Below are 72089 nucleotides of genomic sequence, written 5' to 3'. Positions count from 1 at the left end.
ATATATATTTAAAATAAGAACTTCGTATCTGTATAGTTTTTTTGTAAACGACGGTACTGTGTAAACTAAAAGGAAGTAAGTACATTTCCATTTCCTCTGCGCAGTTCACTTTTCTATTCTTGCCAACGTACACGATACTATTTTACTTAGCCAACCCTTTGCTATTATCTAGTCTAGATACGTTGTTTCCTTCTTCTCACTTATGGCCCATCCTTTGGTCAATGAAATACACAGGATAACGTACAAGAAAAAGAACTACAGTGGCTTTAAAAAAACCTACCCCAATAACTGTTAGAAAAATGAGCTGTGGACTCGTCATGTCAAAGTTGACATTAAAAATTAATAAAATTTTCTCTAAAATAATACCAGGATTGCCCATTTGATAAGAGATTATTAATTTAAAATTTAAGATATCATCATCATCAGCCGGGGTCAATCCACTGCTGGATGAAGGCCTCCCCAAGCTTTCTCCAACTCTCTCGGTCCTGTGTCGTTCGCTGCCACGTATTTCCGCCGAACTTTACCATGTCGTCAATCCAGCGGCTTTTAAGGCGACCCTGTGGCCGTTTCGTACCCCTTGGGTACCATTGGATGACGGCATTTGTCCAGCGGCCGTCCTTTCGGCGAGCAATGTGCCCCGCCCATCTCCATTTCAGCTGTTTGGCAACGTCTATTACATCGCGTACTCTTGTCTGCTTCCTAACCCATTCGTTTCTCTTGCGGTCCTTTCGCGTGATGCCCAACATGCACCTCTCCATGCCTTGCTGTGTGACTCTTAGCCTTTGGACATCTCTCGTGTTTAAATTTAAGATATACATAATATTATCTATTTTTGTTCCTCAGTTGAGAATTTAAATTAATAAAGTTATAATATACAAATAAAATGTCTTAGATTGTGTAAATTCTGTAAATCGTTCCGGTTCATCAAATTTTCTAATTTCAGAACTTCTCATTTATATTATTAATATACATTTTGCTCTTGTATAAAAATAAAAATTACTAACTTATAAACCTTACTCAAAGTGACCCTTTGGCGGTGATCTCGATCCTCGTTTGGAACTATTCTGGTAGACTTTGTCGAGATAAACTATTTCACTTATCCACACAACACAACCACACTGTAACAGCCTACGCTTAAGGTAAAATTTGCGTTAGGAATTTTTAAAAGTAATCGTGAATTATTTACATATAATACAATATAATATTTATATACTTATAGATATTTTTTTAATGTACTCGTAATTCATCCTCAGCATAATGTGAATAGTTAAAATCGATTATTTTAATAAACTGAATTAAACTAAATATTTAAAAAATAATGTCACACATTTTGTATTATTATGATTATCGAGATTATAATGATATGACTATTAAGATTATTCTTTCAGTTTTTTGATAATTTAATAACAGGTACCAAAAGAAAATAAATGTATTTTTCAATGAAATTAGAGTCAAATATAAGTCTGCGATCGCGATACTGTTGCGAAAGTAGTAAATCGCTAGTGTATTATCACGGAGTAATAGTGTCACATGCCACTGTCGTAAGTCACGATCGTCGCCTTCGAAAAATACGGTGTAAAACGGTAATCAGATTGTTTTTTTTTTTTTTTTTTTAATTTACGTCTTCCTAAAATAATATTTTATAATATATAATGTCAAGAAGATTTGGAGGAATCATTTCTGCGGAGTTTTGTTCTGCGGAGGAGAAGTTTTCTCATTTAGATCCCTTCGACATATCTGCGGAAGCTTTACTTTTGGACATTCCCCGAGCGACCGACATTTCCGATTGCCCGCCCACTCACACCGTGATAAAATCGGCTGTGAAAAAGCTCAAAAACGGAAAGGCACTGGGGGGGGGGGGGGGCGGGAGTTATCCTGAATTCCTCAAGAACAGCCTGAGCGCAATCCTGCACCCTATGTTTCATCTGATAACAAAGGTGTGGGAAGAAGAGCGCTGTCCAAGGGACTGGGTGAACGGTGAAATCATTCAAGTGACCCTCTTAGCTGCGACAATTACCAAGGCATTACGCTACTCAGTGTTCCGGGAAAGGTTTTGGCAAACATCCTCTTAATGAGAATAAAGGACCCAATAATGAACATCCTCAGGAAAAACCAGACCGTGTTTATACCTGATCGCGCGTATGCAGACCAAATCCACAACCATTGATGTCTTCTCCAGAAGGCTTTCGAGAGTCCGCACCGCCTCTCCCTCTGGAGGATACTGGGAGCATACGGGATCCCTCCCAAGATCATTGCCATAATCAAATGCCTGCATGAGAATTGCGAATGCTGTGTCAGAATTTAAGTCACTGTCACGGAATGGTTCGGGGTCACAACCGGAGTCAGACAGGGTTGTGTTCTTGCACCGTTTCTCTTTATCATCCTCTTTGACTTCATAATACGGAAGTCAAAACCACCCGACCGAAGCATACCCGTTACCCTCACGGTGAAGCTATGTGACCTGGAACACGCTGATGACGCTGTCTTATTCGAAAACTCAATCGAGGGCATTCAAGAGACAATCGAAAGGCGGCATAACAACTCATCTTGCGTTGGTTTGAAAATCAACGCGAAGAAAACCAACGTTTTGTATAATAGCAGCTTTCCAGATTTCCCTTTGATTAGCGACGGACAAAACATCGAGAGCGTCGTAAACATCACGGGAGATGGCATTTTGCAGAGAGAGCTCGCTATCCGAATGGGAATGGCTGGAGAAACATTCAACTCGATACGGAATGTCTGGGACTCACGATTGTACTTGGTCAAAATCAAATGCCGCCTACTCGACGCTTGCATTGTGATGGTGTTGATTTACTGTAGCAAATCATAGCACGTTACGAAGGCTTAGAGCAACCGTATACTGAGGTTCGAAAACATATGTTTTTGACGGATACTGGGTGTGCCTGGTATGGTGTGGTATGACTTTAGGAGCAATGAGGAGATAAGATACCGCGTTAAGCAGCCTCTCATTATGCTGAGAGTGAAGAGGCGACGTTGGACCTGGCTCGGCGAACCTCAACCTGGCTTGTCTGTTCTTCAAGCCGACTGGATTTCGGCGTCCTGGGAGGCCGCTAAATACTATCTATAAAGCTACAGGATGCTGGTTTGACCTGAAACGAAGCAAGAAGACTGGCGAGCGACAGGGATTCTTGGAGGCGCCGCGTGGTGTCCATATGCTCTAATTAAGGGGCGGATATGGCCGAAGGAGAAGACCAAGAAGAAGAAAAAGATATATACCAAAAAAAATCTCATACATGTATTGTGTCTGAATTATTTTTTGTATTGGTATATTGCTATATGAAATACGGCAACACAAACATTGACACCTCCAAACCACACCCGCCCCTTACGACACCCGGTCTTAATCGGGCGTATCACGGAACTTTTCGTATGATGTGAAGTATCATTTTTTTATGACTGGGAATGTCTCAGGAGCAGTTATGCAAGACTTGGGCCGCCATGCACTCAAATGTGCATTGACTTAATTTAAAGACTAGCCATTGGAAAGAGGATCACGTAGAGACAAAATAAAAATTGTAATAAGTACAATAAGCTAATTTAAAACTACTTAAAAATGTGAGTAAAGAGATCTTCTCGTTGGCCGCATTTTTTTTAATGTAACAAACTTAGCCTTTCGGGGTCTTAACCACTAGATGATTAGCCTTTTGATTTGACTTCATCTACACCCATCATGTACAATATGCAGACGCGCAAAGAATTTAGACTTTAAGATACTGTTATGACATGACAAGAAGCAAGATGACTGACAATCGATAGGGATTCTTGGAGACGTGGTAATACAACAACACTACGCACTTATACAACAACGCTAAGTATTAGTCAAAGAAGAAAAAATATTTATTTAAAAAAAAAGATGTATCACTCAAACTATGTGGTTTTCCTTTTAGTAGTAGTATGACCGTACTTTGCCCGAGTATACATTATATTCAGAATATCGTCCTACCAAATAATACAATAAAACAACAAATCCAAATACGGGAAAAGGTTTTTTTTTAGGTCTAACTAAAAATAAAGACTTCTTCCTACCGACGTTTTAAGAAGTCTTCACAAATCACGATTTCTGATATTGACAGTCAAATTTTAAACACGGATACACAATATCGAGTTACATGTTAAAGTATAAAAAAAATAAAGAAAAATTACAATAAAGACACGCGAGAGGTTTCTCTATAGCCGGGTTTTATATAAATTATTTAAAATAAAATTAGTATTTCCAAAATTTTTACTTAATTCAGTTGTAGTTAATGTTTATTTCATATAACTATTAAAATATCGGGTACCTACTAAAGTATAAATTATATTAGATTGTTTTTTATTAATAGTAATGTAGTGAGTAATTACAATATTTATATATAATATAAGCAAGTTTGAATATAAAAATCGGTATGTGTGTACTTATGTACGCTTGTTAGAAGTTATACTTCTTTGGCGTAACAAAACAAAAATAACAAAACAAAAAAATGTATGTAGAAAATACGATAAAAGATATTTAATACAATCAATATAGTTTTGATTAAAAATCCAAATCAAATTAGAATGATGTGTATTTATACACAGTTATTGCTGTTGTATTGTTAAATAAAATTATTATAAAAATATATTATGTAATATTATTTCTAATCTATTTCCCATCTGGCATCTCTGAAAATTGTAAACATCATCTGACGTTTACGACGTTTAGTAAGACTCCAGTGTTACCATATCGGGAAAAATCACGGGCTCTAAAAATCACTTATTCGCTAATTGCAGACATTAAATTATATTAATTGTGTTTTTATAGTTATTGAATTTATTTTGTATGTTTTCATATTTTTGTTATCGTTTAACAATTATTACAAAATAATTTACTCAAACAATGGGAAAGAGAAATTTGAAATATGATATTATTTTCAATAGAAAACGGAACGAAGCTATTTATGACGAGGTGAACCATACACGGCGACGCCATTTCCACTTCCGTAACGGTTTCTCAATACGGTTTCTCAATTTCACTACGTCCCAAAGGAAGTATAACTTCAATAAATGATATTTTGGATGTGCATAGTGTTTTAAATGAATCAGCATTGCGAAATGACTTCCAGCAAATGTAATCATTGGCTTCTATTATTTTGTTTACATACGTAGGCGTTTCCTATCATTTACAAATTTACGTAATTTTTCATTTAAATAATAATGTTTTATTAGGTATCTACGTAGCATCATATACGCTGGTAATACTAATGCAAGACATGTTAATTAAAATGATTCTGCAATGCGAAATGATTGCAATTAATTTAACATAGCGAATTTAATCATTTGCATTAGAAACATTTTTTGACATTAATTTTCATTCGTTTCGGCTCTAAGGTTAACATAAATTGTATTTATACGTAGGTACATACGTATTTGCTTTATTTCATATTATAGTAAATTTCATAAAAAAATATAAACATAAATATCGGGTTTGATTGATCGTTTTGTAGTTGGCATTCTAAGATATACCTAAATAGTTGTACTTTTCTCCAAAATAATTAGAGTAGATTTTTAGGATATTATTGGGATTATAAACTACCTATATTAAATTTTAACCTTTCAATGTTGTTCTGTTAAAATCTCATTTTAATATTTGAGTTTTTGAATTTCATGAGAAGACCTTGAAATAGTTGTGGTGTTCAGCACTGGTTATGTTCCCGAGACTGTGTGGAAAATCGCTTCGTGTCCTTATTTCATTGTGTGAATCTGGAATCAGTTTTATTTTGAGAATCAACACAAAATCATCAACCGAATTATAATCAATGAGAGAGATCTTCATTGTAATTAAATCATAAATAAAATATAGGAACAAAAATTCATTGAATTAATTTAATGTTCACAATAGGTATTGATTGTACCATTTTTTTTCTAATTCCTCAATAACGCACTAATTTAAGGAACAGAATCATTTTTTTTAATTCTTAGTTAACATTCATTTTCATCCGCAGTACTGTATGTCGTTCAGTGGTTAATTTATGGTTAAAATAAATATATACTTCTTTAAATATGATTCAATTATTCTTGTAGAGGTTGCAAATATTTAGAATATATTATTTTCTATTATATTAATGATAGAAAACGTTATGACCTTCGATCTTAGTTGACCATGCCAGTTCCTATTATTTTGAGGTAGAAAAATGTTTTTTTTTTGTATTTGGAAAAATAGGTAGCCAAACATTCGGTAATGATGTTCAAAAAAAGTATTACATTAAAAACTCTTATATAATCTCTATATATATAAAAATCTCGTGTCACGATGTTTGTGGTTGAACTCCTCCGAAATGGCTCAACCGATTTTTATGATTTTTTTTTATGTATATTTGTTAGGTATGAGAATAGGTCAACAAGTATATTTCATACCGCTAGGTGATTAGGGTATCTCTATCCAGAAAATTTTTCTTTGATTTTTTTGACAATTTTTTTTTGTATTTTTTTTATTATTTGGCATAAAAAAATACCTATAACCCCAAATTTTCACCCTCCTATCCCCACCCTCCCATTTTTAAATCGCGATTTTATTATTTTTGTATGAACAAATTCAACCGTCGTTCGTATTTCAAACAGAACGAAATTATTTATGTTGTTGAATGACAGATGGCGCTACGTCCGAGAAGAATTCAAGAGAAGCGTCGCGTCATTTTGACATTTCATTCGGCATATCACAACGCAGTGCGTGCAAAATTTTGTACGATTTATTTTAATTTATCTATTTTTATGTGCGTGTATTACAGTGCACAATGCCAGTAAGACGCAAGGGAGGCCATTTGGGCCGTCGAACGAATAAAGTAACAAACATGCGAAATAGTAGAGCAGAAAGAACAGACGAAAAAATCCAACAAGATAACAAAAACGTGCGTGTAAGCATGTCGCAATTGCGTGCATCTCAATCACAAGAGGCACGAGCTGAACGAAATCAACAACGACAATTGGAACGGAGCCAAGCGCGCCGGTTCGTAGTTAACACACGCAGAGCAAATGACCGACAACGCCAACAAGTACATCGAACATTTACATCCGCTTCATTCCTTCGTCTCGCATTCGAGTACGAGCCAGATATTGAATATTCCGCTCATCCGAAAGTGCTGATTGGTGCTATGGACAAAGAATGTCCCCATTGTCATGCGCTCAAATTCAAACATGAGTCAGCCGGGATGTGTTGCGCATCAGGAAAAGTGCAACTACCAGAAATTGAGATACCACCAGAACCATTGAACGGCTTGCTCATCGGCACGGTTCCAGATTCAAACCTGTTCCTGAAGTCCATTCGAACATTCAATTCATGCTTCCAAATGACTTCGTCCGGAGCAACAGAAATAGTTCACAATACTGCGGCAAATGGTCAATAATTCCATTCTACGTTCAAAATCAAAGGCCAAGTATACCACAAAGTAGGCTCATTGCTGCCAATGCCAAACGAACCACATACATTTTTACAAATCTACTTCATGGGCGCGGCGGTGAGGACATCAATCATGTGGATGCACGTTGCGGCTACAATAGCCTCAATTCGCCTAATGCCAGGCGCATCGTCGGCAAACTGGACGCCCTATTGAATGAGCACAATGATTTATTGAAATTCTTCAAAACACACATGCACGAATTGCCAAGTGACGTATGCAAATCATGCTATTGTCATCAATCCTGATAAAACACCAGCTGGAGAGCACGTGCGTTGTTTCAATGCGCCTGTTATTGACGACATTGCTGGAATCATGGTTGGCGACCGCACATTGACGCGAGAAATCGTGATTCGAAGAAGAAACAATAATCTGGAGTTCATCCCTGACACACACCGTTCATACGACGCTCTCCAATATCCGCTAATTTTCTGGAAGGGACAAGACGGATATTGCATAAACATTAAACAACGAGATCCTGTCACAGGTAATTCATTCATTATGAACATCATTACTCATTTTGAATTGAGAAAATGAAAAGTTGGTGTTTTTTTTTGTTTTTATCGGCGGTCATCGTCTACAGCGCTCTATTCCTCTTTCTGTCATAGATCCCATCCTCACACACTTACGATACATTCGTTATTTTTTATTTAACAACCAAAATATTCACTAGAAATAATTTATATGGCAGAACAACGTTTGCCGGTTCAGCTAGTTATATTATAATAAAAATAACCAAACAAAAATTATGTCATAGTGCAAGTCTCAAATCAGATTAACACTGACCACTCTTCGTAAATTTTTGATTTATATAATTTTTACTCTGTATTCTCCGTTTCGGTCAAATATGGTTAAAAATCTGAAGTTATTAATAGTTTTATATTTATTATGATCGAATGATAATGTATTATTATTGAATGGGATTGAGATCACAATATCATATCAGTCAGACAAAAACAGGTGGCGTACATTTATAAGGAGGGGTGCGACATAGTGCACTCGCCTTGGCCCCTAATTCAATAACAGTCTGTGACGTGTCACTATTATAGTCGTTGCGTGAGATGACTCAGCATTTTTTTTTGATACTGGGGGAAGCGAGTCAGACGGGCATTAGCATGATTGAATATTACAATACCGAATGTCTTATTTCCGTAAGCTATATAATCTATTCACTGTTATTTAGCATTGAAATAACAACTGAATCACCTGGTATTAACTGATATGCATAATTATTGATAGTTTTAACTTTGATACTAGGCGATTTAACTGACATAGATTTTTATTAAAAATGCTACTTTCATGTGGAATATTTTTGCAGACCGTTGTAGTTTAAATTTTTGTTTTCATAATACAATATTGGCATACATGTATTATGACAACAGTATATATTATATTTATTAAAAGAAATACCTGGTGTCAAATGTGTTATTATAATTTTATAATAATAATTTCATTTATTCTTCAACAAAAATAATGTGAAAACAAGAGGTATTATTAAACTTCAATGACAAATTGCACCCTGGCAACTAAACTGCCACAATCCAAAAAAACGTCAAACAGAGAAAATCAACTTTGAAGTTTTTACCTTTTGCATTTTTGTACTGTGTTTTTGAAATATATTTAGATATTGAATGCATTTTTGACTTAAATTTGATGACTTAGAGATATGACATTTTTGGTACATATACTATGAATGATAGACAATGAAACAAAGTAATTAACTCAAAACACGTAAATTTGGACTTGCGGTGGTTTAGTTGCGAGGGTGCAAAATATTGTGTATCAATATAAAATGAAAACTTTTATTATGTATCGCTTTAAAATAAATTAGTAAAAATGCAGCTATTTGAGTTCGAAAGTGTCAAAAATACTAGAATATTGGCGATAATATGATAAGGGATTTAGAAAAATAAGGAACAGCATTTTTAAATATACCGTCTATTTGTTTATTCCAATCCGATCGGCTTTTCGCCGATAATATAAATTCCGTCAAAATGTTGTTTTCATTGCAGATAGTGCTGATTAGTTTTTAAAATTCAATTAAACCCTGTGTAAATCAAGTCATAAATAGATAATATAAAAAAAATATTCGTCTATCTATAAAATGTCTTAAATTATGATATTAAATCATATATGAATTTAGATATTTTTTAGATAGAAGAATATTTGTATCTATTACGGTTTGGTTAGGCAGGGAGGTAAAATGAATTATAAATAAAATTTAGTAAAGCCATCTGCAATTTTTACTATTACTGCAATTATGTATGACAGACAAAGTTTAGTGTGTACTATTTCTTTCGGATCTTACAGCCTCCCTCCACCCTTCGCCACTGCTATGTATTATGTGGTGAATATGTTATTTTAGTTGTATTATACACTTAAAATATTAACATATTCTTAGTAGACGGACAGTAAGGCAGACTACTTTCGCAACTCGTCCATCTCAATGATACTGATGGTGGCAACAATCTATTAAAACGATTTGTGGTAAAATAAATTACTATAATTATAATTAATACTTTATTAGGTAGATAGATTTAACGAAAAAGAAGTACATTGTGACGAAAATAGGAGTGCTTGAAGATACATTAATTCAAAAATAGACTTATAATGATGACGCTTACGAGATATTTTTAAAAACACCAAAAGTGTAATTAACAATCGCCGTGAGTAATGTGAAACAAAAAACACTAATTAATTTTCCTGCAAAGTTTATTATAAATGAAGACATTTAATTAATCATATTTTTACGAGAACTGGATTTTTGAAAAAAAATTCCCACTTAATTAGTCGAAAATATCTCACTTGGCAGACTCTATCAAACGTGTCTATTTTATTTTGGTTCCAAGAATTTTCATTTTGCAAAATCTTTTGTATTCCATTTACTTACACGTAATAAAGAAAGGTGTACTAATTGAAATATCAAAATTAACTCCGTTTTGTTCATTAATTAAATCTCATTGTTGATTAACAATAAAATAAAAGTCTGATCTTTAGGTGCCTTGCCCTTCGAAGACCTTTACGATTGTAACATGTATAGTATTACGTTAAAATGGAATTATAATGCATATTTTTTGTATAATTATATTAATGTAGCTTGGTAGGCAGCTCTCTTAGTGCAGTGCGTAAGGCGCTGATCCTATATCCCGGAGCACCGAGCTCGAACCCGGAGAGTACACAATATATTTATGTGATTTTATCAAAGCCTGGGTAACACACACTCTAGTGTACGCCAACCAAGGTTTTGGGAAGTTGCTCCTGGGACACTTTCGGCACAAACTTGAAAAGCGCCTAACGTTCGTTACGCTACGGTATACGCCTGCATAACGGGTGTGGAGACGTGGCGGGTGGTGGAGGGAAAAGCAAGTTCAAATTACTAACAACCATCTTGTACGAAAAAGCAAGGGCATGGTTAAAAAAATGTAGCTTGATTGTGAGCTTGGCAATATATAGCGAGGTTCCATAACTCCAATCCCCAGTCGTTCCATCATGGACAACTGCATGACGGAACAACAGAACAACGGACATCTGGGTGCTTTTACAGATTAATGGAATGCGTGAAATGAATAATATGCATACTACGATTGAAATAGCATATTGTATAAATCCGAAGTCTAATATAGTGTTTGGTGTTTTACTTCCTTGGTACATTTGTATATTATAATATGGACATACATACACTGAAACTTGTAGTTTTTATTCTTTACTTATTGTCCAACACCCACACTCAGATTACGTCATGCTTTATATGCCTGCCCGAGGACAACGTTAGACTTTAATATATTAGATAATAGTAATTTAATATTTGCTAGTTTTACGTCAATCCCGGACAGACACTGTGTGTAGTGAACTGATATACTGAAAATAGTTTATTTCTCTTTTCACTACTAGTGTCACTATAATATAGCTATCCTCCTGGAAGGCTACTAAATGTCATATAGAGACTATTTTGGCAAAATTATAGAATGCATGCGAAGACAAGAATATTGACGAATGACGGAGGTTCTTAGAGGCGTCGCATGGTTCTTATAATATGTACCATATCATGGAAAACAGATGGAGAGGAAGGGGAGGATAGCCATAGCCATAAAAATATCAGTATAAAGCGGACTCTTTTATACGATAGGTCAATATGTAATAATCACCTTTATTGCCAAATATTGCTGACAAATGCCGTCATAAATCGGTACCAAAGGGGCGGCACGAAACGTCCACAAAGAAATCCTAAAACCTGGAAAGACGAACTCATAAAATTCGGTGGACTTACGTGGCACCCAAGAACTAAGGATATAGACGAGTGGAAATGGCTAGGGGAAGTCTTCATACAGGAGTGAATAAGCCCCGACTGATGATGATGACTAAAATGTATGTCGGATTAATTTTTCAATCAAATTTATCCGTTTAAGAAATTATGACATTTTCATCAGTTGACACAGATATAGTTTACATGATTATGAGGGTTTTTGTATTATGAACATCTCCAGGTATTAGTAAATCAATGAAAACTGTTCACGATGATAACTCAAGTACAATGTATCGAAGAATGTATAAAAAACCGTGATTATATAGTCAAAATCATTATCAAATATGTCATTATTAAATGACAACACGAGCTCAGTTTTCCGTTTTAATTATTTGTTTTAATTATGTTACGCCTCTGTCGCCTTTTAATTGTATTGCATTAAAAGAGAGTGATCAAAGCATGTCATGCGAAATATTATTACCTCTTTCACCGCGCACCCTTCCTTCACTTACGTCACTGTTTTTACATGGTAACATTTAAAAAAAAGTATAACAATTTATTATAATATATGTACGTATTACCGTATCGTATCAGTGGCGTACGGGCTATAGATGCAAAGCATCCCTAGAAGTAGTCGATTATGCACTATACATAATAATTATAATAATATTATTTATATTTTGTACAAAAAATTGTATCGTAATTGTTACTTCGAAAAGTTATATAATTATTATTATTGATAGTAAGTTTAGTGTGCATTATGTATGTCGAATCTTAATAGCCTACCCCTATCTCTTGCCAGTGAGTTATATATAGTACTAGCTGACCAGGCAAACGTTGTTCTGCCATATAAATTATTTCTAGTGAATATTTTGGTTGTTAAATAAAAAATAACGAATGTATCGTACGTGTGTGGGGATGGGATCTATGACAGAAAGAGGAATAGAGCGCTGTAGACAATGACCGCCGACAAAACCAAAAAAACATCAACCATTCATTTTCTCAATTCATAATGAGTAATGATGTTCATAATGAATGAATTACCTGTGACAGGATCTCGTTGTTTAATGTTTATGCAATATCCGTCTTGTCCCTTCAGGAAAATTAGCTGATATTGGAGAGCGTCGTATGAACGGTGTGTGTCAGCGATGAACTCCAGATTATTGTTTCTTCTTCGAATCACGATTTCTCGCGTCGATGTGCGGTCGCCAACCATGATTCCAGCAATGTCGTCAACAACAGTCGCATTGAATCGACGTACGTGCTCTCCAGCTGGTGTTTTATCAGGATTGATGACAATAGCGTGATTGTCACTTTGCAATTCGTGCATGTGTGCTTTGAAGAATTTCAATAATTCATTGTGCTCATTCAACAGGGCGTCCAGTTCGCCGACGATGCGCCTGGCATTAGGCGAATTAAGGCTATTGTAGCCGCAACGTGCATCCACATGATTGATGTCCTCACCGCCGCGCCCATGAAGTAGATTTGTAAAAATGTATGTGGTTCGTTTGGCATTGGCAGCAATGAGCCTACTTTGTGGTATACTTGGCCTTTGATTTTGAACGTAGAATGGAATTGTTGACCATGTGTCGCAGTATTGTGAACTATTTCTGTTGCTCCGGACGAAGTCATTTGGAAGCATGAATTGAATGTTCGAATGATCTTCAGGAACAGGTTTGAATCTGGAACCGTGCCGATGAGCAAGCCGTTCAATGGTTCTGGTGGTATCTCAATTTCTGGTAGTTGCACTTTTCCTGATGCGCAACACATCCCGGCTGACTCATGTTTGTATTTGAGCGCATGACAATGGGGACATTCTTTGTCCATAGCACCAATCAGCACTTTTGGATGAGCGGAATATTCAATATCTGGCTCGTACTCGAATGCGAGACGAAGGAACGAAGCGGATGTAAATGTTCGATGTACTTGTTGGCGTTGTCGGTCATTTGCTCTGCGTGTGTTAACTACGAACCGGCGCGCTTGGCTCCGTTCTAATTGTCGTTGTTGATTTCGTTCAGCTCGTGCCTCTTGTGATTGAGATGCACGCAATTGCGACATGCTTACACGCATGTTTTTGTTATCTTGTTGGATTTGTTCGTCTGTTCTTTCTGCTCTACTATTTCGCATGTTTGTTGCTTTATTCCTTCGACGGCCCAAACGGCCCCCCTTGCGTCTTGCTGGCATTGTGCACTGTAATACACGCACATAAAAATAGATAAATTTAAATAAATCGTACAACATTTTGCACGCACTTCGTTGTGATATGCCGAATGAAATGTCAAAATGACGCGACGCTTCTCTTGAATTCTTCTCGGATGTAGCGCCATCTGTCATTCAACAACATAAATAATTTCGTTCTGTTTGAAATACGAACGACGGTTAAATTTGTTCATACAAAAATAATAAAATCGCGATTAAAAAATGGGAGGGTGGGGGTAGGAAAGTGAAAATTTGGGGTTATAAGTATTTTTTATGCCAAATAATAAAAAAAATACATAAAAAAAATTGTCAAAAAAATAAAAGAAAATTTTTCTGGATAGAGATACCCTAATCACCTAGCGGTGTGAAATATACTTGTTGACCTATTCTCATACCTAAAAAATATACATAAAAAAATTCATAAAAATCGGTCGAGCCATTTCGGAGGAGTTCGACCACAAACATCGTGACACGAGATTTTTATATATATAGAGATTAAGTAGAAAATAGTAGGTCGGTATAATATTTGTAGCAATCATACTTTTCAATTCACACTCGAGATGAATGAAATAATTACCTACATAATAATATTAATACATCATTTTCATAATATGAAACATATGAACCGTGCCCCCGTTACGGTGTTTGATCATTTTTTCATTTCGCCCGGTATTGTCGAGAATAAAAATTCCTATTTTTAATGAACCTTCTACAAAGAAAATTTCGGGGAGAAAAGGATTCCAAAAGTGTATGAAATAACTTAGAAATATCCAACAAGAAACTAACTGAACCGTAGATTTTGACCCTCGCGTTATTCTTTGCCTACTCAAATGGATAGCACGTATTGGTTAATGATGCGAAATCTAATATTTTACGTAACAGTTTGGAAAACTCTTGCACAATGGAGAGGTTGTCAGAGAAATAGCGTAATATGTACCGACTAGTTCGTGCAATATTTGGGAAAGGCATTTTTGATGCATTGGCTCTTACTATACTATACATAATAGTACTATAATGCTAGTACTACTTATAAAAGGGGTTTTCAAACATTTTTCATGTGTACAAATCTATAAATACTCTTTTAAATTACTTATATAAATATATTGTTTCTTAGCTCGGTACCTACCTAGATTGATATTATATGGAAAACTGAAACCATTTTTTATTTGTAATTCGTTGATTTGCTTAAGCACTTTATCATGTTATGTTCCTGCCTCGTAATATAAAAAAAATTAGTCTAAGCATGATGTCCAACGTCTCTTGGATTATAAGCACTGAAATGCGTATATAGTTATTATAGCAAGGCCGCGATGTGAATACTGTAGGTTCTATCACGCGTATGCATTGAATAAATTATGTTAACCATTAATTAATATTATAACTTATTTTGAAAATATATGAAAAACATAGACCTATTTTGAGCTAATATTGATGATGCACACAAGCATGTATGTATTTTCTTAGAATGACGCAACCGATAAACCGATAAACTCCGTCAATAATGGATAATACGTTTCTTATAAATTTAAATCAAGATAATCACTATACTAAATTTGGTTCATAAATTGCATAATAATTACTTAAAAGTGTAGGTACTCGCACATGTATAGGATGGCGAGACATGGAAGATGGCTATATCAAGTAATTGGTGGGTATAAGTCTACTGGTTTAATAATAATATACTAGACAAACAAGAATACGAGCTAATAAAAACGTGATAAAAATAATAATATATTACCTAGAACATCTAAAACAAATAAAATAAATATATATTATATATTACTACGCTAGTTTTTTTAATCAAAAGTGGGAATGTCTATATTTGAATCAAGAATAAATGTTCAATTTAAAAAAAACTAGAAATAGTCACGACAAACGATTTATATACTTATTTTTATATTTTATCAATAATCGTTTTTATAATTTAAAAATAAGAGAGGTCGGTAAGCAGATGTAATGACAGCGGGCTGGACGTGTCGCTCGGCGAGTGAACAATCGCAGCACAAATACCGTCATACAGCGGTACCCAAGGAGCACTAAAACACCGCTGGATAGAGAAGAACTCATAAAGTTTGCTGGATGTAAGTGGCAGCCAAGAACTAGGAACTGAGAGGAGTGGAAGGAGCTGGGGAACGCTTTTATCCAGCAGTAGATCGACCCGGCTGATGATGATGATTAAATTATGGATAGTTAAAATTTAAATTCTATACAGTTCATAATAATACAAATAGCCACATAATAATATAATTAATATAGTTAGAATAGTATTTTAAATATAATATCGATGTCATATTCCCCAAAACCGTGGGCTGATTCGCCGATTTCTCTCCAGTTTAAAAGCGGTTATTTACAATGTCGGCTTACATAATGTAAACAATTAAGCCAGACATCTGTTATTCGTATAGTTTGCGGTAAAGCGGCTCATGTATATAGCAGGCAGATGATTTATTGGTTTAATAATGAGTAACTCAATATATTATATCCACCATAAAATCAACAAAATAAATGCTCCTTCTTTACCGCTACGCCCCAAGAATTTGTCCTTAAAGTAGGATAGGACATTTAAATAACCAGAATGATAATATTCCAGATAGGGCTCCAGGAAGAAAAAATATTTCCGAATACTCAGGTATGAGTACTTCACAAGGTCCACACTTTTCTATAAATAGAGTAAAGCATAATCATATTGTTTAACATAGATACACAATGCCGTAATTCGAAAGTGTAAACTTTGATGGTATTAATTTTTGGTCTTACTTCGAATGCAATATGGTAAACTGTTTGTAGAAAATGATGATTATTCTATATTGAAATAAATGATAACAATTTGAATGACATAATATGCAATCGAAAATTTTCTTTTTTTTTGCAAACAGGTTACCGCATTGCAATTAAAGATAATTAATAGATAGGACTACCATCGTAATTTGTAATTCAGTGCGACGCCCTTGCTTATTTATGTTAAGCTATATGATTTTTTTCTTTACTTATAGATAAATATGGCCCTTGTACAATAGAAAAATTAAAATTTATATTAATTATATTAATAACCTGCTTACACGCGCATGGATTTACTGCTGGTAGTACGTATGATCGCGGTCATAATAAGAAAATGCAAATGTAAAAACGTATTGTCGTGCAAATTGGAAGACTACATGTATGGATCAATAAAGTTCAGTGGCTTCTGAATTTGTATAAATAATGTAATAATATAATATGTAATAACATAATAATAGCAATAACAATAACAAAAAAAATTACTACACCGCGCAGAGCATTTTGAAGATAACCTATTTTCAAAATCTGTCAGAACCTATCAAATAGCACCACAAAATGACAACAAACAAGTTTGCTTTTGCTTGAAGAATGGGATTGGCGAGATGGTCAGCACTTATGCGTGTACATAGCTATTGTCGTGATAGTTTAATTTACACGTTATCGTTACTAGTGAAGGAAACTAGACGATTTGCACCATTATTAGAGTATTGTGTTTTTTCATATTATAGAAACTTAAATTTGGGTTGAAATATATCAGTGTATATTTGATATAATACGCAGTAGCGAAAGGGTGTGCGCGGGATGTGGGGCAAGAGTTAAGCTTAGTTAAATGTTCGAAAAATTTTAATGTAAAATGTTTTTATGTCAAAAACCAGTGACAATTAATATTCAGAACCGTTGGCTTATGAAATAGTTCCACCGGCTTCGGCTGACTACAGCTTTAGGAAATTAAAATAAATTAGAACAACGTTAGATGATTAATGCAATTCGTACAGAAAAACGTATCAATGATACACATTTTGTACTACATAATAATATAAATCAGCGGTGTATTTATTTTTACCGGCCGGGAGCTAAAATACTTAGTTGTGCTCCTGATAATAAGTATACACATTTGAATACGAAAATTCAATATAAAAATAAAACTTCTTCCAGGATAGATCACAGACTAATATATAATCTAAAAACATCAACTGCATTGCAATGTAGGTAGAATTTATTAAACCTACTACGTATAGTTTTTTTCTCCAAAAAAACATTAGGCAACAAACATCCGTAGACGGCATTAGAAGAATAAAACCATTATGCAAGGAATGCATGAACAAAAAACTTTGAACAATGATCTTTATTGTAATGTGGATAAGAAGTCACACAGGGATAGCCGAAAACGAGGAAGCTGATAAATACGCTAAACAAGCCACAACAGACAAAAGACCTTTAACCTATACACACTTCCCTCTGAGTTACGCAAAACAAAAACTAAACGAAGATACCATAGAGCTATGGAACCACAGATACACAACATCCGCCACAGGATCAATAACGCAGAAATTTATTCCAAACATAAACTGTGCCATCACTCTTGCCAGGAACTTAAAAATATCACACGAACTCACACAGATACTAACAGGCCACGGAGCGGTGCGAGCTTATCTAAAAAGATTTAAATTGAGGGATGACGACTGTTGTCCATGTGACGGCAACACATCTCAAACTGTGTGGCATGTCATCAACGACTGCCCTATACTAGAAAGGGAGCGATGGACTCTCAGGACTCGATGTAGACAACATAATCACGAAATTGACCTCCAAAAGCCTCACGAAGCAATAAGCAATAGAACAACACAAGAACACTACACAAAATATTTAATCCTGACCATAAAGAAAATTAAAGATATAAATGGAGGCACCTAATTAGCTCCACATCAATGCAACTAACCCACCCAACCACCTTGTACGAAAAAGCAAAGGCATGGTTATTATTAAAAAAAAAAGAAATGTGGGAAGAGTTTTTCTTATATAACATTCTTGTACTTATTTGTTTACAAAAGTATGAAATTTGTACGAGTGGAACCCGGTAGACTATTTTAAGGGAATTTAAAAAAAATGGTTTTGGGGTAAACTTACAAAAATGAGTTTGGTTGCAGTCAAAATAATCGCATTTCAAAAATATCACAGTTTTCAACATGCTGTAGTTCAGAAGTTAATTTATGTTTCTTTTTTTTCCTTTTACATTAGTAATGCATATTCTTGATATTCTGAAATATTAAATATATAAGTGATATTAAAATCTCAATTTCGACAAAATGTGACTAAAGTACTTTTACCTCACAACACCATGGTTTCAAGAGATATATGGAGCAGTCAAATGCCTGAAAAGTATATAAAACGCCTGCGGAGATTCTGATAATAGCCACCCCGTAGTGCAGATAGAGCACGTGAAGAAGGTAATCTAAGTTTCATAGCGGTTGTCGGTATCCGCGAGGCTGAATGTACGTTTCTGGATCACGCACGAACGACCCGTGGATCACGAGTTCAAATCCCGTTTCTGAAAAATTCAATATTTTTAAGGTATACAAATCCAAGAAACGGTCTATACCATGCTATGCTATTCCCAAACTATGGGTCGCGAGCAAATATTGAGTGGGCCCTCGCCACTGTATACATGAATTATAAAAAATATTAATAAAAAAATAATACTTTTATTATTGAAAACCAAGTGCAGCCTAAGATGAACGTACTGTCTGAAATTTCCAGTCATTTATCACTGTTAATAAATAACTTTGACGACTATTTTGGGGAAGAGATGAAAAAGTTTGATTCATTGCGTTGGATTTGTAACCCATTTCAAGTCGACTTACCAACTAGTATGTCAACAAAAGCAAGTGAAGAACTCATTGATTTATCAGAAGATACGTCACTGAAAATAGTTTCAATCGTAAACAGTTAACGAAATTCTGGCTCTCAGTTGCTGATATATTATCCTTGCCTGTTCGATGAAGCCATGAAAGTCCTCCTCCTCTTTACTACCTCATATCTATGTGAGGTCGGATTTTCGGCTATGGTTAACATTAAAACTAAATACCGAAATAAATTGGATATATCAAACTCACTGCGATTAAAATTAACTAAAGTTGAAGTTGATGCTAAAACTGTAATGAAGAAAAATAAGAAACAAATACATCCTTTCCCATTGAAATAACTTTTTAAAAAAACCTTGCAGGTGTAGGTATTTAAGTAATATTTTTTTTTATTTAAGTTGTGTTTCTTATTTCAACAGTTTTTCATTCATATTGGTAACACTTATAATTTTTTTTTTTGTTATTTCAATTAGAACAAATAAGACAGCATTAAATAGTTCCACGACTTGCCACTAGGGAATATGAGCATTACCAATATTTATGCCCTCTTTTCTCTAAGACAGCTAAGAAGTGGGTCCCAAGATTGGAAATTTTTGTTAGATGGGTCGGAACCCAGACAACTTTGGGAACCACTGGTCTATACACAATATTTAAGTTGGTTGCTGCAAATTGAAGCGTTTTTCTGCCAACTGGCAGTGCGTCTGTGGACTGGCTCTTACTGGAAACATAAAGACTTTATAATGTATCTAATTAAAACTGTGGTGTATCCGATCATATTTAATCTCTTGTATGAGATGGCATATCTATATACGCAGCAATATATTTTAATTCTGGTAGGTATTTTAAATAGTCCCAAAATATTGTCATTGTAAATAATATATTCCTCAAAACGTGGAAGTAAGTATTTATAATCAAAAGAGATTTCTCGAATTTTGCCGGAACGTTAATTGAAAATTTTCCAAATAATAATGTGTTTTATGGAAAATGAAAAACAATATCGTAAATAATTTTCTTGGCAACGCTCGCTTTTCTAATTGACATTTGCGACTACTTCACCTTTGATAATTTCATAATAAAATGAGGTAATTAATTTCAACTCATAAGCAGTCGCCTTTTGCTTTCAGTATATAGGTACCGAATATTTTTCAGAGATCAAGGAACTGATTTTTAAATTTGTACTGTAAATAGTAGAGCCATTGATTAACAAGTATCACGAAATTTATTCAAAGGTAAACTGTCGCAATATATTTATATTTAAGTAGGATTTAGTCGCACTTTCGTTTGAAAAAAACATACTTAAAAATAAATTGTTTGCACGTGAAAAAAAACCAACTTCTACCGACAGTTTGTGCTTTAATAAGTTATAATTGCCAGCAGGAATGGTGTTTGTCTAATAATTATTATTAAATTATCTTTGACATACATATTTATAAGTATATGTGTTATTGAAAGATGCGTCGGGCATAAGACGATATTACAGCAAATGGAACTAAAGGATAAACACCAGACGTGATGTAATATATCACTATTTTCCAACCACCGGTCCGCATATCGCACCCTCGCAACTAAACTGCCACAATCTAAAAAAACGTCAAACAGAGAAAATCAACTTTGAAGTTTTTACCTTTTGCATTTTTGTACTGTGTTTTTGAAATATATTTAGATATTGAATGCATTTTTGACTTGAATTTGATGACTTAGAGATATGAAATTTTCGATACATATACTATGGAACGATAGACAGTGAAACGTAGTAATTAGCTCAAAACACGTAATTTTGGACTTGTGGCGGTTTAGTTGCGAAGGTGCGATATATTTTCTGCAGATTCAAAAAAAGTTGTCGCCCATTTTAAAAAGAAGAAACATCTCTAAATTAAATTATCGTGCGGATTTTTAACTAACTGTTCATGTGCGAAGACTTTTTCGGCAATGTCAGTAATAAAAACGAAACAAAGGAACCGAATGGATATTAATGCAGCGCTTTGTTTTTTTCTGAAAGAATACTGAAGCTATAGTTATCGAATATTCTAGCAAAGATGTAGCAGCAGACTTGGCACATTATAACAAAAAATATGATGATATCTCAAAATTACAGTAGTTCTATTATTGACAATTTATTTATTGATTAGTTTTTGATTATTTCAACTAAAAATAGAGTTTACATATTTTGATATATTTTTTTTTTTTGTATTTGTAAATAATTTAGAAACGAATAAATAAAAAAATATATTATATTTTATTTATTTGTTAGCAGTCCGCGGCATATTTCTCATATTTCCACCGGTTTGCTAGAATAAAAAGCTTGGAAAATACTGTACGTATAGATATTTTTCAGTTAGATGAATTAAGAAAACTGTTTATTTAAATAAAAAAAAAACGATGTTAAGTGTTCTAAGTAAGTTCGAAGTAAATCTCCGATTAGTTTCTGGTTCTACTAGAAAATGGATTTATAAAATACGTATAGATTATTTAAAATGTTACTATAACGTTTATACAGCGGAATTGTAGAAATACGGCAACGATAAAATCGCTGCGTTTTGTAATACATTCACATTTATTGTATGTAATAAACAACGCCATGCAATTCAAATACACAAAGTCGTTACATGATGGATATTATATAGGTATTGCAAAGACAATACTATGTATTAACCGGTCCGTCGAAGTGCGGAAAACTCAGCAACATAATATTCTTATAAATCTTATGAGTAGTGTAAACCGCTCGCAGTTATTGACCGAATCTCCATTATCTCAACTCCTGATTATTTTAGATACTGAAAAATATACAATTTAGATTCATGATTCAAATTTATAAATTCAGAATTCATATCTGATCCCTATTCAAATACATAGAAATCGTATATATTATATATTATAACTTTATAACTGAATAAAAAAAGTCAGTGGATGATTCCATAAATACACACCTTGTAATGGCTACGGAAGTGTATTCGACGTAGCGCCTAAATTCCGTTCCGCATAACCCAGTGCGGCCAGACGCATGGCCCCCACATCCTGAAATGGGCCACCAGGCTAGGATGTTTGGTGGCCCCCCCCTGCCTATCACTAAGGGTAAAGGCAGAGTAACGCGCTTCATTAGCGTTTTCCATGGTATACGCGGTAAAATTAAGGTATAGTTTTAGCGATTTTTTGTATTTTTCCCGTCCATTTGAATTATGGAATTGTCGAGTATCGGCACACGATTAAAAATTGCATCGTACAATCAAATATTTAAGTTATTAATAATTATTGAAGCAAAATAGCGCCTTTTTTTACTATTACAGCAAACTTGTGGTCTGTGTTTATCTCACTCATATGGTCGACTCGTCACGCCGGGCCCTTCCTGAGCCCGGGCCCCTGGGCTAGAGCCCTGTCAGCCCCCCTTTGTGGGGGCCATGGCCAGTCCCTTACAATACCATCACTGGAAACTTCATTGGTTACAGTCATTTTGTTTTTTTTTTGTTCTTTTGTTTGAATATAGATATTATGTAAGTACTTCGGGAGTATTTATTTTCTGAATAAAAAACGGTATATCAACGTGATTAGGTCTAACAATAGAGAATAATCATTTATGGATGCGTGCGTACTAAGAGCTCACCAAAATAACTTTTCAGTTTTGGTTATTCAGTTCGGAATATTTACGACCTAACATGGGATTCTCATGTACCTCTCCCACTCGGTTCAACTTTTTTTCTAGATTTTTTGCAATATACATGTTTGCAATAGACATGTTTTTGGGGTTTTTCATGTTGATATTATTTCTAAAACAAAAAGTCTAACATACTCGAGTACAAGAACGTCAATAATATAATTTGGTTCGTCTTAAATTAAAATTAATTAAAATTTTGGATCCACATACCTACACATTGATATACTGTATCCAAGTTTATCGAATCTTATACTAACATTGACGTTAATGGCTCCACCAAGCCATACCCGGTCTTAATCGGGCGTATCACGTGACCTTAAGTTTGATGTGAAGCATATTTTTTTATGACTGGGAATGGGACCAAGACTGAAGTCGACATGCACTAAAATGTGTTTTGACTTACTTTACACGACTTTAAGTTAAGAGTGCCCATGGGAGAGATGAGCACGTAGAGGCAATATAAAAAAATTGTAGTAAGTAACAAAAGCTAATACAAAAGTGCCGAACAGTATGATACCGCAAATTTTGTAAATGGCTTTTGTGGCGATCACGTCAGACGGTCCGATGGACCTAATAGCTAGTTGGATTGACTTGGGCAGCATTTTTCTTTTCATATACATTTTTGGACATTCCCTGAGGATGTGGTTTGGATCATGTATTTTTCCGCTAGATGGACATGTTGAAAGGGTAACACGACTAAGCTCAAAGAGCCTGCGAAGAATCTTCTACTAACGCATGCAAACAAAGAATTAATAATCTATAGTTTTTTTGGTACTTACCTATGTAGTTTAATACGATTTGTCCTTGTGATTTTACCACCGACTGCTTCATTATATAAAACGACTCATGATTACACATAGTGGGTGTAATGGCTATAATATTTTATGGGCAGTGGACTCAAACCGGGTAACCTACCTACTGGATAAGAAGGTCTACTAATGAAGCACTAGATTTTTTTTGCGCAAGTTCGATTCCCAGTTTGGTATTACGTATTTTAGTAAAACGTCTATTTCAGTGCATGTTGTCTTTTTTTAGTAAAATATCTATTATAAAAAGTAAAATAAATTATTTAAAAAAAATCTTAATTACCGAATATGAATAAAGATCAAATTCAGGTCCAGTAATTATTATGACTGTACTTAGATCTTCCTTCAACAGGCACCCTTCACCGCTGCTTGATAGTAATTGTAAATTGAAGCTCGTCCATCTTTAGTTTCGCAAATTCATTCTTTTTTAACCTCGTTCGATACTAATGAGTTTATATGGGTATCCACATGGTGGAGGTTGTATCAACAGATTTTACATGATGAATGGATGTTAGCCAATTGTTCAACCTCTGGGTCAAAACACACAATGAAAAAAACTGGATGTGAATTTTTTCGCCAGACTCTGGGTTCGAACTCGGGACCTATGATATTACAGACCGATACGGTATCCGCACAGCCATCGCTTAGGCGTTCATTCTAAGTAATTTAGTTATTTTCTTACCTTAAAAAAGTCGTTAATTTTCATCATAATCATATTATTAGAAACAAAAAAAATCTATTACATTAAATCAATGACATTATTAATGGACAACACACTCAATACAGTAGCTAGCAAGTAAATTCGCCATAGCGACATTCGCATATGTATAGGTAGACGTCACGTAATTTCCATTATGCGATATCACGCATCGGGAATTTATAGCAATATCACCTTTATTATAATGGCGTTAGAACAGTGTTTCTAGTGTCAATGTTAATTTGAGTGAACCCGTTTGAACCGAACCATTCGACAGACCCGACAAAAAACATCGGGAATTTATAGCAATATCACCTTTATTGTAATGGCGTTAGAACAGTGTTTCTAGTGTCAATGTTAATTTGAGCGAACCCGTTCGAACCGAACCATTCGGCAGACCCGAAAAAAAACATCGGGAATTTATAGCAATATCACCTTTATTGTAATGGCGTTAGAACAGATTATGCCATTCGGCAGACCCGACAAAAAAGTGAGTGTCATTTTTTCCATATGCTTCGTCCATCACACTTTTAAATTAAAAATTATTTTACTGAAAAGTTGATATTATTGACGTTTCCTTATATCTATCCAACTTTTATATTACTATGTGCATCATTTTTATGTCATAAAAAATAAGGGTGATTAAATAAACGTTATAATATAAAGAGATGAATGACCACGAATTCTCCAAATGTCAAGTTATTATCCATTACCACTGGACACTTTTATGTGGCTGATGAAACCTATTCAAGATACCTCAGATTTATTTTATTAAATATTTTCGCAGCACGTACGTTTTTTTGCCCTTGGGATGTGTTGCCAGATTTTCACTTCTGGGGATTTTTCCCCAATTTCTTATATCTGTACTGGAATTAGCGATACCTTCTGAGATTTTATTTAACAAAGTAAATACATTATTTAGGTGGTGCTAAGTAGACTTGAGAGAGATTAATAACCCTGATCTACTTATATTATTATCCTAAGACATTTTGGAAAACGCACTAAATTCTCATTTAAAAGACACTTTATTTATCTTTTTGTCCATTTATTTACCACGCATTAATTATAATGTCGTTTAATACTTTCTATATAATCGATATAATACCACAAATTAAAATTATTATCAATTGATTATAGTGAGTTTTAACCAGAAATAAATCCACACTAATCACTATGAAAATTTTCTCTGAAAACACGACAGTCGTATAAGGTCTGTATCGAAAGTTGAGGCGACCAGAATACTCACACAGACGCATTGTTTACAGGCTGTTTAAGATTTTTAAATCGTCTTTTAGAAAAGGATATTCTTTGTTTTGATTTAGGAAAAAAAATCGAACTAATCAAAAAAGGAATAGCCTGTAAAAGAATATTGTATTCTTAAAAAATACACCAATACACACAATATTTTGTATCTGTGATTGCCTCAACTTTCGGTAAGAGGCCTTATACTTACCTATCTGTCAAACCAAAAGGAGGATTATTGTCATTTGTTTTCTTTAGCGACCTGAATATAAACATTTTGTCGTGTCAGTATATTTTCAATTTTAGAATTTTCTATGCCGTAAAATATCGAAAATAATAATAATTGTTGTTACATTTATATTCACATTGTAAATTAATTTACGATTAAGGGCGGACATGCTCAGCGTGGGTCAAAATTGAGCTTTTTTTTACTATTTTTAAAGCATGATCCTGGATATTCCTTAAACGTTGTAGATAATCTATTTTTTTATATACCTAATCTTGAAGCCTTATTATCCTTTATATTTATGTTAAACATGTGATGACTGCATAAAGTATTTTTATTACATAAAATAGTATTCTTTTAAACCTCTCGCTCTAATGTTTTAGAATATAGTCATATTTCAGTACATAAATGTGCAGTGGTGTTAAGATTTTTTACTTTTAATAATTTTTACTTATTAACATTATTATAGTGAAATATTTACGATAAAAAATTATATTGATAATCTCTGTGATCCCAAATTTGACAAGAATTAGGCATTTTATTATTCAAAAAATGGGCAAGATTAACACATTTGAAGATAATTTTAAAGATACTAATTATAAGCTATGTCTTTGACCATTCAAGTGTGATAAACATCCTACGAATAATGATTGCTTTATAATAATTATTGACCTAAGAAAAAGGTAATGTGTTTTTGAAATACGCCATTTCTTTTGGCATTCACCAGCTACAACATACGGCCGTAGCCATAAATTGACAAACTATAATTTAAATAGGGAGTAAAATGATGTTAACGCGCGTGTTTCAACATGTACCGTTAAAAAAAATCGGTTAGGTACATGTTTAAACACGCACGTTAACATCATTTTACTCCCTACTTTAATTATAGTTAGTCAATTTATGGCTACGGCCGTATGTTGTAGCTTAACCACTGGGGAATGCCGAAAGATGCCGGGTATCCTTTGCTATAAAAACTGAAAATTTGCTACTTTATCGAATTATCATTTTATATTTTGTCCAACGATGCCAATATATAAAGAGAAATAAAGAAAATTATATATATAAAGAGAATTGACACTCTTTGAATTTTTGAATAATTCCGTGGTATAAATAATTATATTATTCATTAGCAATGAATAAATAAAATAAAATAAAATAAAAAAAACTTAAAAATCAAATTATGAACTATTATAACCTTGTAAGTCGATATGTGACAGATGGGTATAATAATAAAATTATAGATAACAAAATGCGATGTCGTTGATTTTGTACGTAATCCTACATGATATTATGTTCCCGTGAATCCTTGTGAACAATAGTTATATATAAAAAATGTGAAATACCGAGAAAACATACTATAACTACTTTCAATAATTCTTTGACACTTCGACGCAAATTTTGAAACTATTTCGTTTGACATTGAAAACCCGGAATATTATCACATAACTATTAACTAAATAAAAAAAATATTGTAATATCGTATTCACTGAACTAATATTATAACTTTGTGTGAAATGAAAAGGGAGATAAGTTTATAATCGCTACTTGTCGGAGGAGCAAAAAGAAAACATACTTGTATGGAGTCAATTTTTCCTTTTCTACTTTATATATATAACTTATGATTAATTTATCGTGATTAAGTGATGCTGTTAGAATTAATTCCATTATCATTTCACCTTTCATCGGCAGATATCCTAATCAACATATTATTTAGTTTTATTTTTTGTATGTTATATACACAGGAAGTGTTCTCAAAATGTTTTCCGCATTTCACTATAAATAGGCGTCGTCTTAAGCATTTTGAAGTTCGTTAAAATTACATCGTTTTTAATAAGTTTATTGTCTGGCGCTTTCGCCTCAAGAATACGTACAGTAGCGTGCTCGTTTATTGCCCGAAGGAGGGTGGTAGTCGGCCGTACTGAGTGTTCGCGATGATTCATGCCCAGGCAATCGCCTTTGATTCACCGTTTCCTAATGAAAACTGAGGGCGTAAATACTATCCCGCCTCCTCGGACACATTAACGAAATAAATCACAAACAAAAAAAAGCTACACACGTCGACCAGCCGCCACTGAGTTAATATGCTACGCGAATAATTTAGTGGTTTACTGCTTGGTTTTTATTATTCATCAAATGCCGTAAATGATCTCAGTCACGATTCAGTATATCATATTATTATTTATTGGATTAGAGATACATACATTAAATAGATATTACTTTACAAAGACGCTTCCTCATGGCTAAAAACGTTAAACTTGATGCCGGACAAATGAATAAAGCGTTATTTATTCATTCATTGTCGTATCAACACAGTAAATGAGTACCTAGGTAATAAGAAAAATATTAACTTTGGAAAAACCGCAGGAAGATAACTATGAGAAACGAATCTTACATTTATTTGTTTGCACTGGATGGGAGTTGAACACACACTTTTTGAATACTTTTATCCATTAAAGTACCAATTCATCTGTCATTATTTTTAATAGTTGATAATTTCTATGGATTCCAAGATATTTGGAAAGACTCCAAACTACAATTTATGTTATATTATTTCACATGTTTATAGCCTCTTTACAAAGTTCGTTTTTTAAACCTTGTTTTAATTTAATTTTCTAAAGATACTAGATATACGTAAATTACTAAATGTGTTATTATTATTTTTTTTATCCGACTTGTACAATTTATTATTCATTCATTTATGTAACCTGTAGGTACTACCTACCTAACTTATAGCCGTTGGACGAGTGATTTATGCGATGTTTTCTCCATTTTAATTACTCCCCCATTTGAATTTTAGATAATCTTTCGCAGGCATATCTCCGAAGCGGCAAGCCATCGTTTTGAATAATTGGCACAACGCACGAATTAATATGGATTTTTTGATAACTTTAAAAAGCTTTAAAAGCTTAGGATAAGTATTGCGATTGACCTTCAATCACGACACTAATCAAGTTGAAGAAAAAAATATAAAAATAAACTGACTGAATTGTCGGAAAACATTTTTTTATAAATAAATGCCGCATAAAAGTTATAACGGGTTTGTTAATGTATGTTAATAATTATTTCACTTCTATGCGGCATTTATTTATTAGACATATTATATAACATGACAATCAGGCCCAATAACACTAGTATAGTAACAGAAGTGAAACAATCAGAAACACACAGACTTTGAGAAAATCACATAAATTTATAGTGATCTGAGATCTCACCAGGAATTGAATCCAATATGTATTGGTCGATATCGTGGATATCCTACAAGCTTTAATAAGTCTTCTTCTTTCTTCTTCGACCATTTTACGCCCCTTAGCTGGAGTATATGGATACCACGTGGCGCCTACAAGAATCCCAGTCTTCTTGCATCATTTCAGGTCATAGCAGAATCTCGTAATATTATCCTGATTTTATGTTATTTTTCATATAATTTAAGTTTTAAATTTGCAATTTGTCATAATCGTTATTTGTAAAATAAATTTGAATTATTTTATATAATAAAAAATAAGTTAAATGTATCGGTTTGACGGACTAAATAATTATAATTATCATAGTATTATAATAGTACCTATGTAATTTTAATTATATTCTGTTCTTTTTATTTAAATGCTAGCTTATTGTATTGCTCCTTTGTAATGTATATAATAAATAAAAAATATAGAGGATTTAAGATTGATCCTTCTTTATGGAACGTTCATAATTTGGACCTCAGAACCTCCTGAATAGGGAATCCAATCCCGGGATCCCGAATCCCGGGATCTCGGGATCCCGAGCTATTTTCGATACCTATGAATCCCGGGATTGATAAACATAGTCCCGGGATTTCGGGATTGATTTTTTTATCAATTTTTATGGAAAATATAACAGAAAAAATACTTTTAATACAAAATAACTACATTAGAAATAAACTGAGTTTGAATGAAGTTTGATGTGTAGGTTGCCGATTCATTTTATTTTTTTACATAGATTATTAAAAATGAGAAAGATTGGTAAAAAAACAATGCTTCGCACTTTTAACAAAGTAATTCCACCATGATATCATACGTTTTACGGCAGTTTCATATTTGGCTGACTAATTAGATTTATGAAGTGGAAAGGCCATAAGTACGCCATGATTATTTGCTTTACTATTTTAAATCTCGCTGATCTATTCATTATGTCTTTACTATCAGAAATAGCAATCTCATATTAAATTCACATTATTATTTATATAACAATATTATTTACTCCATTAAACTTGTGTATTTCCAAGATTTAACGTATACAATATTAACAATAAATGTCTTAAATAGTATAAATTATACTAGATTTATTTTTGACCGATTTTATCAATTATATTTGTAAATATAAAAATTTTATATTAACAATGGAAAAAAATCCCAATCCCGGGATTGTCAAATTGTAATCCCGAAATCCCGGGATCAGAATTTTGGCTCGGGATTGGATTCCCTACTCCTGAATAAAACAGCAGACATATACCTTTTAGAATATATTATAATACTAGATTATTCTTATACCAAATATGATTTGAACTCAAATTATAATATTATATAATCAGTTTAATCGGTAAATCGCACTGCTCAGATTAGTCGCAATTGGTATATTTTTTTCACGATTCTAATATTATAATATTACAATCAGTTTTTTATACATATAAAGTTGTTTATGTCTATTAAAAACACAATATAGAGAAAATGGTAATTAATATAATTTGTCTAGTAAAATATATTCACCTCTTATCGGTCGGTATTAATAAATCTGAAATTACTCACACCAATGACTCATTTAAGGAATAAAACTAATTACGCAAGTAAGTGCCGATTTGGTTCAAACGTACAATATTTAGTCACCGCATGGGCTTAAGGGTTATTTTACTATTCACCTGTGAATAGTAAGGAATGAATAAGATTATCATCGTATTTTAATGCTATGACTCACTGAAACACCCTAAAATAGCCTTTATTACATATAAGAACATTGTACAAGTTATTTCATCGTTAAAATAGGTTTTAATACATTGATTCAACTAAGGGCTGCACCATGTTTTGTATTGTAATAAAATATTGACACTTTGAAATTATAATAAAAAAGGAAAGCTACATTAGTTAGATTCAGTCGTTGTTTTGTGTTTATTTTGGCTGATGAGCAGGGTATATGCATAATCATCTTATCTCGTCGGATTTTGTCTTTCCTAGAATGTATGTAATATATTAACACTTAAATTAATAGTGGTTATGATGAACATATATCTGAGATAGTAAATTTGATTATTAACGTAAACATCGTTATGTTGTTGGTCTGATATAATATGTGCCTTAGATAATATTATCTTCGGCACGTTATACAATTTGAGAAAGTATAACTATAACTACAGACATCTGATGTATCAAAAATGACTTTATTATCAATCTCAAAATATACAATGATACGATTTTATAGAATAAATTGGTATATATCGTATATTAATTTAATTTGTAATGGCAATGTTAATTTATAAAATTTTAACAATATACACATCTTACCAAGAAAGTTTACCAATTATTTAGGCTAAGTTTACATGGATACCACAAATTATTAATTTTCAAGCAAAGCACAACACCTGGATTCTTAAATAATTTTGAAAAATTCATTTAGAGGTGTCATAATATCTGACGAAATAGCGTTGGCCTATTGCATCGTGGGTCACAGGTTCGAATCCTGGGTCTAGTAAGTACACATATTGTTTTTCAATAATTTGTGTATGAGTCAGAGTATGGACCTAATAGATTGAGCAAGTGGCTGACATCCATTTCTCGTAAAAAAAAATCCGTTAATACAAACATCCACTTCGTGGAGGCCCATATGATCCTATTATGATAGGACATAGTTGGAAAATACTTTTATAGTAGGTAAGATAGTTATCAATCATTATCATTAGCCGATGTTGATGTCAATTCACTGCTGAATGAAAGAGTACCCTAGTTACTTCTGTTGTTCTCGGTTCTTAGTTCTTTGCTAGCACGTACATCCAGTGTACTTTGTGAATTTGTTTATCCAGTGGGGTTTACGGTGTTTCTTTGGTCGTTTAATGTCCTTAGATACCAATATAATAATAATATAATGAAAATATTTTCCATCAGTTGTCTATTTTCCGAGAGACATGTGTAGCCCATTGTCTTGTGACGTCTATCACACCACGTAGTCTTGTCTGCCTCCTTATCCATTAGTTTCTTGTGGTCTTTTCGCATTGTAACCAACTTGCACCTTTTCATTTCATTGTATTTTTACATATTTTGCATGTATACATAAGCACTAGTAACATACATCGGTTGGATACTTAACGATTAAGATAGATTGGGAAGACAGTTTTGATGATACTCTTCAGGCGCTCAAATGAAATCTATGCCATTTTGATTCTGCGAGTAATCTCGTCACATACCTATACCATCGTTAATCGACAATTGCACTATCATTTTGAGTGCCAATGGAGAGCATCGCTTTTCGTTCAGCAAATCAGTTTATCGTTACTTTTATCTTCTTGACATTTATCTTTAAATCTACTTTGCGGTTTTCATTTACAAGCGTTTTCACTCTGTTTTGAAGGTCTTTTGGATCGTTCGTAAAGACAACAATAATATCGTCTGAAAAGCGCAGGTAACTGAGGTATTCGCCATTAATAACGAGTTCCAGAGAGAGAAGAGAGATGTTCTAGAGTGGCGGTGAAAATAAATTCAGAAAATTAAAGAGATTGGTAGGTAACCAAATATTTTTGCTGCCATCCCTGAATTCGACGAAACGATGATATCATCCGGAACAAAAAAAAGCAATGTTAAATTTCACGGAAGAATGTATTTCAATTTACGGTACAAAATAATTCTCGGGGTGAGACATCGAAATTTTTCAAAACAGGAACATTTGTACGATGACGTCATTATCAGTTTGGTAGGTATCAAAATATACTGGTATTAGAGTAAGAATATTTTAAATCTATAGTGAATAACCCTATATAATAATTATGTTATGATAGATATTTATTATTGTAAAAATATATCAATCAGATTTTATATGTTACTAGCTGACCCGGCAAACGTTGTTCTGCCATATAAATTATTTCTAGTGAATATTTTGGTTGTTAAATAAAAAATAACGAATGTATCGTAAGTGTGTGGGGATGGGATATATGACAGAAAGAGGAATAGAGCGCTGTAGACGACGACCGCCGATAAAAACAAAAAAACATCAACCATTCATTTTCTCAATTCAAAATGAGTAATGATGTTCATAATGAATGAATTACCTGTGACAGGATCTCGTTGTTTAATGTTTATGCAATATCCGTCTTGTCCCTTCCAGAAAATTAGCGGATATTGGAGAGCGTCGTATGAACGGTGTGTGTCAGCGATGAACTCCAGATTATTGTTTCTTCTTCGAATCACGATTTCTCGCGTCAATGTGCGGTCGCCAACCATGATTCCAGCAATGTCGTCAACAACAGGCGCATTGAATCGAAGCACGTGCTCTCCAGCTGGTGTTTTATCAGGATTGATGACAATAGCGTGATTGTCACTTTGCAATTCGTGCATGTGTGCTTTGAAGAATTTCAATAATTCATTGTGCTCATTCAACAGGGCGTCCAGTTCACCGACGATGCGCCTGGCATTAGGCGAATTGAAGCTATTGTAGCCGCAACGTGCATCCACATGATTGATGTCCTCGCCGCCCATGAAGTAGATTTGTAAAAAATTATGTGGTTCGTTTGGCATTGGCAGCAATGAGCCTACTTTGTGGTATACTTGGCTTTTGATTTTTAACGTAGAATGGAATTGTTGACCATTTTCCGCAGTATTGTGAACTATTTCTGTTGCTCCGAACAAAGTCTTTTGGAAGCATGAATTGACTGTGCGAATGGACTTCAGGAACAGGTTTGAATCTGGAACCGTGCCGATGAGCAAGCCATTCAATGATTCTGGTGGTATCTCAATTTCTCGTGATGCGCAACACATCCCGGCTGACTCATGTTTGAATTTGAGCGCATGACAATGGGGACATTCTTTGTCCATAGCACCAATCAGCACTTTCGGATGAGCGGAATATTCAATATCTGGCTCGTACTCGAATGCGAGACGAAGGAACGAAGCGGATGTAAACGTTCGATGTACTTGTTGGCGTTGTTGGTCATTTGCTCTGCGTGTTTTAACTACGAACCGGCGCGCTTGGCTCCGTTCCAATTGTCGTTGTTGATTTCGTTCAGCTCGTGCCTCTTGTGATTGGGATGCACGCAATTGCGACATGCTTACACGCACGTTTTTGTTATCTTGTTGGATTTGTTCGTCTGTTTTTTCTGCTCTACTATTTCGCATGTTTGTTGCTTTATTCGTTCGACGGCCCAATTTGCCCCCCTTGCGTCTTGATGGCATTGTGCACTGTAATACACGCACATAAAAATAGATAAATTAAAATAAATCGTACAAAATTTTGCACGCACTGCGTTGTGATATGCCGAATGAAATGTCAAAATGACGCAACGCTTTTCTTGAATTCTTCTCGGACGTAGCGCCATCTGTCATTCAACAACATAAATAATTTCGTTCTGTTTGAAATACGAACGACGGTTAAATTTGATCATACAAAAATAATAAAATCGCGATTAAAAAATGGGAGGGTAGGGGTAGGAGAGTGAAAATTTGGGGTTATAGGTATTTTTTGATGCAAAATAATAAAAAAAATACAAAAAGAAATTTTCAAAAAAATGAAAGAAAAAATTTTCTGGATATAGATACCCTAATCACCTAACGGTATGAAATATACTTGTTGACCTATTCTCATACCTAACAAATATACATAAAAAAAATTATAAAAATCGGTCGAGCCATTTCGGAGGAGTTCGACCACAAACATCGTGACACGAGATTTTTATATATATAGAGATTATCATGTCATGTCAAAAAAAATGTATATTACTCATAATATAGAAAGATAAAATGGAAGCAAATTATTTTATAGCTGTTTAGTATCAGAAAACGTATTCACGAAGTACACAATATATTTAGCAAATAATACCATTACCGTGCTCTGGGATTACTCTAACAGAATTACTCTTGCAAATGCAATATTTTGAATGGAAAATGCAGCTTACTAGACGAATCACACCATATATACTGTATCATAAGCCGAGCCAAAGCTTAGCTGCGACTTGTAATATTGTAATTATTCAATACATATTATGCCATAATATAGGGAATAGTACAGCGTGGATTGAATAGGTGCATGCTGGGCATAACGACAAAAAGTTTGTGTATAACGAACGAATGTGATGGAAGGGAAACTTTTTGTTTCGCTCTGCATTCTCGGGCATGTAAGTTATTAGTACCAGCCATAGTAATTGATTATATATGTTTATGTTTTAATGCAATGATGGTGTTTGGAAATAAATTAATATTTAATTAAAATTAGAATATGCCATCAATTATATTTTATAAGTTCAGTAATATTTTTTATATTGCTATCTGCTAATACTAACACAACTAATATTTAAAAAATCTCTTTTATAATGATGAATGATAATCATAAATGGATAAACATTGATTGCCCGATGGTCAGAAGAGTATAATTGAAAGTGTGCGCATTTCTTGATAATCAAATGGTCTATTGATAGATCCCGCCTGCTTTCTTTGTTTTTGATTTCGACTGTCGTGCAAAACTCTAAGAATTTATTGCCGGTCCGCGAAAGCTTTAACCGTGCTTTCATCCGACTATACCGCTACACATTATTAAATCATGCGCACTTGACCTTCGTGAGAGAGAAAAGCTCTGATCGAATTATCTTTTACCACTGTGGTGTTCAGATATTTGTGTTCAGATCTATCAGATTATTGGTTGTTTTTTCGACTTCCTATTTTGTGTGAGAAGTATTTTTCATCTATGTCAGTAAAAAAAACCAAACAGTGAAATGGAATTGATGTTAATGCAGCGCTTCGTCTCTCGGAAACAACGTTTCAACCATGTATAACAAATTTGCTTACAAAAAAGCAGCAACAGTGATGTCGCAATAACAAAGAATTGTAATTTTATAACATAATATTAAATAAATAAAATTCTATCTATGTTGGTTTTTATTTCAGGGCGATACCAGTCCGCGAAATATTTCTCATAATGTTGGCTGAGCCACAGATGAAGGTTGAAGAACACTGGACTGTAAATTATTGAGGTTTTTTGCTAAAGATCAGCGGGATTTACTCCTTTTGGAATTTTCATATAATGAGTGTAAAAACAGTATAATTATTGGACGAGGGAAAAAAAGGGTATGGATATAAGAGATTTTGCTGAAGACCTGGGGAGAGACATAGCTTGATGAAAAGGTACTTACTTGACAATATAGTCATACCATCCAAGGTTCGAAAGATACCTGAGGCAGCTGGATCGATGACATAATGTCGCTAGATTTCAAAATCAGCCAAGCCCATAATATATGAATAGGAGAAAAACAGCTTTTTTTCCCCAAGTACACAGTGACGAGGGTGAAAGTTTATATTGTTTCGGGTATAGAATATTTACAATTAATAAGTTCCACATTTCGATTAGGCAGAATGTTAGAAAGCAGTAGTTCTTCAGCAATTCCCAAAAAGTCAAAAAAATGGTGGGCTTGGCTGATTTTGAAATCTAGCGATAAATTATTCCTTTTTTGCGGAAGTAGTTTGCAATGGAATGCAGATCAATAAAATTAATGGAGATAGCTTGTAGAGGATTTCACTCAGCAGTGATTTGATTCAAAATGTTGATGAAATAAGACATATTATTATCTAGGTACCATAGAGAGCTCGCTATCTGAATGGGAATGGATAGAGCCAATAATCAACTCAATACGGAAACTGAGACTCCTTGTAGTACCTACTCAAACAAAACCAAATGTCAACTGTTCAATGCTGGGGCTGAGAAGCAGAAGGCGTAAGGTAAGTCACAAAAGTGAAATTGTTAAGGGGAGCAGTTTTAAAATTGCATTGAATGGTAAAAAAATAACAAATGAGACAGACAATGATGTTTTTTTTTATTTAAGTATAAAAAACATAATATTTAAATTTTTTTTTATGTTACATATCAAAATTAGTGTATCTTTTAATATAAAATAGCATTAAATGCGAAATAAGAAATGGACTTACTTCACTCTGCTACTGAAAATGTTGCCAACCAAATGAAAAACTTTAATAGCACAATGAAGTAAGTCCAAAATTTAATGGCAGAGTGAAGCAAGTCCAACATTTTTCATATATTGTAGTCAATATGATTATCACAATTTAGAAGCGTAATGCGATAAGTCACTCTGCTGCATTCTGTTTCTACAGGGTAGAGGACTTACTGCGCAGATTTATGATTTATCTTTAAAAGTACAACATTTTTGTACTTGTTGCAATCTGCTTATCGTAGATATTAGTCTTATTTAAAAATTGGCACCGAAACATCATTTTCGAAAAAAGTGGACTTACCGCCATCTGCTTCTGACCCCCAGAATGATTGTATTCGGATGCTACTGCTCTGCGGAAGTGAGTTAGGTTAGGTTAGATTAAGTTAGGTCACTATAATGGAGATTCACATGGTAGACTTTGAGCACAGTTGTTTGCAATGGATTCTGCAATATTATAAGACTTGAGAGTTTGGCATGCAGGTATTGTGGAAACGTTGATGTGTGAACAATTTATTGGAAGATAAAATATACCAATATGGCTTATTTATTGAAATTCCTTCTAAGGTGGCAATAAAGATTGGTTGATAGTATAAGACTACATATCACATAATAATATTACTATGTGATAAAAGATAATAAGGAGTTGTATACCTAAGTACACTAACCTAAGTAAACCTACAGTGGATTTTCGTTTGCACCAACAGTAATTTTCTGTGGAACGCATTGGACGATTACTTCGAATTGTCATCATCATTGATTGATCATTTGATTTGATTTATTACAATGGAATTGGATAATCTTTTTGATCATAGAAGAGCTAGAAACCAGTTAGTATGGGAGGGGGGGGGGGGGGGGGTAACGTTGACAATAAACCACCATTACCAAGTACCGAATAATAAACAATACTATTATTGTCAAAACTCTGTGCTGGAAATAAAGTTAGAATTGAATAAATTGTTTTGAAATAAGTATTTGTTAGTATATGTTACAGCAATTGAAGGGCTTTTTGAAAGAATCCCATTTGTCAAAAAATGAGTAAAATTAGCTAATAATGCAGATCTGTAGATGGTGTTGGGAAGCATATTTCTTTATATAATTATCTATGGATGTAATATCGCAAGTAATTTTAGCGTACGCACACGTGGAAACTGTTAAAATTAATCGAAATTAGCAGTAATAATGAATAATAATTCAAAATACGAATAAATTAGAGTTGGCATTCTCCATCATAAAATTTACAGAGATGATGATCGTTCAAAATATTCTGCAAAACGATGAAATCATTGACTCAATTTGTTGCCGTGACAGCGTGACAGTACGAGACGTGCATCTCAATATAATCAACCTAGATTGCATCGCCAACAGTATCCATACATAATAATACGTCATATAGCGGACAGTAAATAAATATACAGAAAAAAGCAGTGGCCCAGAAAGAAACCATTTACGACACGCCTAGCTACGTCGAGGTAAATTTGCAAATCTGGATGGTGGTTATTGTCTAGTTAATCCTAATGGCTCTGCATTGCGCTCTTGTCTACTCTATTAGATAAGTATCACCGAAAAAGATTATGTTACACTTCATAATTGCAATAATGGTTGAAATGAAATTATTAGATGTGTCATATCAATTATTACCAAAGACATTATTCATACACTGAGTAAGTATCTACTGTAATATAAATTGGATTATTTCGTTATGTGTTTGAATTGTTAATGAGTTTGCACTCAGTGAGTAACATTGTATCGCGTGTCAACTCAATGTTTGCCTTAGTATGACTCAGGCATGCATTTTTTAATGAACGCATAAGCTGTGTTTCTACCTACTCTATGCGTCAATGCAAACGGGGGCTAAAAAACTATCATGAGTCATAATATGATACAAATTTGGGACTAGTTTCTTTTATTGCTAAAGTTTTATTGTGTTGCTTTTAGTAAGCCGAAAGATGGCATATACTCAAATCTACTGCAACTTACAGTCAGTTGAGTGTGTGCAGCACACGGGCAGTTGATTTCAGGTTTCGGCAAATTACACAAAAAAACATTTTTCATTAATATCATTAAAAAATATTTTACACACAGAACAGATAGTAAATAGAATACCGATTGGCTATATTCAATACGCCGCACGTTGAAGCAGGGTTTTGAATGTGTGAGTGTCCTACGAAAATGAAGCACGCGTTATGCACGTGCAATAGTGTGTGTAATACACCAACATTAAATGAGCGTAAATGCATAAACCAGGGCAGTTTTCAGTATTAGACGTACAATGTATTCTTGACACGTGTGTAAGTTTAACCCGGATTCTTCCTTACTCGAGACGGTTACCTGCTATCGCCTTACCCGTTGGGTATAATTATCAGTTTCCATTATTTCTGAGTTCCCTGATTTTACATAATCTGTATTTTATGTTGAAAAATATTAAGTCCCTACGTATATATTATGTTACGGTCTTAATATAATAGATACTGGTGTAATTTTTTTTTCTAAAAAAATACAAATATTATTTTCGTATCTACGACAAAGAGTGCTAAAAAATTTTGGGTAATTTTTTTAATACATATTTGTCTTCTATAGATAGTAAAATAAGTTAATTGTGGCTCATTTTTTTTAATCTATTGATCATTATTATTTTAAAAAAGCACCACATATTTTTTATTACTTATCGGTAATCATCAAATTATTTCTTGTTCATATTATTAATTATTTATTTATATTGTGCTGTTTCCATGCGTTTACCATTAAAAGTGATAACACTAACAATCGCCTGTAGCGATATTGCCGTGATAAATTATTATTATAACATCTGTCACTGCATGTATCATAACTAGGGAATCCAATCCTGAGCCAAAATTCTGATCCCGGGGTTTCGGGATTACAATTTGACAATCCCGGGATCCCGGGACTGGGCCCGGGATTGGAATTTTTTCCATTGTTATTATAAAATTTTTATATTTACAAATAACATTGATAACATCGGTCAAAAAGTATAATTTATACTATTTAAGACATTTATTGTTAATATTGTATACGTTCAATCTTAGAAATACACAACTTTAACGGAGTAAATAATATTGTAATTTAAATAATAATGTGAATTTAATAAGAGATTGCTGTTTCGGATAGTAAAGACTTAATGAATGGATTAGCGAGATTTAAAATAGTAAAGCAAATAATCATGGCGTACATGCAGCCTTTCCGCTTCATAAATGTAATTAGTCGGACAAATATGAAACTGCCGTAAAACGTATGATATCATGGTGGTATTACTTTGTTAAAAGTGCGAAGTATTGTTTTTTTCCAATTTTCCATTTTTAATAATTTATGTGAAAAAATAAAATGAATCGGCAACCTACACATGGGTATAAATCAAACTTCATTCAAACTCCGTTTATTTCTAATGTAGTTATTTTTTATCAGAAGTATTTTTTATATTTTCGCTTTTATTTTATTTTCCATAAAAATTTATAAAAAAATCAATCCCGAAATCCCGGGATTATGTTTATCAATTCCGGGATTCATAGGTATCGAAAATAGCTCGGGATCCCGGGATTGGAGTCCCTAATCATAACATAATATTATGTATTGGTTGCTAAGTTATATAATTTTACATCATTAATTGAGTCAGCATTTGGTAGAATTTCAATTTACAAAATGATAATATAAATTATATTAAGTTTTAGAGGTTATTTTTATAAGTTGATAGATATATCGGTTGTAACACCAGTCTTGATAATGATGTTACAAGCGATACAGCTATTGACATAAAAAAAACAACATGTAGATTTTAATTTGATCATTCTGTGCTATACAAGTGATAATATTTCCAACAAGATAATTTTCGTGTCTATATTTAGAAAAAAATATAGTTTATAATATATGGTTATGTTTTTTTAAATATTCAATTATTTAGTATATACGTGTTCACTATTATTTTATTTCCAACCAAAGGGAACCCTTTCATCCCTTATCCACCCATCACCCACCCTTCAGAACTACCCACTTGTTTTCACTTTACAGTCATCTGTCGTAATTCCTCGAACCCTTTTCGGGCTCTTGGTTCCAGTATGGACAGGACCTCTATTTGACCAAACTATTCAAGAGTACAAATATTTGATTTTCCTACCGGTTGATGACCGCCACATTAAAAGTTTCACGTAAACCGAAGAGCGAAACACTAAAACGGCTAGAATACGGTAGGTAAGGAATCCAAAACACATTCGTATGTCGTCGTGGTTAGGAATTATAATCCCGGATGAAATTTTGAATCCAGGGAATACTGGAATAGTATTTTTTTTTTAAATCTCATGATTAGACAAAAGAAGTGAAGGTTTGCCCAATTTTTACCGTTTACCGACATTATAATATAATTAATTATGTATTGGAAAGGTCTACAGTAAGTTCAAATTTGGTAAACATGAGTTATTACTCTATAATATGATAAATAGCAGAAACTCATAATGTATAATATTTAATAACAAAGACAATCAATATATTTTGTATGTAAGTTAAATTAAAAAAAAATAAAACTAGAAAGAACACAAAACAAAGAATATATTATTATATTAGAAACAATGTAGGAATCTTAAATCTTATCTTTAAAAAATATGCGTGAAAAATCGTCAATTTGTCTCTCATGTAAAGTATTAAGGTGATACCTACATCAGTGAAACGGCAAATAATTTTCAACTATAGGCGTGACGAAATTTTAGACTCGCTCGTATTCTGAGAGAGAACGTCGAGTTGGAAACACGTCACTTTGTTTCGTGATGGCGACGGGCGTATTAATTCTTAAATCGTGTAAAGATGACTAAAAACGTTACCCATTTACTTTAAAAAGAAAACATGTCAATGAATATACTATTATTGTTACTAATAGAACAATAAACAGAACATAAAATGGACGTATGTTGGATTTATATGACAAATCATATTTAGCATAACATTGTTTCATACTGTAGTACTCAAATCAATAAGTCAATAGTTAATAATTTCAGAGCCTTTTAAAGGTCATGCCAAACGAAATATAATTTGTCATATAAATCCAACACTCATCCATTTAATGTTCTGTTTATTGTTCTATTAGTAACAATAATAATATATTCATTGACATGTTTTCTTTTTAAAGTAAATAGGTAACGTTTTTAGTCATCTTTACACGATTAAAGAATTAATACGCCCGTCGCCATCACGAAACAAATTGACGTGTGCCCAGCTCGACGTTCTCTCTCAGAATACCAGCGAGTAGTGAGCGAGTCCAAAATTTCGTCGCGCCTATAGTTGAAAATTATTTGCCGTTTCACTGATGTATCGCCTTAATATTATATTCTAGCATGCAGAATTTTATACCTGTATAGGCGCTAAGTACCTAGTTATCAGATATCCCGTTTTCGAGGTCATTTGTGCGAATTGGAATCATGTATTTGGTATTTTATTTGATTCAGAAAAAGCACTCAGTTTATTGGGAGAATGACTAAAAACTATTTCTCGTAAATAAGTCTATTATTATTACCAGAATACTCATAATATTATCTACTTCAAAGCGACTACATTAATGTTTTAAATTAAATTAATTTGAGAAACTTAAATTGGGTGTAAGGTGTAAGTCTAAGATCAATATTTATATACCTGTGCTAAATAACTAACAGATTTTATACGTACCTATTTTCCAAATATCCAGAGACTTAAGGTATTGCATGTAATTACTATGTCAATGCAATGACAATGGAATGCATACTGTCAATTTGATTTTATATCTAAAACGTATTAGCCGATTAAAAATTATAATAAAAATTTACGCCATCTGTATATGTACTCTTTTTGTTAGGTAACTAAATGAATAACTCTCATATTGAACGATATTGCATCTTCGATAGTTTAGTTACTGATTGTAATTTAAATTGTACGAATTTTAATATTCAGTGTACCTACTTCCGTAGATCTGTGTTGTTTGTATTAATTTAAATTAATAGTAAATCGTTACCTTTCATCATATTTTTGATATTTTGATCAAAAATTTAACACTGATCTAGTGTCTTATATCTAAACCATGGGTGGCCAAACCGCATCCGGCCCACTGGGTGTCAACTTGTGGCCCGCGGAGCAGTGAGAAAATAAAAATAATATCAAATGCTGCCGCTAGATGTGCTAATTTCGCAAATTGAGATTCTATTTTGGCTCTCTCGAATTTGAATTAGCATTTCCGCATTCCCGACGAACTTGGGCTTTGGGAACAACAGTCAAGGACAAAAATCTTCATCACTTTCCCACATTGTTATTGCAACCAGACGTGATACAGGGAGCGGCGGATAAATACGTTTCGTTGATATCCGACTTCAACCTTGAATTTGATAACCGATTTCAAGAATTTGAAAAACACCTTGTGCTTTTTGCTGCATTTGCAAAGCCATTCTCCGTATACGTGAATTTATAACCGGGAAATTTACATTACAGAAAAATTCTGAAATATGGTGCGATGAACAGTTAAAGGAGAAATTCCATCAGGTTGGTTTGGAAGAGTTTTTCAAAACATTTTTGGACAAGGAGAAATATCCTGCATTTTACAAACATGCTCTAATGATGACTTCACCATTTGGAAACACTTGTAAAAAGCTTTTTCGTCGGATGAAGCATATCAAATCCCGAGTGAGAACAGGAATCACTGATGTACATTTGAAAAACTGTTTGCGTGTAGGAACAACCTCACTTGGTATCGATATTGATGCATTTAGTTCTGCCACACAAAATCAAACCTCTCACTAAAATTTATTATTGTTATATTAGGTATTTTGTTTATTTTTCATTCTTAAAAAAAAGTCTAATCTAATAAATATGTTTGATTCTCATTTATGTTTTATTTTATTAATATATATAATATATATTTCTTTTTTGTTTTGTAAAATTAAAAAAAATCGGTTGTGCGGCCCGGTAGGAAATCTCATTTTTAGAATCTGGCCCGGCTGCTAAAAAGGTTGGCCACCCATGATCTAAACTAAATAACATCACTGAGACATCTGCCAAAATGAATGCGGATAGCTGATTATTTCCATCAAACTAACGTTATTATAAATAGTATTGGCATATAATAATAAATACCTTATCGCTCTAATTTCTAAGTGAAACTAAACAAATTCAAAGAGACAATACTATTTTAATAAAAAAATACATATATTATATCGCATTCATTGATTTGTTCATATTTAAACATAATAATTACAAGATAATAAGAACTTTTTATATACAACGTTTTTAAATTTTCTGTTGAATTATTATGCTCAATATGCTCAAACTTGTACTTGATATGAAGTAAATAAAAAACAAATATAAAATACTGAAATGTCATTTTGACATTTCATTTTGATTTCCATAGTAACGCACGTATATATTAATAATTTAGTTGGTAGGACCACCCCCTTAGCAACCAATAATAGTCTTTTACTTTTTACGGATTTTTATGAAATAAATTTCCATACTAAACAAAGTTAACTGAAAATGACTTCAATTCTGCTTAAAGATGGCTAAAAGTATTAAAAGAATGCATTTGCATAGTATTCTGATATATTATAAAAGTTTCAAATGTCTAGCTAGTCGGGAAGTTAGTTAAAAATCGATCGCAAGATTTGTACTGGACAAACAACCACTGGACAAAAAAGAATACGAGCTAATAAAAACGTTGTAAAAAATGACATTTCGTTTGACATGACCTTTAAAAGCCTCTGAAAGAAATTATTAACTATTGACTTATTGATTTGAGTACTACAGTATGAAACTATGTTTTTTTATTAATATAAACTATTAATATTTATTTATATATTGGGTACTTTAAATAATTATATTACAAGTAAATATAATTTATTGTTAATGCTTTAAAACGAAAGACAAACAAATCGGATTTTTATTTAAGATGTTTAAAGGGACGGTTCATTTTTCAGTTTGAGTGAAGTCTATTCATTAAAATAAGAAGATAAAAAGCGAGCGGTCTCTTAGAGATATGTCTCCCATATAAGAAAAACAAGGACCCACTCCATGCCTGTATAGAAATCTTATTTGGCTTTTATTTTAAAGGGAAGTAAAGATAAAACATGGACAAAAAGAAAATAATAAATATATTCGTCTTATCTCTGAGGCATTCACTTACACCCAATACCACTCTAAAGAAACCAAAAAGTTTTTCAAAATATTATTTTAATAATATTATACTTCTCTGTTTTTACTTGCGTCTGAGTAATATTTAAACTATGTCACTTTAGTTTCTGGCTTAATTACCAGTTTGCTTTCCCCTCGATTTCTATTTTGTGCTGAGAGTGTCTCAGGAGAAAATTTCTAAGACATTGCTTGGCGTGCACTAGAGTGTGCGTGATTCCAATTTTGATATAATATAAATTACGGTTAATCTTCAATACGAAAAAACCTTCTCGTTCGCCCTAAAATACCGTAAAGTTGAGAAATTTTCCCTTGTAGATACCAAGTTGCAATAGCCGACCGGTCAAACTGAGGGTCGGACCGACTTGAGAAACGCTTTCCTTTCAATCGACACAATATGGGCACATTCCCAGAGGATGTGATCGGCATCGGTATTAATTACCAGCTGATATATTTTTGAGAATCGTGTTTATTTTTAATTAACATACATTAATTCAATCTATTGCCAGGATATTGTTGACATGGATGTGGGATTGACGTCGGAATAGATACAGTTGAAAAAATATTTTTTAAAGATTATAGTAAAAACAGATCTAAGATATTTGTCATAATGAGGGTGAGGTCATATGGCAAAGATGAAGTAGAAAATTTTGGAATCAGCGCAATATGCAAATGCACGAAAGATCCATTTGAAGCTTTTGAAAAGTTTTGTGCGTCATAATTATAGAAAATGAAATATTTTTGATTCCTACTTAGATTCATCTCATTTAACTCTGGACTCCTTTGCTTTGACATAGCTTTAGTTACAGGTATATAGGACACTTAATGTAACTGAAGATAAATGATGCCAAAGCAAGTCAAGATTCTATTTTTATTTCGAAAGTCTTTCTTTAAGCACGCCTTCATGCAAAAGTCTTTAGAGTACATATTAAATTACATGACCTGGCATATTGTTATAAAACAGTCTATCTATCATCTCATCTCAATGTTGCACAACTAATTTTCATTGGTAATAATTAATTGTTACTACATCAGTCCTGTGCGACTTCATTTCGGGGCAAGGAATCCAAAATATTCAAAAAGAAGATAAGATTATTATGATTCAATTTTAGAGGAATCTGAATGAAGATGGTCCCAAACGAAATATAAAAACAAAATTATATTTTTAATACGTTATAATTAGTTTAGTGAGTAATTCTCATCAACGAGGAGAGACAACTTAAAACAAAAGACTCAAGCCCTCACCCAATCCTCGTAGAATTGTTACGTTAAGTCAAAGTGAATAATCTGTTTGGTTCGTTTGAAATGAGTATGGTCTAGAAGCCATGTCATATTAATTTAGTGTGTTCTTCACGAAAATATAAGGTGGGCCTGTAAAATATTGTTTTTCCTAATCTTAAGGTAACTAACTCTATAAGCTCTAACACATGGGCGAATGACTAATTATAACCAATTCTCGTTAATGGCGAACGAATACTTTTATATAGGTACTCTAACTTGAGTGGGAATATATTTCAGCTTTTAGGACAGTAAGTTTCAGTTATTAAGCAATGAAATTTCATTTATAGCAAGATGAACAGTTGGGATTTTAGACTTGTTTGATAGAGGCCTTATGAACATACCCTTGTATTTATGGCACAGTCCTAAAATAATTGTTTTTATAATGAACCGTAATTACTTACGTAAAAAATCACGCAAAATTGCATATAGCAAAACGTAAATCACTAACCAAACAAAAATGTCAACAAAAACCGCTATTAGAATTGTATTTAATATATTATAGAGCTGCCAACATAGAGAATGTGACGAATTCAGCCATTCAAAAAGGTTTTGAAAATGCAATTAAATATTTTATGCTGTACAAAGAGGTCGATCAACTCGCTAGAAAAATTACTTTTAAAATCGTAATTTTCATCAGTTTGTATCAATATTTTGATATATGAAGGTCTCACACGCTTACACACGTTTCAGTCGCGTGCGTTAGGTTCCCACGTATTTGATCAAAACATCACTATTTCGTCGATCCGGTGGCCTCTAGGTATAGTAATTTTCGGATGTTTTATATATTTTGAGTATCACTGGATAAATAGATTTCCTCAGTGGTTTTTTTGTTGCCTGGTGTCCTATTTCTTTTATAAATACATATTATTCTGTCTGTGCAGTTTGGATTTAATACCTACAAATATGTAAAAATCCAGCCTACTGTTCTAAATAAATTTAATATATACGATTGAAATACAATATCCTATTCCTTTTGTCGAAGCAAATTTAAAATCAAATTGGATCGCGCGATGGAAGGAAACTGGTTTTGTTTGCCCAATATACACGTGTGATTTTTGAAAATAAATCCTAACGCAACAATAACTTTACATAAATAAGGCGAGGAAATCGAGGAAGATATAGTTTTTTTTTCAAGGAAACTTCTCGAATTTCGAGTTATCGTTTTTCTTTAGTGTGATTTTAATATGAAAAAGATATATTTGTGAAACCAGCATAATCGCACAATTCACTGTTTATTTAAATATTATAAGAAAAATTCAATTATAATACAAACATAATTTGAAAACAAACAAACAGAAATATATAACCACTTGAATTTTTTTTATAAGTTTGTTATCTTCTTAAATCTTCTGAATTATTCGTTGAATAAAAAATAAAGTTAGTTAAATTATTAGCAAGTGCAAGCACATTAAAAATTTAGAATGATCCTGATACCGTTTAGTAATTAAGGTAGGTAGGTAATTCAATACTTTTATTCAAAAATACAAAAACCGGTTGCCAATTAGTTATGCAATTTAGAAAACGCTTCAGAGAGTATTGTAAAAAACATTAGTTAATTTAGTCGTAATTACATAAGACACATATAGCTTAGTGGTCAGAGTCAGAGCGCGAATTCCGGGGAGAGCGGGTTGGAAACCTACCAGGTGTTGTATTTAAAAAAATATATTTTTCTAGTGGTTATATATTTCTCAGAATTATGTAACCTTACCTACTGCATATTTTAGATACTACTCTTAAAATCATTCATAGAATAAATATGACGCAATGATTAAAAAAAAAATAATGAACTTATGTTGCCGAAATCAGTATTTTATTTTTAATATACTTTAATATGATGACTTTTTTATGGTAATGAAATATAAGGGTAGAATGGAACAGGAAAGAATTAAATTTATTATCACACTAAGAGAAAAGTGTATAATAACTTCCGTGAGTAGGTAGTCGACAACTATATTGTTAGACGCTGTGTGTAGTTGGCTCCTGCAGCATCAACGTATTCATCCAAGACATGCTCAGCAGTCTTGACAAATGTCAGATTAAAAAAACGATTAAATTGACCATTAAAAAAATACTAGTGTACTATTTTACGAAAGACGAGAAATTTCAGAAAAATGGACACAGAAAAGCGTAATGACGCATTCTTACGTGGCGATTTTTGTCATTTAACTATACGTCGAATGACAGTTGAGAGTAAATTGATATATAGAGGTAACTTTATTTCAACAACGTTTATTAACTAATAAGTTCCTTTTGTAAATAATTGGTTGCTTATCATCGGCACACCAAAGAAGTACCTATATTATTTCATTTGACGCGATCTTGAATACAACTATCGATTCAACTTGAATCGATACGCCGTGAGAACATTAATTTCGATTTCTTGTGCAACATTTAACAGACAGTTGAACGACAAAAACCATACCAGCCAAGAAAGTAGTGGCATGGTGAGACATTTTAGAGGTACTAATAAAGAAAACTAAAATAAAGCTCTATAATCCTGGTCAAAATCAAAAAAAAAATAAGAACTGAATATTATATTTGAGGGAACAATACAAAAAGGATCTTTGGAGGCGTATGCGATGAAAAGAACACGTGGCGAAGAAAGTACAACTACCAACTATACGCATCCTGAAAAAGGGCGATTCTATTGAGCTGGCCATGACGTCTTATGAAAAATCTTTTTTTTCCGACCATGTCCGATCCTAATAAGATCATAATATGGGCCTACACAGAATGGAGGTTTGTATTAACATATTATTTTGTTTTTACGAGGAATGGATGTCGGCCCCATGGTCAGCCTATTAGGTCCATACTCTAACTCATACACAAATTGAAAAACAATATGACGTGTACTTGTCAGACCCAGGATTCAAACCTGAGACCCACAATCCTACAGATCGAAGCTTAAACCGCGCGGCCATTGTGAAGGATCATACTAAATATACTGGATCATTTAAAAAGCTCATCTTATATTATACAAATGAGAAAGGGTCGGCAAGTCTCAATAATGGTAGTTGGACTGTATAGAAATTGACACAGTATCTGAGGCTAATGTAGTAAAGGGGGTTTGCAGCAGACAGTCGGCCAGGAGGTGAAGATGTGAGGATGAGCATAGTTTTATAAATTCTTAAAATATGGTTCCTTAGCTCATCCAGTGTGTTTTCATGCTTAATAATTTTTAAATTTTTAATATTTTTGTACTTTCCTATTTTTGTAATACTGCATTTATATTTCTTTCTTCTGTCCATTGTTTTAATACTATTTCTTCGCTTTTAAATTTCATGTTGTGAACGTCTTAAATTTATGATTTATTTGTAATGTTCAGTGTGTAAATTTTTTTTTTGAAGTAATACTTCTTTAGGCGCGCTTGCGATAACAGATGAGAGTGTATTTTTGGCGTGTGAAGAAGTTGCGCGCGCCGATGCAACACAATTTATTATTGTGATTATATTCTTTTCGATCTCAGGAGTACATGCGCATGCAAATAGTCATTTAGTTAGTCGTTCAATACAACCAAGTAAACAGCGCGTGTTGTAAACATAACCAATATTGTGTCATAATAAATATAGGTGTATGTTTATAAACAAATTTCTGGAGACTAACATTTTACACTGTTAATTTATATTCATAAGTTTTTATTTATGTTGGAGTGTATATTTATTTTTCATTGTAAAGATTGTGCATCAATATTTGAGGTTATATTTATGTAAGTATTATTTATGAGTAAAATTTTATATCAATAAATAAATAAATTTTGTGAATGTTGAGTTGGTAAATAATTTAAAAAATATATTAAGGTTTGATTTTTTATTAAGTAACGGCTTATTTTATTTTGTTACGCCACAGAAGTATAACTTCTAACGCGCGTACATAAGTTACACACACCGACTTTTTTTTTTTTGAGGTAGCCAAAACTTTATCCCGGGTTGCAGTTCTGATGATATCTACGATGCTTATCAATGCCAAATTATAGGAGGGTATGTTATTTATTTTTTGAGTGCACTTTCATATTTGTGTGCTGAAATTTTAAAACTTATTTCTGGCACGTAAATATCACTGCGGGTAAGCCCGGTGCGCATTCATCAGGGAACTGATAATGGTTCCATGTAAATTGTACGTATTACATTTCACCGTAGCACAGTTCGCCGTGAGCTTTCTTATCGGAAAGAGGTCATCTCGTATACTATTAATAGTCATTTATAGCACCGAGATGAACAAATTAAGCATTTTTCTGTATTTCTAATTTAATTACATTTATGTACCTATTTTTGACTGTTTTTCCCTTATATTTCAGTAGTATTTATTTCGTATTTTGTAAGTGTTTAGGTACAAATCGGTTTACAGGAAGCCAGGTGGGAACCGCGCTAATTTTTATAGCCGACTTTGGAAATATTCATGAATTCAAAAATGAAAACCTAACCTAACCTTATCTTTCATAACCCAACATAATCCAACCTAACCAAACAAATAATCTGGTGTATTGGCTATTTACAAAATTTATTTGCCGTTGGCTTCCTGTAAACCGACAAGAACCGTGTTTTATTTAGACATGAATTTTATCTCAGACTATACGATAAGAGATAAACGGTCTTTAATATACGACCATATATTTTATTTTCTATACAGCATTTCACGGTGAAGTGTGATTCGACGAGCTACATGCGTACAAATTTCCGGACATGACTGATAATATGATGCACAAACTCTCGCAGCTAGAAGACGAAATTTAATATAAAGAAGAACAAATAAAATATTAAATGACAATATATTATCAGCTTACTAGTATCTAAATTATTAATTATCAGAAACCTCCTGGTTGAAAATTTTACCTTGAAATGTCCTTTTCTATCAATGGTTCTCAACGTCAAAACTGGGAATGATTTTATAGCGTTGCTAAGCCCGTTAAACCCAATGGTGTGCCGATATAATATTATTATAACGTCATTTTAACATATTATTGAAACTAAATTAAATGACCTACATAATTAGATTGACTGTACAATTATTGACTTAAGAAATGAGTATACGCGTACGACTAAAAGTTGGTGGCTTAGCCTCATATCAGGTATTCATCAATATAGCAAAAGCGGAGTAAGTAGGTACGGAAAATGTGCGCGGGAAAGTGCGAGGCTCCGCCGTTGAAGTGACGAGGCTCGGTAAAGTAATAGGCAGGGTATGACCGATCGATAGTTACGGATTATACCCGTAGCGAGTGTCATCCGGTTGACACACGATACGAGGCATTATATCATACGAACAGTGTAGATAATACACTCCGTAAACTGTGGTTGTGGTTTGTGGTCGTGTGCATAGCGTAATAGCAAAGTGATCAACTAATATTAGCAACTAATATTTTAAAACTAACATAAGTACCAATTTTTTTTAAAATTATTGATAATTTTGAAAATGAATTATATTTATCTGCAACGTCGTATAGTAGTTTAATGTTATTTGTACCTATGTAGGGATCTACTCGATTATAGAAAATTCTCTTAGTTAACCTTTGATTGCATGGTGTTGTCTTTCAGCAACAAACAGTATAATTATTTAAGTATATTTTTTTTGTGCGAATGAAATTTTATTAAAAAGTTGCAGTTCTATGCAAAGTAAGCTAACAAAATAGGGTACAGTTCGGCTATGAGGAATACAGCGGAAAACACATTTTGAAAATACCCGATATACTGGATTATTTGTTAGTTTGGGTTAGTTTAGTTTAGTTTACCGCTGTATTCCTCCTGTACCCAAAATAGTTATAATTTTTATTCACAGGTGCTACTGTTAATTTATAATAATATTAAACGATCGATTAGAAACGTAATAAGAATGTCTTCGAGGTTTAAAAGTAATTATTAAGTAGGATGCTTATATTATAATATGTCTTGACCGGAAGAAACATATTATTTAATTTTATTTAACTATTTGAATTGATTTCAATCACTTAAATAAGGCAACAAATTAATCAAAGCAGCTGGGTAAATAATTATGCCTTCAGTGGGGAACGCTTTAGGACAATGATACTCAACCTTTTTTTTTTCAGGCCAAATACATATATTTGTAAAGTAACGCGGGCCGCATCACTACTGGTGTGACGAAAAAAATCATGAAACCCCCCCTTTTTTACAAAACATTTTTGAGATTTTAAAAATTATGCGTGTTTTTAAAATTAATCGTGTGCAATAGCAACACTCTTGTACCAGATCTGATGTGGACCATTATGACAATCCTCTTCGGGTGTCACTATCTGTGCCTCAAAGTCGAAACGAATCTCATGATATACGAAATTCCTGATAATAAATGTGTTTCGGGCCGCACATAAAAGCTTAAAGGGCCGCATGTGGCCCGCGGGCCGCGGGTTGAGTATCGCTGATTTAGGATATTAATTGAAAGATTGATATAATACGCGTAAAAAAAATACTTTTCATTTAGTAGATATTTTTTAACATTAATGTCTAAGTTTTTCGGTTAATTATCATTTACCTCCCTTTAAGAGACAATCCTCGCCACTGCTTTTAAGTAACTACTATTTTAATCACATTATAATATTGGGTAAGCCATCGGAATACATAATATTATGAAGACTTACCTTCTTGATCAATAAATTAATTAGTAGTCAAAACATAAAACATACTTACGTAAGTCAATAAACATGATCTGCTTCAAGGTTTGATGTATACAAGGTATACGTAGGTTAACAATGTTATCTTGTGGTCAGCTTGTAATAACATTACTATCTAAGTTAACTGAAACCATGATCAGGAGAACATAGGTGAGTAGTCAAATTTGAAAACCTACATTCAGGGCCGCGCCAAGGATGGTTACCGCCCAGGTACCAACTTTAAATTGTCGCAGCCCCCGAATTTAAACATATTTTATCAATGGGGGAGATAGAAGAAATACAAAATGTAAATTTATTATTCTAAAAGTGTATGTATATTGTAACGTGATATTATTGGCTATACATATATAAACTTTTTTTATGTTTAACAACATCAAAGATAATTACGCCGCATTTAATTTTTTTAGAAGCCATGAAACAGATCCATGGCATTTATCATCTCATGATTATTTTTTCAGAAACATTTTTAAACAATGTTCGATCCTAAGCAGATTATAAATGGGCCTACATACAGTGAATGTTGTATTAAAAGTTTCTTTTACGAGGATTGGATATATGCCACTTGCTCACCATATACATACTCAAGATCAAAGCACACATTGAAAAACATCTGAATTTACCAAATCCGGGATTCCAACCGGGATCCACGATATTATAAGCCGGTGCGTAACCGATCGGCCATAAATAATTATTCGTTAGGAATGCTTTAATACTAACCCATGTGTATTTAAGTATTTTTTTGTATATAACTGTGATGCTTAGTCATTTATATCAGGAATGCTAAAGTGTATGAAATACAGTCCTTAGATTATTAAGCGTTAATTCTTCGATTCGCCATTCTTTAGTAAAGACCACCCCTGACGCAAGCAATAAACATAGGTAGTTTATGTATTTCAACATAAGATTCAGTTTATGTAATTTAATATGATAAGCACCCCGTCTTTGTGCGGGCCTGGTAACATTAATAAATAATATCCATTGTTAGATAAATGTGGTGAAATATGAGTAATGGCAAAATTACACAAACATGTTCGCTCACTAGGCAGACTCACGCTGACCGTCATGAATAATCGTCAATCATAAATAACCAATACACACAACGGTTCACAGACCAACAAAACGTGCCCAAGACTAGTTGAGTCCTTAGAATTTAAAATGTCTAAATTAAAGTGCTATTAACGCAGAACCAGCCAAGAAGTAAATAATCTAATTGAGTAAAGATTTTAAAGGTTATATTAATACACTTTTTAAAGAAATGGTTTTTAACCATTCGTCCAAATCTTTAGGCCATTGATCTTGAACAAAAATCCACATTACTAGACGACAAATATGTTTTTGGCTGACGCCTGACGATGAATTTGAACTGACATCCACTGCTTCCAAAATGGGTGGGTGCACTACCTAGTCTTTTCTTGTATTTTATTATTCAAATAGCAACGAAGACTATTGTATTTGTTGAATTGGCTTGTTGGCAACAATCATTGTCACGGGTTTAAGTCCCGCAGGGCGTCATATATATATATTTGTTTAATGTTATATATTTGAATGAGATGTTCACTAATTATGAATGCAAACGTTAATATGGTAGCTTGCACGTAACTACCACGGTATTTTTCTTGGTAAAGTTGGATTCATGATGTCACATTTTCTACAACCCTACTTTGTCACAAATCAACATATTATATCAGACCGCATCCTCACCTTAGGGCGTGACGTCCTATATGAACTACCCCATATTTGCTATGCGCGTAGATTTAGTATAAATTGATGCGAAATTGGTGGCTTCGTAACAAATATAGATTGATCCATCGGACTGTTGTCTCTTCCTTGTGACAATATTACATTAGTTGCGTTAATATAGTTAATGATGCTAAACGTAGAGGGAATAAATTAAATCATTCTGTTAAAATAAACATTGTCCTAACAATAGCAGGTGATAAAGACAATGTTCAGTCGTGTTACTTAAAAAAATATATTCTTTCTTTCGCTTTCCTTTCTCCATTATTTTACATATTATTATTCCTTTAACAGGCTAACCCTTTGTGGTAATTCATCACAGTTTTCTTATACTTCACTTTATAGCTAGCTTCTGTGTATAGGGAAAATACAAAGTCGTGCCATTTCATTCAGTCCAATATAACGTCACCAGGTGCCTGCGGTGGACGTGAGGTAAAGTATTCGCTTGTGAAGTTGTGATTCTCGTATTCGAATCCCAGGTCTGGCAAATTCATCTCTTAATTTTCAATGTATGTTTGAACCCTAAGCATAAACCTAATTGGTTGAGCAAGTGGAAAAACTTTCTCTTGAAACAATTTTCGGATTGTAAAGCCAATGAAAAATTAATCATCTCGTACCTACACTTATTTGCTTCTCACCTGCAGAGATTTAGTTATCCTTGTAGTTTAATTATAAGATTAAAGAGAATTATCCATAACAACAATGGTTATGAATTTGATCGTAAGAGATCAGAGCATCTCGTGATTGTGATCTAAATTAAGAATTTATGGATGATGACATCAGGCAACTGGTACACGTTTGTTTATAAATTCAAAAGATTGTCATCCATATGTACCAGAGAAGTCCTACACTGCATTCTGTTATTATGATCGAAAACTTTAGAAACTATTACAGAATTTCCAGTATGGTCATATTCAGGCAATGTGGGGCAGGACGGGCAATCTGTCTCCAGTCTCACGATTTCAGAAGCCTCGATTAAAAAAATACATAAAGTTATTTGTTTAAATTTAATTACGTAACTAATATCGTCTAAAGCATAGTATCAATTATTGTGTTTCGATTTTTTTAACCATATCTAGTAGTGTATTAGAAAGAGAAAGATCATTAAGTGTTTGAAAAGGATTAACATCTTTTTATGTTCAACGCGGCGTGATACTTTTGATTATTCCCAATTGATCAATTACTATTCCTGTGTGAAATCGTGAAATGTTTTCGTTAAAGAAATTTTATATCTAAATAAATAGGTTCTTGTAAATATATAAACTGAAACAATGTGAAGTAAAACTAGCATTTTATTTTTTTCTTTCTTCATAGTTTTGAATTTTGAAGAAAGGGATGCTCAAAAGTACAGACTCCTATAATGCTGTAAATGTGAGCGTTAGATATAAGCACATAAAAGTACAATAATAAGCATATATTATACGGCTTTATTATGTTATGTACGACTAAATCAGACGCCAATTTAAATTGCCCACCCTGGTGACTAACAGACAGTGAAATCGCGCCATGGGCAATATTTTACATTTTTTATTTGTCTGGCATTATACTTTTTATATTTCGTTATTAGTAATATATTAATAAACATTTGAAAATTGTGCGAAATACAATATTTTTAACACAGATGAAGCTTAATAAACATACCCACCTATTTCTTATAATAAAACATATATCATAATACAAGAAGAGAATTACATCAGAAATGTATAGTAGGTTCCTCAGGTGAATTTCTTTCAAGATATTTCACCCACTTCATGAGACGCATGCACAGAACAGATTAATAAAATAGAAATGCGAAGCCAGTTATTTTATAACAAGACTTTGAAGCCAGATTTGGTTTATGAAAATAAGGTTATAAAACGAAAAAAATACAAAGTCCACTGTATGTGCTCAAATAATAACAAAATGTAATGCAAATCATTAATATACAAACATAACTATTGAATATAGCATATTTTTAACACGTGTTTAAGATTATCCCAAACTGAGAATTATACTATCTTAAAGCCACACCCAAAAGGTAATACACTTGCCTTTTTTTTGAATTTCTTGCACGAATGCCTACGGTTACCATCGTTGAAAGACGCTGGACGTATTTTAGTTTAAACACGCGTTTAAAACTTATATAATTTTGAAATGAAAATTGTAAATTACATAGCATTTGGTTAAATAATGCAAATTTGGTTGCGTAATGTTAAATTTTCTTATCGCAGAGCTTAGAACTTTGCTTCCGCCTTTGTTGGAAAAGGTAAGTAATATAATATTCAAAGGATAAAAAAAGCAAAAATGAGTAAAGAAATAAGTAAGTAGTAAATCATCTCAGTTTCAAAACAACCGAAGCACGTTCTCGGTTGATTTGGGTATAAAAAATATTACCACGGCCGTTGTGTGCAACGTACAAATCATAAATAAAAAAACACAAAAAAACGGGAGAAAGGTAAATATAATATTTTACTCAAGCTAAGAAAGGATCGGGTCTATCATCAACCTTTGATAATTTAAGAACCCGCTGTAAGAAAAGGTTATATTGCAGTATTATCCTTTTTATACGACATAGTATCTGATTCCTAACCATCTACGGTAGAAGAATGGTAGAATATTCACTGCTGAAGCCATCTGTCGTACTAGAATGACCTTCCAAGACGCATAATATGGTAAAACTATTAAAACTGATGCAATACCTACCAAAATTTACAAATTAATAAGTGTTGATAATATTATGTAGTATCTATATTAGCTGATCCATGGTGTGGCGAGTGAACTAGGTTAAGTGAGATAAATATACACCACAAGATTACTCAAGCAGTAAAAAAATCGCTTGTGGTGCCATTTTACTTGAAGATTATTGACAAATTGTATAAACATAATATGTGGCTGCATGACTCAATTTGATGTGATATAATTAAATGAAAATTCATGTGATTAATTTAATTTTATAATTATTTTTGGTGTATTGCCCGATTAATAAAAATGGCTGTTTATCCAATTTCGTGAAGGGTCGCATATTATTTGAGAGTATTTGGGAGTCGTGATCAGTGCTTATTGATATTATGTGATATTGAGTGCCAACAATTCAATAATTGTATTTATTTATTGGATCATTTAGTGGATTTATTTAAAAATGCAAAAAGTCGCTAAAAATTCACGAATACCCTTCATTTTACCTTGCGGTGGTTTCTGAAGTTCCGCGGGATACTACTTAGGGAATATTATGGTAGAACATCATACTGCTCTTAACCTTAGCGATAGGTAAGGGAACCCGCCAAAGATTCCAGGCTGGGGGCAGTGAAGTTAATAGATAAAATGCCGCACCTAGGCAGCGCCAAAATGCCGCCTCATTTTTTTTATACATTATCCTTTCATGAGTCCAATATCTAAGAAATGTGTTGTATTACTAACGAAATATCAAACAAATTATTCGCAAATCTGCACGTGTTGTTTCTGGTTATTAAGGAGTCGTCGAAGAGCAACGGAAGTAAACTAGATATCGCGAACCCGACAAACCCAGTGTGCTGATTTTTTAATGGAAAGTTATGTTCGTTATTATTAAGTTTAGGTAGCTATTTATACATATTCCAAATGATTCTACCCGATTTGCCGCCCTTCGAGTAACTGCCGCCCCCAAGTGACGCTCAATCTGCTTACTCCCACGGGACGTCACTAGCTGGAGACCATGAGCTGATCCAATACCGTACGAAATGTGCTAACTGATAAGAATATGTGAACACAAACGATCAAAGCGTAAGAACACATTATATCAGTAGGCAAGGGTGGAGGTAGGCTGTTAAGATCCGCCATAAATAGTGCACATTAAACTTTTGCAGATTTGCACATTTATAGATGGTGTTGGTTAGTTTTTAAAAATCAATTCAACCTAATCCAAACCATAATAGTTTTGGGATACTTAGGGCGATACGACAAAATTAAGCACACTTTTTCATTCATACTTATTTGTTTTCGTTGGATTAAGAATACAAAAATTTTACAAATATTATTATTTATTATTGGTTCATTTTTTTTAATTCGTTAAGCCCTGCCCAAACCAAACTATAATATATAAAAAAAATATTATTCTATCTATAAAATACCCAAAGCTATGTATGCTTTAATTTTATAATTTTGTATATTTTATAGATGGACGAGTATTTCTTAACTATTATTTATTATCCCCTGACTTCGCAGGGTTAAATTGAATTTTTAAAACTAACCAAAACCGTCTGTAAATTGTAGTTTTTTTTCAATGAAAACAAATACGTATGACCGACAAACTTTAGTGTGCACTATTTATGGCTGATATTTACAACCTACCTCCACCCTCCGCCACTGCATTATATCATAGAATTAGATAATATTTATCTAAATGTAATGTCGCCAATAAATAAATTATTATGATGTCATAAATCATGCGCCTGCGTCCTTCGTCTATTATCTACTAAACTTTGTAACGCTTGTATGTCTTACTCTGCACTTGCACTTTCATTGTTTTCTATTCTAATTTTAACTTAGCAGGTTTTTTGATATATTTCATAGTAGCAAAGAAATAATTATGAAAACATCCAGTTTATCTCGCCACCTAAAGAAAAATGACCTAAGTCTATGCAGGAATGCGTACTTATACATTTTTTTAATACTTTGATGGGGATATCTTATATAAAAATATCCTCATCAGACATACAATAAAACCTTTTATGAAATGGAATATTCCAGATTCTACAAAATGCAACATTTCGATGCATTGTGATCTTAACGGGACTCAAATTTCTATACAATATAATCACTTCTCCGGTGTTAATAAATTAGTGGAAATATATAAAATTAAATATATTTATTATAGTGAGTATCGTTAGATTCCAAATATCATGGATTCTTTGGTAAAAAATTGATTCAAAACAATGCAATTATTTTATTATTACCCAATATCACTGTATGTTTTGGACATTTAAAGATTAAAGAGCATTCTTAAAAGTGTAATAATTTTCGAATATCACTTTGCACTTCTCAATAAGCTTAGAATATGAATAAAATTTATGAAGTTTAATCGTTCGAAATATGTACTACAAGGTTGATTATTATTTTTTAAAAAAGCGGTTAATCCACTGACATGTTAACTAAAAAAAATCGGTGCGTGTACTTATGTTCGCGCGTTAGAAGGTATACTTCTTTGGTGTAACGAAACAAAATAAGCCGTTACCTGAGTCTATTAATATTACAGTGGATTAGGTTGACGAAAACGTACGCGATTCATCTGTGTCTCATAAAGCACATTATAATTGTAATTTAATTATTGCATTGGACCAAAACTCATCTTTGCCATACAGCGGTTAAAATCGATTCAGAAGTGCCCATGATGAATTAATAAAAAATCAAATTTTAATATATTTTTTGAATTATTTACCAACTCAACATTCACAAAATTTATTTATTTATTAATATATAATTTTACTCATAAATAATACTAACATAAATATAGCCTCAAATCTTGAAACACAATCTTTACAATGAAAAATAAATATACACTCCAATATAAATAAAGTTTTAGGAGTAAAATTTAGCAGTGTAGAATGTTAATCTCCAGAAATTTGTTTATAAACATATACCTATATTTATTATGACACAATATTGCTTATGTTTACAACACGTGTTCTTTACTTGGTTGTATTGAACGACTAACTAAATGATACTATGCGCATGCGCATCTACCCTTGAGACCGAAATGAATATAATCATATTAATAAATTATGTGCTACATCGGCGGTTTTCCCAAACGCGCAAAAAGAAGTATAATTTAAAAAATAGTAAATCTAGTTTACTGTAGTAAATTTGAAAACAAATAAAAATCTTAGGCGTAGCAGTGACGTAGCAATTAGGTAGCACCATAGGCGAATAGAATTAGAATAATGCCATCTCAAAGCAAATAATCATACCTAAATTATGTATGTTTTTAAAACTTAAAAGGTGTACCTATATGTTATTATATTGGATTTAGATGCACTATACTTACTTTTAAATTAGTAGGCCATAATATGTATAATTATAATAATGGAAAAGTTAATCGCTTTCAAAATTAAATAGAAGATCTCTCTCCTATCAGTAGATTCAAATTATAATGGTGATGATGGTGATTATTAACAGTGACGTCAACCTCCGGCAATTAGGTGAAAAACAATGAAGATTTTTAATGGGTCCCTTGCTTTTCTTATTAGTAAATGTTGTTCTAAGAAGTCATTTAATTTAAATTGACTGTAATACAAAGCTTTTTGTACTAGACTCAAGTTCACACAGTTATGCCAAGGCGTATCAACGACTACATTTAAATTAAATATAAATTAAAATATTTATTTAATTATTTATAGTTAATTTAATAAATTATAGCATTTATAGTATTTTAAAACAATATTTTTATAATTTTAGTATATAATTAAGAGTTGAGATAGATGTTAATCTATATGGAATGGGAATCCTTAGGTGAAATAGGGTTTACCTAAATTACTCTGAAACAAAGCTTACGTCTGTACTAAAGTTAGAATCACAAAATATTGTGGGTTCTTAATGCAATATGACTAATAAAAACTAAGGCTTAATTGAAGTAATATTGAATTAGAATTCGGTAGATTTTATGATGCTCACTATCGCGATACGGAAAAAGCTTTGCAAAAAAGTCTCAATTTATTAAACCGAGTTTTTTTTGTACAAACGCACCCCACACAGTGGTACTTTAGAGAAGAAACAAGGCATTAAAACATAAGAAAACAATGAAGGGTAAAAGTGAGTATACTTGGAAGTCAACAAGGGGATGAAAAAAAGGGGTGGGCTGAATCTCCTGACTCCGTGATTTATGCCTCTCACGTTCGGTTAATGAATAAGGGTAATTACTTTTTTTGCAATACCGTAATAAAGAAGACGGACGATAATCTGTCCCGGATAATGGAATCTTCCTTGATCAAATATAATAAACTCTATGCCAGCAAGCTTCAACATAAAACAGCTGCTCGAAAAATAACAAAAGATTCTAATTTAAGGCATTTGGATTTTTATGATATTTCATAATTTCAAAATTATATTTAAAACAAAAAACAAATATTTTAAAAATCTTACAAAAATCAAAAAGTCGTATTATACGAAGTGTAATTTCACACAATATTATGTAGGTATGGTATGTAGTATATAACATCAAAAACCCGCTAATAGTATACACACTTAAAAAATATATCATTCACCACTAGTGATGTCTCATGAGGGTAGGCAGGCTATGAGTTGCTTAAGGTGGCAAATGAAGGAAGGAATACGATCATTACAGCATTATTAGAAAGCTGTGACGGTTGTCTATGAAGCGGACAATACGGTCGCTTCATTAAAAATTATCGTCATCTTAGTTTTTAAAAAATCACATGGGGGTCTCCAAACGTATCAGAAAAATCGACATTGTTTGGTAAAAACCGCTTCTTGCTGATTTTTATTAGATGTAATAGCCACAAATAGTCCAATTATTTTTTATTTGATTCCGGTTTCTGTCGGCAGCTTCCCTAGTGACAATTTATTAATTTGTCGAGAATTTCATTAATGATTTCTCGAAAATTTTATTCTGATAATATTTCGAGAGGTCTTTATACAAGATTTCTCGAACACAATATCTAATCATTAGCAGACTGGGCTGTTGGTAATTATTTGTTGATAAGTCTATTTATATGTTTGAATTTAACCACCATAATGAGAGATACCTATATAACTTGTACACCATGTATTTAAGGATAAGCGAAAGAAAAACTTCAAATACCACACTATAAACATTCAGTGAAGTTAATATTTTGAATATTATTATTTAAATTTCTTAAGTGTCCAACGAATGCATAAATTGCTTGGTGCAAAGTTTAAATATTATGTAGATAGTTCTAAAAAGTTTATAAAGCGATAATCGAGGAACTATTGATTTTAAATAATATGCTTTTATACATCCTCTATTATTAATCCCCAAGCTGGGGTAGTTATCAGAGCGCCCGTCTCTAAAACAAAGAGTGCTGGTTTCAATCTTGTATCTGAAAAAAAAAATACATTCTGTTTTTTAAATTTGTCTTAGACCCAGATAACGGACCAAAGTATTGGAAAAATGGGCAACAACTATGTCTCGAAATAAGTTTTTAATAATGTAACTTTGATTCTTCAGATATATAGGAGGCAATACATGGGTGATTAAAATAATACAAATTTTTTTAATCTTGTATATTAACAGTTGAATAAAATATAGTTTATAACATGGACGCTAGAGTATTATTAATGTAAAAATGTCATCTTTAGTGGACCGATAGTTTATTAGCGAGAGTAACAACTACATTTTACTAACGGTAATTGGTGAAAAATATATGTAGGTAAATTATATATGAACCAAAATATTTATTTCAAACCGCTCTACTGTGATTAGATGGCAGCGACTTGCCTGCGCGGGATAGATTGTGCAAAAAATTAGGAACACTTTTTTGTTTGCGCGAGCTACAGTTTTTCCGTCCATACACACGGGCTTCCCGATACAAACCGGTTTGCTCAGGTAAGCGTGTAGTAAAGCATGAGCGTCTAGCCGGTGCTTTAAGATGCTAATTTACGAGTTGAATTGAATGACTTCACATTGTTATTCACACACTGCTTTTTTATTATAAAACATAATTTTATATCAGTAATGGGGGAAAAATATGACTTGGGTAGCTTATTGATTTTCAGAATGGCTGGAATTCAATAACTGGAGAAGGAGAGTGGGCGACTGGGTTGATTGGAGATGTCTGTTTGACGTGGTCAACCTTCATTCGTAGCTAAAAAAATAAGAATGAAAATTAGTACACTGGCAAATAAAACATATGAAAAATCTAATTCAACATAATTGTCACGTAAACGAGTACATTTCGAGGGAAACGTTCTTCCACAGGTAAAGATTTGAAAGTTAACTAAGTAAGAACATAATATTTTGCATGACATACTGTCTTCTGGCAAATTTCCGTTTTGAAATATTGTTTTATCTTTGAGACTATAGAGCAGGGCTTACCATCGATGTAACCATGCTAAATTTAGATAACAATGATGAAAAAATATAATACAATACGTTTTATTATCTTTAAAAATATGTTTTTGTCATCTATTTTAATCTTAATGCAATAATTCATATAGTTTAAAAAGAAACAAGCATTTAAAATCTCAAAAATGACAATGGTAAGATGTATTGAAGGAGATTATGGGTTTCGATTTGTCAAAATTTTTCTCGAATTCAAGAATATTCATTTTCTCGAGAATTCGAGATTCTTTTATGATTTTTTAGAGATATTTCTTCTTTTTACCTTGCTTTGGCAAAACATATATTTTTTTAAAATAAATAAGAAATTCCGTCGACAATCGAAGGCGAAAGCTTTTTTTTTAGCTCTACCAGCCAAAAAACTTTTTCATAGAATTTTAAAAAAAGTCATGCAAATTAATATTTTTATAGTAATATTTTTATCTAGTACCAATTAAAGAGTGACATTCTAAACCAGCCTAAGTCTACAAATGTGATTTTGAGATGATCATATTTTTGTGATTTACAAAAATTTACCTCTTAATTTTTCGATACTATAATGTTTGGCAATTTCATAGAAACAGCAAAGACTCAAAAACATGAAATATAAATAACATTAAAAAGTATAGTAAAACTCAAAAAAAAAAAAGTTTCAAAAACTGACTTTTTTCAAAATGGCCCAAAGACTCTTATCTACTAAGCCGAATAAAGTAAATTTGAAAATCTTTTGTGTTAACAATTATGATTATGTTATGAAATATGGTCGTGGATAGGTTTGTTGGAATGAATAATGAATAAAAATAATAATAAATTTCTTTCACTTTATTGCATTTTTTGATAAAAAGGTACACAATGTAACTTTTACATCATCATATAATACATAATAATACTACAATGTAGGGAACATCACTAATAAAAAAAAATAGTTAACCTGATGTGCACATCAACTTATAAAACTAGCAAATTCTTTAATATTTAAACTCCATTATATAAAATATTAATAGATATCAGAAAAAATAGAAAGGATAAACTACGATAAAAATCGTTAAACCGACAGATATTAAGATTATTGTATATTTAAACAGGATTTAAAAAACTAAACACATATCAGAAAATTACAAAAATAATAAGACTACAATGTAAGTATGTTCGCGAATGTCACGTCTGACGTGTTACAATTACAATATTATGGCCGCTTGGAGCGCAAACGTAGCAAAAAGAGTTCAACTTTGCATGCGCATTTCCTTAGGCCAATTTGGAAAGTATCAACCGTTACCTTAGTGCCGTTTTGAAAAAAACGCACATTTCGACATCAAATTAAAGTTTTTTGATAAATTTGAGTTTTATTGAGATTATAGATCTCAGCACACTCTATCAGATTCCATCAAAACATGAGAATCTGTAATTTCGGACTAAGGCCGGTTTGAAATGTCACTCTTCAATTTATCGTATTGTCTCAATAATGTTTTCTTACTAAATAATTAGAGAAGAGAATTTTTTTGAATCATTTTTCAAGAGAAGATTATTTCTAGTAAGCGAGACCGTGACAGACGTAGAATGTCCGAACTTTTAGAATGTCAGAGACTGACTCACTTTGTTCCTATTTTGAGTAGTGGCATACTGAGAAAAAATAGCTAAAATAATTATATATCGGTATTCAATAACTGAATAATGGATATACCTAGCACAGAAAGAATAATACACATTTTGTTATTCTGAAAGAGATTATTATGTTCATTGCGTAAAATAGATAAATTTATCTTTCACTATATTAAAACGTCTTCATCAAAATTATTCTGTTTTGATAAACACGGCAAATTAACGGAAATATTTAAATTTCATGAACCGTACGGTGTAAATAAGTCATTCCGCATCACATTTTTTTTTGTTTGCGTTCGCATTTCCATCTTTCTCGCGCCGAGGTGCCAATGTCGCGTCATATTTTTACGAGTTTGTTAAGTACAATGAAAGGAAAATTAGGTAACTGTAATAATGTAACGCCGGCCATTAACGGCCCCCTTTTTTACCTTGCGCCTTTCCCGCTCCTACAACAGGTTATCAAAAAGAAAATGGAAAAGATGTCGCTACTATTAACGAGGATTTTTTTAATATTCAGATCGTTGATACGGTCACATCGTTTGCGTTCAAGCATAATTTATGGGTTTTGCACTCTATTATTTGAGGGAAGATTTCCGCTCCCGGTGGAAGAAAAACGTCTTGTTTGAAGATGTCACAAAGGTGGTTTAGCTCTCTGCTGCTGTACAAGACAGCAGACATATCACAACAAAAATAGATAATGAATACGCACATACTATTTTGTATTCTCTACTTATACTTATGAAGAAAATATGAATGTGGTATGCATGGTATTAGATGAAAAACTAGTACTAGGTATATTAATATGTTAAGTATGTTTTTTATATACAATACTTATATAGTTTTAACTTGACGTAGTGAAAGATTAATGGCAGTAGTAGAAGTAAAAGAAACAAACAATACTCGAGTTGTGATTAAAAAAAATCAAGTGACATACTCCAATGTAGTCGCAATCCGATATTATTATACAATAATTAGTAATGTAAAGAAAACCAAATGCTTAACATGATTTACTAACCATTTTGAGCTTTGACCCATATTAAGAAAATACCTAGTTTTGGTTTCGCTACCGAGTAAAAGCATATTAAAATAATACATGACATACACATGATAATGAAATAAATATATATATATTTTAATTATATGAAATTCAGTAGGTACCGACTAAGGAATACAATTCCGAGCCAAATTTTTGATCCTGGGATTTCGGGATTACAATTTGATGATCCCGGGATTAGGATTTTTCGATAGTTGATATAATTTTTTTATATAATACATAAAACATTAATAAAATCGGTCAAAAATAAATCTAGTATAACTAAATTTATACTATTTAAGACAATATTATTGTTAATATTTTGAACGTTCGATCTTAGAAAAACATATGTTTAATGGAGTAAATAATATTGTAATATAAATAAGGCAGCAAAAATGGTTATTAACTATCTGGTGATTCCCCCTGTGACCAGTGGGTCTCCAGAATAGCATATTCTGGTAGAAACGTCTAAATAAATGTTTCTTGATTTATTTATTCTATTTCTCAAATTCATATCACGGATGTTACCAGAGTCGTACATATTATGTGAAATTTTTTTATGTTAAACTATTTACAAATCTGAACGATTTTCAATTATAAAATTTCGTAGAATCAATATTGTGTTTAGTGTTTACATTTATTATATGAGATTGCTGATTCTGATAGTAAAGACTTAATGAATGGGTTGACGAGATTAAAATAGTAACATAAATCATGGGTAATGCTTTCCGCTTCATAAATCTAATTAGTCAGCCATATGTGAAAATGTCGCAAAACGTATGAGATCATGGTGGAATCACTCTGTTAAAAGTACGAAGCATTGTTTTTTTTTCAATCTTTCGCATTTTATTTATCTATGTGAAAAATAAAATGAATTGGCAACACATGGGTAATAGATCAAATTTCATTCAAACTCGGTTTATTTCTAATGTTATTAAAAGTATTTTGTCTGTTATAATTTCGTTTTTATTTTATTTTCCATGAAAATTGATAAAAAAATCAATCCCGATAGTTTCGGGATTATGTTACCAATCCCGGGATTCATATGTATCGAAAATATTTCGGGATCCCTGGTTTCGGGATTACGGGATTGGAATCCCTAGCAATGACGTCCCGTGGAGGTAGGCAGATTGAGCGTCGCTTGGGGGCCGCAGTTACTCGAAGGGCGGCAAATCGAGGAGAATCATTTAAAATTTATTACATAGACATAAAAGGTTTAACAGGACTGTATTTTTTGTCGGGTTTGCGATGTCTAGTTTATTTCCGTTGCCCTTCAACTTCTTTGGTGATCAGAAACGACACGTGCACTGATGATAAAAAATACTGTATAAAAAAATGGGGAGGCATTTTGGCGCTGTCCAGGGGCGGCATTTTGTTTGGGGCGTCACTGATCCCTAGTACCGACTATATTGGACTGTTGTTGTATTGACTGATTGTACCGACTATATAAATCTTGTAGTATGTGTGACTTGTAATATTAATTTTAAGGCTGCAGTCTAACAGAAAATACAGAATAATTATTGGATAATATTATCAGATACTAGCTGACCCGGCAAACGTTGTTCTGCCATATAAATTATTTCTAGTGAATATTTTGGTTGTTAAATAAAAAATAACGAATGTATCGTAAGTGTGTGGGGATGGGATATATGACAGAATGAGGAAAAGAGCGCTGTTGACGATTACCGCCGATAAAAACAAAAAAACATCAACCATTCATTTTCTCAATTCAAAATGAGTAATGATGTTCATAATGAATGAATTACCTGTGACAGGATCTCGTTGTTTAATGTTTATGCAATATCCGTCTTGTCCCTTCCAGAAAATTAGCGGATATTGGATAGCGTCGTATAAACGGTATGTGTCAGCGATGAACTCTAGATTATTGTTTCTTCTTCGAATCACGATTTCTCGCGTCGATGTGCGGTCGCCAACCATGATTCCAGCAATGTCGTCAACAACGCATTGAACCGACGCATGTGCTCTCCAGCTGGTGTTTTATCAGGATTGATGGCAATAGCGTGATTGTCACTTTGCAATTCGTGCATGTGTGCTTTGAAGAATTTCAATAATTCATTGTGCTCATTCAACAGGGCGTCCAGTTCGCCGACGATGCGCCTGGCATTAGGTGAATTGAGGCTATTGTAGCCGCAACGTGCATCTACATGATTGATGTCCTCACCGCCCATGAAGTAGATTTGTAAAAATTTATGTGGTTAGTTTGGCATTGGCAGCAATGAGCCTACTTTGTGGTATACTTGGCCTTTGATTTTGAACGTAGAATGGAATTGTTGACCATTTGCCAGGGTTTTGTGAACTATTTCTGTTGCTCCGAACGAAGTCATTTGGAAGCATGAATTGAATGTGCGAATAAACTTCAGGAACAGGTTTGAATCTGGAACCGTGCCGATGAGCAAGCCGTTCAATGATTCTGGTGGTGTCTCAATTTCTGGTAGTTGCACTTTTCCTGATGCGCAACACATCCCAGCTGACTCATGTTTGAATTTGAGCGCATGACAATGGGTACATTCTTTGTCCACAGCACCAATTAGCACTTTCGGATGAGCGGAATATTCAATATCTGGCTCGTACTCGAATGCGAGACGAAGAAACGAAACGGATGTAAATGTTCGATGTACTTGTTGGCGTTGTCGGTCATTTGCTCTGCGTGTGTTAACTACGAACCGGCGCGCTTGGCTCCGTTCCAATTGTCGTTGTTGATTTCGTTCAGCTCGTGCCTCTTGTGATTGGGATGCACGCAATTGCGACATGCTAACACGCACGTTTTTGTTATCTTGTTGAATTTGTTCGTCTGTTCTTTCTGCTCTACTATTTTGCATGTTTGTTGCTTTATTCGTTCGATGGCCCAAATGGCCCCCCTTGCGTCTTGCTGGCATTGTGCACTGTAATACACGCACATAAAAATAGATAAATTAAAATAAATCGTATAAAATTTTGCACGCACTGCGTTGTGATATGCCGAATGAAATATCAAAATGACGCGACGCTTTTCTTGAATTCTTCTCGGACGTAGCGCCATCTGTCATTCAACAACATAAATAATTTTATTCTGTTTGAAATACGAACGACGATTAAATTTGTTCATACAAAAATAATAAAATCGCGATAAAAAATGGGAGGGTAGGGGTAGGAGGGTAAAAATTTCGGGTTATAGGTATTTTTTGATGCAAAATAATAAAAAAAATACAAAAAGAAATTGTCAAAAAAATAAAAGAAAATTTTTCTGGATAGAGATACCCTAATCACCTAGTGGTATGAAATATACTTGTTGACCTATTCTCGTATCTAACAAATATACATAAAAAAATCATAAAAATCGGTCGAGCCATTTCGGAGGAGTTCGACCACAAACATCGTGACACGAGATTTTTATATATATAGTCGCGATTAAAAAATGGGAGGGTGGAGGTAGGAGAGTGAAAATTTGGGGTTATAAGTATTTTTTGATGCAAAATAATAAAAAAAATACAAAAAGAAATTTTCAAAAAAATAAAAGAAATTTTTTTCTGGATAGAGATACCCTAATCACCTAGCGGTATGAAATATACTTGTTGACCTATTCTCATACCTCACAAATATACATAAAAAAAATCATAAAAATCGGTTTAGCCATTTCGGAGGAGTTCGACCACAAACATCGTGACACGAGATTTTTATATATATAGAGATAGATAACATCAGCATATGAGGAGTCACCATAATAAGTTTTAGTGAATTCTGAATACCAATAAGTTGTTACTTTCAACACTCAGAGGCTCGAATTGATTAAAAAATGATTTTTGTACCTCATGCGAATATCTGCAAACTATTTTTGTTCCAATATGCCAATCGACCCAATTTTGGGCCATGATCCACACGTTAAGGTTCCATGTGTTAAAAAAAATTATGTTGAATAAATAAATATGATTGGTATCCCTATCGTATGGCCAATAAAATTTGATCGTAAAAGAATTAAAATGAAATTATAAAATTGTTTTTGAGTTTGTTACTTTCTATTGTTTATCAATAATTTTATTGTTTCTATTATTAATGATTTTTTCTAGAGATCTCTTAATCTGTTATGATTGATTCATAATAAAACAAGTATTCATTAAAATAAAATAAAATATTCATTAAATTCCGTAATTACGACATCAATGTGAATATTTTCTCTCATTAAAATTATAATGTGGATAACTTTTCAAATGTATCTTCACTCAAGAGGCTTAAGCAATCAAAAGCTCTTTTTTCGATTATATTTTTAAATAAATTATAATAATTGACCTACATTATTAGTAGATACAAATTATATTACAATACAATTTAATCTTCTTATTCTTATTATTACTTTTATATGTTTATTTAAATCAGATTTTTGCAGTGTTTAGTTCCAAGTGTATGTAGTGTTCCAACGATACGTTCTACGATATTCCACGGTAGCCTGGACAACATATAATATTATTAGACAACTAAATTATAAATAAAATATGTCAGAACTTTGATTTATTGACTATATTTGGTAAAAGTGTCATAAGATTATTTTAAACGGATTTTGGAAATATAAAATATACCCCGATTATCGCATATTTCTTGTGAGTTGTAGAAAATGCGAAAGCCTTAGTATATTTTTAGTATATCAGTTATAAATAATGGTAATATGTAATACCATTGCCACAATTAATATTAAAACGTTTCATGTCTCTTAAGTGAAATTGAAATTTTAAAAATTTAATAGCAATAATTCTTATCAACTATGAAAGATTTATTAGATACATAAAAGCATCTATCGGGACAGTGAAAAATGTAAAGTAGAACGTCACTCGATCTCGACCTTTTCTACGATATGCATATTTTGAGGCTTTCCAAAAGTATGTATTTGAAAAAATATTGTATTACAGTTAGCTCATTCAACGAAAAACGTAGTAGCGGTTTTTATGTAGGCAGAAAGTCATTGGTGGTTTCTCTCCTGTTTGGCCAAATTTCCATAATAGTCTCGATCTGCTCACTTCGTTTCTACGTTGGCAATCAAACCGTAAATCACGTTCTAGAGACGTGAATATTTTTTACCTCCCTTTATTTTTTTATCCTTGTTCTTAGCTATTTTGGTAATTCAATTAGTGTTACCTGCTTTTAAGCGCGATCGGCGTTTCAGGTAATGATTTTAACCTTTTCAAAGGCAGCTTTATGTATTTTTTTATATTTTAAATAACAAATACAGAAAATATTCTTAAAATTTATACAATATACAGTAAAAAAAATCTTTATTCGTGCATTCAATATTAGCGCACAGTTTATTTTCGTATTGACCAATTTATAAACATCAATACTAATTAAAGGTTTGATCGAGAATTTTCTAGAAATTATCAATAA

Source organism: Rhyacophila brunnea, unplaced genomic scaffold (assembly GCF_057557595.1).
Source record: "Rhyacophila brunnea isolate RB1 unplaced genomic scaffold, BYU_Rbru_1.0 scaffold_1, whole genome shotgun sequence".
Taxonomy (NCBI): Eukaryota; Metazoa; Arthropoda; class Insecta; order Trichoptera; family Rhyacophilidae; genus Rhyacophila; species Rhyacophila brunnea.
The sequence above is the reverse complement of the archived record's forward strand: the minus strand, read 5'-3'. Positions refer to the sequence as shown.